At 35.7% G+C, this 72089-nt stretch overlaps 3 long non-coding RNA genes across 4 annotated transcripts; 2 read left to right on the top strand and 1 right to left on the bottom strand.

Annotated features, from left to right (window-relative positions):
- Positions 1–29794: 29794 nt before the first annotated feature.
- Positions 29795–30293, bottom strand: LOC133784352 (uncharacterized). Its single transcript, XR_009871296.1, has 3 exons — positions 30158–30293; positions 30026–30076; positions 29795–29929 (listed from the first exon to the last, which is right to left on the bottom strand). It is a non-coding gene; the product is annotated as an uncharacterized LOC133784352 (long non-coding RNA).
- A 5702-nt stretch (positions 30294–35995) lies between these two features.
- Positions 35996–37076, top strand: LOC133782827 (uncharacterized). 2 transcript variants are annotated; one of them, XR_009870724.1, is made up of 3 exons: positions 35996–36102; positions 36620–36695; positions 36863–37076. It is a non-coding gene; the product is annotated as an uncharacterized LOC133782827 (long non-coding RNA). The 2 variants fall into 2 exon arrangements; XR_009870725.1 differs by having other exon boundaries at positions 36016–36051.
- A 31-nt stretch (positions 37077–37107) lies between these two features.
- Positions 37108–40128, top strand: LOC133782826 (uncharacterized). Its single transcript, XR_009870723.1, has 2 exons — positions 37108–37661; positions 39898–40128. It is a non-coding gene; the product is annotated as an uncharacterized LOC133782826 (long non-coding RNA).
- The last annotated feature ends 31961 nt before the right edge of the window (positions 40129–72089 follow it).

Below are 72089 nucleotides of genomic sequence, written 5' to 3'. Positions count from 1 at the left end.
AAGAAATATTTGTGACTCTCGCCTACCAGGACACGTGGGTTTTCGTTACTTTGATCAGATGGATAGGTAGTTAATAAAAGTCTAGGATGTTTTATTAATTGAGATGTTTCTCTATTTAACTAAGTGAATATTTATGACTCTCATCTACCGGGACACATGGGTTCATGGCTAGTTAATGTACCTAAGAAATAGAAGATAAGTGTTTTAGTATTTTGCTTATCTCAAAACATTTTGTATGTTATGATATTTCTAAAAATTTGATGAATAAAGGTTTGTCAAGCAATGCGTTAATTTCTACTTAGTTGATAATCGTAGCTTTAGGCTTCACACCCCATAATCTCTCTAATCTCTAAAAGGATACTCTATGGTGAAAACCTCATGAAATCTTTGTCCAACATCAACATGGTGTTGATTAAGAGCAACATCGAGTTCGCGATAATAAAATATATTCCTATTTTTCCTATGCAACGATCACCAAATCTTTCAAAGAGGATTGTTGATTGTGGGTCAAGCAAAGGAAAGTAGGCTAATACTACCAAACATGCTCAAGTAGAAACTTCCTTAAGCTTCTTCTTCGAAGAGAAAATGGGGAAGAAATTCAAAAAAAAAAAGAAAAGAACAAGAAGTCCATTGGCAAGACACCAAATGTTGCAAAGCATCTTGGAGCAAGGTCTGAATATAAGTACACTAAAGGGGAGTGCTTCCAATTGCAAGGAGACTGTGAATTGGGAAACGATTGCTCGATACTCAAGGCTTATGGAACCCAAGATAATGAAATATTTTTCTTGGATGCATGTGATTTTTGAGGATGATTCTTTGGTTTTAGATCGTTGAATCAGGATCTACTAAACATGCGTGTACTTTTTTACAACTTTTTAACATTAAAGTTGTGAAGGATGAAAAGCTAAAGCTTAGAATCTGACAAGGGTTGTTCATATCAAACAAGGCAAAAAAATAGGCTTGAATGAATTTTGGAAATAAATATATTTTTCTAATTTTTTTTTTTTTTTCAATTTTTAGTGGAAATCTTAATTTCAATTTTCTTTATTACATCAACAATAATTTGTAGTTACTTTCACAAGTAATAAAATCTTATTTCTTTAAATGGATGTGCATTGTGGGGTGGATGTATGGAAAACGATCTATACCTATTGAAATCAAACAAACCCTATGTACTAAATAATGAGTTGTTTAAAATTGCTAAACCTATGACCGTTAAATGACTAAAGGTCAATAACGTTAGAAATGACGTACCTTTGGCATCTTTGTTTTGGTCATATTTTCTATGATAGGATTCAAAGACTAACAAATGTTTGACCTTTGAGGGAACTCACCTAGGGTGACCTACTAGTTTGTCAATCTAGTCTCGAGGGCAAAATGACAAAGCGTCTATTCTCTGTGATAGGAGAAATGGCCAAAGAACCACTAGGGATAATATATTCAAATGCTTGGGGACAAATGAGTGTTCAATCGATGGGTGGTTATGAGTATTTCGTCGCCTTCATTGATGATTTCTCTAGAGACTCATGTAAGTACCAAAAGCATAGTAATATTGAGAATTTGTTCAGAAGTTCAAAGAATTCATTGCTATGGATTTAAAACCAAATTAGGTAAAATGTTTACGATCTTGCGATCTCATAGGGGTGGAGGATATTTGGATAATCAGAACAAGATCATTTAATTGAACTTGAAGAATTATCTAAAGCAACTGCCCCAGGGACTCCGAAATAGAACGATGTTGATGAGCGGCGTGAATCGTGCGTTTATGAAAATGTGTGTTCTATGATAAGCTATTCAACTCAACCTTTACCCAGACCTTTTCTGGAGACATACTACCAAACCGCATGTGATATTTTTTAAATGTTGTGCCATCTCAAAGGTGTCTCCAAGACACAACTAGATTTATGGAATGGTCGTGAACCTAGTTTACGTCATTATGGAATTTAGCAGTGTCTTGCTCATGTCCCGAGGAAAAAGGTAGGAAAGCTAGAACAACGAACTGAGATTTTTTTTGTTTGTTGGCTATCCTAAAGGTACTCAGGGTTGTCTTTTATTAAAGTCCAGTAGATAAGAAAGTGTTTGACTCTACAAACGCTGCTTTTTCTAGATAATGATTACATAATGAATTTCAAGCCTCGTAGCAAAATAGTATTAGATGAAAAACGATAAACTATTTTTCCATCATCATTGACGCAAGTCGATAAAAACAAGGTAGATTTGGAAACCACTAATCCAAGTCAAAAAGTTATGATGTCTCGTCATAGTGGGAGGGTTTCTCAGAACCCAGTACCTATAGACCGATAGTGAAACCCAAAAGTTGGTTGGGAATACAAGCAACAATGATTTGTTGGCCTTTGTACAAACAATGAGCAGGTATGAAAGGGATCTTTCTCTCAAAGGCAAGTACCACGTAATTGAGTCTAGGTACTCTACATTTGTCTGATATCTTGTAGATGCGCCATTGGACTTTAGGCCCATCGGGTGCTAGTGGATCTATAAGAATAAGATAGGAGTTGATGGAAAGGTCGAGACATTTAAGGCTTGACTCGTGGCAGAGAGAGAAATTTTACTTAGAGAAAACTTATTCTCTGGTAGCCATGTTAAAATTAGTATACTCTTATCAATAGCCACAACTATTTAGTAAGAGATAAGGAAAAATGACATCAAAGAAACATTTTTAATGGCTACCTTGATGAGACAATTAACATGGGTCAATCAGAAGGATTTAAAGTAGCTAGACACAAAAGTCAGCAAGTTGAGTAGGTCAATCTATCGACTTCAACAAGCTTTGCGCTCTTGGAGCTTAAGGTTTAATGGAAACAATAAGATCTATGGTTTTGAATAAAATGCAGTTGAGCCTTGTGTTTAACCAACTTAAGGAAAAAGAAATTGTGGTGTTCTTAATCCCTTATGTATATGATATCTTACTCATTGGAAAAAATAACAAGAAATCATCAGATGGAAATGAAATTTCATATTTCGTTGTAGTAAGTCGTGTTCTTGGTATCCAATCATCAGGGATAGAAAAAACTGATTTCTGGCTCTAACTTAAGTGACCTACTTAGGTGAGGTGCTTGGGCGTTACTCTGTAACAAATTCAGAGAAATGATGTTTAGCGTCTTGACATTGAATTTATTTTTCTAAGCAACAGTCTCCATAGACTTCTCAAGAGAAAGAAAAGATGCAACAAATTCCTTATGCATTTGCAATTAGAAGTCTAATGCATGCTATGTTGTGTGTTATGACTGGAGATCTGCTATGCAGTGGGGGTGGTGACAAAGTTCTAGTGAAACCTTGGAAATGAACAATAGATATCAATCGATATCTTAGATGGACTAGAGAATAAATGTTAGTCTATTCGGGTGGATCTTTGAACCTGTTAGGCTACACAGATTTAGATTTAGACTGATGTTGACGACAGGATGCTACTTCTGAAGAAAAAAAAAGGTGTTTACTCTTGGTGGTGTAGCTATGATTTGGAGAAGCGATAGGTTGTTTGCCATCTCAGTAGCTGTGATTTGGAGAAGCATTAGGCTATCTGCCATTTCAGATTCCAACTTGCAGGCTAAGTACATAGCTATGTCTGTAGTAGCTAAGGAAATAGTCAGGCTGAGGAAGTTCTATACAGATCTCAGTGTTATTCCAAAAATGGAAAAACCACTCATTTTGTCTACTGACAATAATGAGTTAATAGAGAATTTGAAAGAAACTCAAAGCCATAAAAGAGACAAGCATATAGAGAGAAAGTACCAAATTATCATAGATGTGTGGCAAAGGCGTGCTGTGGAGGTGATGAAGATAGCATTGCAAGGCAATCTTTCATATCCCTTTACAAAGATATAAGATGAGATCATAATTTTGAAGCATGTAGAATGAATGGTTTTGATAAACATGTCTCATTTGTTTTAAGAGGGCAAGTGAGAGTTTGTTAGGTTTTATGCCTTTATAAAACCATGTCGGGCATGTAACGTGATTTTATATTGTCAATAAAAGAAGTAAAAATTATTTAGATTGATACCCTTTGCTTGCTTGTTTTATTACATGATTATCAGAATAATACAAACATATATAAAATCCCCAACATATAAACTGTTGATGGTGAGAACTCGTCAACGATGTTAGGTTGGAAAACACAAGGTTTAGTAAGATAATAACTAAATGAGAATTTAGAATAGACTTGAGGAAGGATAAATGCAGATCAACAATGGAGTAAAAACCCGTATACTATTTAATAACCTCTAGATACAATGAATTTTCCAACCCCCTTCAATGATGAATTGAGGCCCTATTTATAGGTGAGCTCTAATGACTCTTGGTACATTGTGGTCCCGAAGAGACAAGGAGCTGCATATTCAGGCTGAAGGTGGTAGTGGTGTTGGAGGAGTGGTGGTCGGCTCCAATATATGTTTGGGGTCTGCAAAAGTACACCTTCCTTGGTACCGTGTCGTGCCTCCACTACTTATTAGGTACGGATGTCAAAGTCGCACCTCTGTCCTCCTCAAGGTCGTACATCCCGTACTCATGAGCATGCCTTGTACCTGATGGTTATTTTTCCTTTTTTAAAGATACACCCTTTCACCAGGCTCTCTTACAATTGGGTAAGTGTTGTAGAACTTATAGGTTGTGATGGAAGATATGGCGAGGCTAGGCGCCTTTCTCAAGTCTTTATCCTGGCAAGATGTGGGGTCTCACATGGACCCTTGAGCACAAGGCATGGCATCTCGCGTGACAAGGCTTGTAGGCCTATGGCGAGGCATGTCTACAGGACCTGGAGTGAGGTGCTGTTGCACGGCCAAACTGGTGTCTGCGAGACCTGACACGGGGCGCTGCTGCGTGGCCGAGGTTGTGGGTCCGCAGGACCTTGCGCGGGGTGCTGCTGTGAGGCCGAGGTGGTAGGTCCGCGGGACCTAGCGCGAGGCGCTGCTGCGCGCCCGAGGCAGTGGGTCCGTGGGACCTGGCACGAGGCGCTGCTGCGCGGCCGAGGTGGTGGGTCAGCAGGACCTGGTCCGAGGTGATGGTGCCCAGCAAAGTGGTGGGTCCGCAGGAGCTGGCGCGAGGCGCTGCTGCACGGACGAGGTGGTGTCTCCAGGACCTGGTGGGGGCGTTGTTGTGCGGCCAAGGTGGTGGGTCTGCGGGACCTGGCGTGAGGCGCCGCTGTGCGGCTGAGGTGGTGGGTCCGCGGGACCTAGCGCAAGGCGCTGCTGTGCGACCGAGGTGGTGGGTCCGCGGGACCTAGCGCAAGGCGCTGCTGTGCGACCGAGGTGGTGGGTCCGCAGGACCTAGCGCGAGGCGTGTTGTGCAGCTGAGGTGGTGTCCGTGGGACTTGGCGCGGGGCGCTGCAGCGCGGCCAAGGTGGTGGGTCCACAGGACCTGGCGCGAGGTGCTGCTGCGCAGCCGAGGTGGTGGGTCCGCGGGACCTAGCGCGAGGCACTGCTGGGCGGCCGAGGTGCTATCCGCAGGACATGGTGCAGGTACTGTTGTGCGGCCAAGGTGGTGGGTCTATGGGACCTAGCACGAGGCGCTGCTGCATGGCCGAGTTGGTGGGTTTGCGGGACCTGGCGTGAAGCGCTACTGTGCGGTCGAGATTGGGTCCACGGGACCTGGCATGAAGCGCTAGGGTTCGTGGCACATGGGCGCGAGGGGTTCTAGTCTTCAGTGAGGCAGGGGCCTCGTGAGCCTCATGGGACCATGACACCTAAGAACTAGGTACTCGGGTCTCCAACCACGCAAGGGTCTCGCGAGGCACATAGACGCCTGACACATGGGCTCGAGGCGGGGATCTCGTAGGCCTAGGGGTGCGAGACACACGAGAGTGTCGTGAGCCTTCGAATCTTCAGTAAGGCAGAGACCTGCGGAGCACTTAAGAGTTTTGGTTAGAACGTGGTCTCGTGAGACCTATAGGCCCGAGCCCAATAGCATGACTAAGTGACCATTAGCCACGTATTTCAACCAGGGATCAGAGATTTTTTTCCCTGGTGGATTTTTGGCATTCACATAAACAATTACAATTATAGTGACTAGGTCACAGTGGATTATAATTGCAATTATATGTTCAAAAGAATGAGTCCTAAGAATAAGTCAATGCATTGGATTTTCATTGATCTTGTAATCTACGATATGATCTACTTACACATTCTGGGTGTGATGTCTTATCTAAGGCATTGACCAAGTAGATAAGATCGGATATATTTTGTTACATTAGACTGGACCGATATTGATTGTTGATAAGATAAGTAAGTATTGTTATCATCTAATCTAATCATATCACAACGTTGATCATAGGTCAATTCATTTTTAATTATGAGTGATTAATATTATGCTAATTATATTATTCAAGTCTTTTGATTTGTTCGTTACCAACTTACCCTACGGACAATCTCATACTTACATATTGATGATTTTGTAGTATAATTGAGTGGGAGTATTTATCATAGACATGAACTCTATAGCTTCTGTTTAAGAAGTAAAATGATGAATTCCTTATAGCTTGGTATAAGTGTTAAATGATAAAGTACTCATTTCTTCAATTAAGTTTACGAAAATATCATTTACAAGAAACTTAGTGGGAGTTAAGGATAAAATACCAATGATGGGTAAAACAATAATGTGCACCTGTCTCATTAGTAGATCATCTATAGAGGATTGAATGACGATTATGGTTACAACAATGGATAAGTATTTACATTTTGTGTAAAGCGTTCTATGAATTCAAGAGTGCAATTCTGAGTCTATAGTGGGTATTAATAGGGTAGTGAGATCATTTGTTATAAATAAACTCACGGTAACTTATTGGAGCTTGAGTTCATGGATCTATGGTCTCCATGTCATCTCTTATAAAAATGAACTTAGTAGTCTTGAATAATTAATTTAATTATTAATTATAAGAATATCATATTGACTAGGTCAATGAAAATAAATAATGTTAAATTATTTATTGATATTTTGTGAGAAAAGAAATAGAAGAAACTTTGAGGATTTTATTGCAATGTCTCAAAAAGAGAGTATTATAGCCAATTGGAAAATTTTTGTTAATATTGATAAATTGGTATTGATATTAATAAAATGAATTAAATAAATGTCAAAATTAGAATTGATTAATTTTGACAAGTATTTAATTTGTAATAAAATAATTAAAATAAAATGGGAAACTAAAACCTATTTTATGTCATAGCTAATTTCCTATATATGCTAGTGTTATAGAATGCATTAGACCAGATGAATTTTACAAGGTAAAAATTCACTCCTCATATTCTATACCTAACCGTTGACACTCTTTTAGTTTTCTCTCTAGGAATTCTCTTCTCATGTGTTGAGACTTGTCAGCACAAACACTAGGTTGTTTTAGATAAAGAATAATACGATTGTGGTATTGTTTCAAAACGGTTTGGATTCCTTACAATACCTAGCATTCAGCAAGGACAAAAGGTTAGGGAATCCAAAGGGTGTATTCATTGTTCCGTTACACATATTGTAAGTACTCTAATGGTTTTATTATTATATTTACGTGTCTCTGTAATATTCACATGCTTGTATGTTTTTATGCTTTCTACAATGTATATTGTTTTGAATATATATTTATAGGGAGCATGCATATAGACTTATATAAATAAGATCCTACATGTAACAAAGGCTTGACATAAATGAGATTTTTTGTCCAAAAATATATATTCCTAGTCTCTCATTTGAGATTGCTTGAAACTACTACAATGAAATGAGATTGTGATTTACAAGCCTTGAATCTTCATACAAGTCAAGCTTTCTTGATGAAGATCTTGGAGAATACTAGTAAAAATGAGAGCTATAGAGAGAGAGAGAGAGAGAGAGAGAAGTGAGTGATCAATTCACCAAAGACTCAAATGACCCCTTTAAATTATATATGAACTCTCATTAGACTCGACCAATGAGATTAGAGCTTTTTAATTTGAATTTTGGAGCCAAAAACACGTCACTATACAGTCCTGTACGGACCGCCCAGGCGATGAATTGTCTGGCAGGCGATGAATCATACCATGCAAGTGATGCATTGCCTGTATGGGGCTTTTAGGCCTTAGCGACGAAACGCCAGCCAACCTAAATTGGCTCCCCAAAACTTTTCCCAAAACATCTCCAAATGCCTCCAAAATTTTTGGGTACTCTTATTCATTCCAAAGAAACAATTTGGACCCAAAAGGATAATTTATAGATGCCTATACAAAAATTCAACTCACTCATGTTGACTTTGGTGAAATCGTTATAGTTTTTGCATCTCTTCATGCCTAACAAAAATCACTATGTATCTAACTAATCATAACAGTTGTTGTACAAGACATAACACAAAAAATAATGTTTCAAATATTCTATGTGTATATAATAAAATTATTAAATCAACTACAACATATTCACCAGATGACGAAGTAGTTGATGAATAAAATTATATGAACCATTTATCATATCTCTTAATTCAAGAATCTTAGTAATCAAAATATTTTGTAAACCAACAACCATTGTAAGAAAAATATTACTTTTCTCACTTCAAAGTTCAAACTATAACAAAATATAAAAAAAAAAACTCAGTAAAAAATACAAATTTAAATTACTATACAAAAAATATTTTACTTACACATTTAACATCGTTAGGAATTTGAAGGTTTCTTAATAGGAACATCTTTTTCTATCTCATCTACACATACATGGTTTTCATACTCCTATTTTTTAAATATAAAAAAAAAAATTAGATAAATAACAATCCAAGTGTTCAAATATGAATACATTACCTCATAAATGGAACAATAAGGCTCATTATGAAGACAACATCGAAATCTATTTGCGAACATATAAGAAGATGACTTGACACTTTTCATAGGAGAATGATACTAATGAGCGCGATCTAAAAGAAATTTTGACCTCATTAGATTAGAAGACAATGAGTTCTCATAAAAGATTTGTCTCCTCTTTTGAATCTTTCCACCTAAATCCTTGGAAATATTTTTTTTCTGCATGTCATTCCCTTCTTCTCCTATGCATTTTCCCTATTGCACTCTATTATGATTTTTTTTTTTCTTTTTTCTCTTATTTCTCTACTCTTTCTCCATGATTTGGATACAATTCTTTTTTTTCCTTCTTCTATTTCGTACTTTGAATAAAAAAGAATGATAATTGTAGAAGTTATATAAGACACTTTTAGACTAATAAAATGAAGTAATTGGAGTGGTATGTGTTCATTATGTCTATTTTGTGTTCAATTTATTTTTATTTGTGTGTGTGTTAGTTCATGTTAACTTTGGTGTTTTTTGTTGCTAAGAAAGGATTAAAAATGATTCGAAGATGTTGGAAAAAACTATCCTATTGATGTAGGGCGTTGTTGCTTCGAGGAATAATAACTTATTAAATTTAGTTCTTGTAAGCAGTAAAACCTAGGTATGTGGCCGCATTGGATTTTCATAACATTGGCTACGACTAGTGAGTTTGGGGCTGACGTGGAATATTCAATTAAGTCACTTATTGAGCTAGAAAGAGGGGATGACGTGGAGAGCGCTTTTGAAAGGAGGGTAAAACAATTGTTTGGGTGATCTCAAGGAGAGGAGAGGAGACCCTAGCACATGGGATCAAGAAATTAAATGAAAAAATATAATTTCACTTTTTGGATTGGTATCCTAGCTTGATAAGAAGAGAACTCAGTCACCAAGAGTAAAATGGAGCAACCATTAGAGAACAGGCCAGAAAATGAAGAAAACTAAAAATAAAAAATGAAGAAAAGATAGCATCAAGGAGAAGGACAAGAAGGAAGAACGCCCACATGGGAAACCATTTTTGGACTTAATTTCTTCTACCATTTTCTTGTTTGAATTTTGAATCTTTAATTTTGTATTGTGATTTAAACCATGACTGAGTCTATTGTTGTTATTTTCTTGGTTTCAATCATGACCTTAACCCTTTGAGTTAGAATTATTAATGAACCCTATTATGTAATTTGTGGGTAAATTGTTACAAGAACATTTTAGTATTTTAATGTTGGTTCAATCAACTACTTTCATACTTTAAATACTTGGTTGTGTGTGATCATCATTTGTGAGTTATTGAGTTGATTTTGATACTGGAATGGTTAGAATTAATGGGCACAAACTTGATTGATGCATGCTCATTTTCTATTAGAATTTGAATTGTGATAATATATAGGGATATATTGTTACATTGCATGGCAGAAAGGAATTGATCTTAATTTGACATTTTTGAAGTAAATTGGGCTTAGAAATATGTTAATTAATTAGATAATCAAACCATAAACACTTTGAAAAAAAAATTATGACATGTTAAATTCCTTGTTGACTAAACTCAAAATTGTTGTCGCATTACTTGCCTGCATTTTATTCTAGATTTACATATTAGGAGAATTTGATAATTCAAGCTTGTTTCTTCATATAGTTGGTTCTTGTTATTTAATTTTTTTTCATCATTTTATTCTATCTTCATTGAAATCAATTTGTGAGTAATTATCTTGGCAAAATTAGTTTCCAATTTTCAATCCTTGTGGATACGATATTCATATATATCATTTTATTACTTGCTAGCGATTATGTACACTTGCATATCATAAGAACAAAGAACAATATCAACAATGGAAGTGTTAAGTAAAATATGTGTATTAATTATAAACGATACCAACGAGCATGATTTAAAAGTATTTTCGACCTCATTTGATTAGGAAACAATGAGGTCTCATAAAAGATTTGTATACTCTTTTGGATCTTTCCACCTAAAAAATCCTTAGAAATATATATTTTTTTCTTCGCGTCCTTCCCTTATTCTCCTATGTGTTTTCCTCTTTCATTCTCTTATTATTTTATTTTCTTTTTTCTCTTCTTTCTCTACTCTTTCTCCATGGTTTAGGTGCAATTTTGATTTTCTTTTTCTATATTTAGTACTTTGAATAAAGAACTATATCAATAATGGAGAAGTAAAATATAATATGTTTAAATTTATTATGAAATCCTAATATAAATGAATGGTGATTCTAACCAATGGTGATCAAAATCATGTTTATCTCTTATTGATTAGAATCACCATTCCTTATGGCCACAACCCCAACACTAAAACAAGCTTCACACATCTTTACACTAGCATCTACATTCATATGAGTCCATTTAAAACCACTCATTCCTATCTTGTTCCATCTCTATCTAGGTCTACTCAAGCCAGGCGGAGCAACCGAACCATGCACCCAACAATTCCTACAATACCAAGTCATGCAACAACATAAAGAAAAAAAAAACTCATTTAGTTTTCAGAAAATAAGCATGCAATTGGTCATTCTTTTAAAAGTGGCCAAAAACCAGACTTTTTCAGTTACAATTTTAACATAAAAGTGCTTCAAATTATTAATCTATGTATATACTAGGATTAGTAGTCTTGAATGTGAGTTTGATGCATATTTTATTATGATTTTGCACTATTTTGTATATATTATTCCAATTTTGCGTTTAAATGTACATATTTCAACACTGACATTTTTTTGGGTACTGGTTTGAAATATTATATCATATTACATATACAGAAAATCTTAAAAATTATATGAGCAACAAAATTTTTTTACAACAGATTTACATATTCATCTCATCAAAAACAATATGCATTTGATTTTAAAGCATACCAAATATTAAGGATAGGTTACCAAATATTGAAAAAATGGAATTTTTGACAAGATCAAGCCCAAACCAAAGCCAAGACCAAGTCGTTTATGGAGTCCAACAAGCCACGATGCCAGATAGCACTCTCTGATTTATAGAGATGAGTCGAGTTGACCACCTAATGTCGTCTGACTGGGCCACCCAAGCACCAGTGAGACCGTGACACGCGTCCCACTCTGTCTCCTCCAACATCTACAAGCTGACACCACGGGACTCACTCCGCCTGTTGAAGCCTCCAGATGCCGACACGTGCCCACGCTGTCCCCTGCCATCTGACTTCGTCTGCCGAAGCCCTGCACACGCGACACGTGGCCCACGTTTTCCCCTCTTTTCCTTGCGCATCTTTTCAGCTCATGACAAGTGTCCACAAATGTCCTCCACTTGTCCCACTTTGCTCCAATTTTGTAACCGTTTCTCCACTCCCTAATGCACGAAAATACCAGTTTGGGATCAAAACTCTCTCTATAATTAGAGAACCAAAACAAGTGAAAAAGCATCAGATTTTTGGAGAGAAAAATACACTTTATTATTTTGTTGTTTTTCTTATTTCTAGTTTAATTTTACTTGTTTTATGTGACAAAAATGAGTGAACTATTTTTAAAATATTGGTGAGGTTAAAGTATAGTTTTTGTACTTCTCATTCCTAATATTGATATTGATTCTTCTTATGCTTCATCTCCATATCTCATTAATTTTTTGATTCTCATCTTCTAATTTCTTTTCTAAAAATATTTAACATCTTTTACATAAGTTCAGTTATGCTTTTCTTATGTAACTTAGATTGTTAATTTATTTTAGTATATTTATTATATTGTATGTCTTTTATTGCTTCTGTCGTTGTAGAAATTTAGTTGCTCTTTGATATATAATATGATATGCTATGAAATTAGAAGTAAGATTCAATTTAACCTAGATCAATTAATTTGTGCTTTTAACATACATATCTTCCTGTGGAAATTAATAATGTAGAATTGCAATTGTGTTTTGAATTAATATCAATGTAGAATAGGATTTATAGCATTGTGTTTCTACCTTGCCATGCTCTTTATCTAATCAATTTCTTCAATCTATCAATTTAATTTCACAAAAATTAATCTCCTTAATTCTACCATTTTTCTATTTTTGTCTTTCACTTTCCTAATCTAATCTTTAGTTGTGTTTTGCCTCTTTGTTGATACGACATATAGCCTATTTTGCCTCTTTGCGAATACAACATATAGCAACCGCAAGGTGAATTATTGGGCGATATCAATTTTTGACATTGTTGCCGAGGAGGTAATTTTACAATTAAAGGTTTGCATATTGAATTGTTTTTTTATTTTTATTTTAGAAAAAAGAATATTATTTTAAGTTCTCTTTTAATTTTTTTCACACTAATTTTTATTTTAGTTTCTTTTTATTTATTCATTTTTATAGTATTTTATTTATTTATTTTCTCTTACTTTTAGCATTAGAATTTTATTTTCTAGATTTGAAATTTAAGAAAAACATAATTTAAAAAAAAAAAGTATTGAGAACATTTGTGTATTTTTGGAAATCAAGAAAAACCAAACTTGTTCTGTCTTAAAAAAATTGGTTACTAAATAAGGTATGTGTTAGCGTTACCCTCCAACCTTTTCTAAGAACCTTAGGGAATTCTAGCAAAGCTCTTGGGCCTAAAGTGGTACCTTGGTAGCCTTCCCAGTTGGCCTGAGAACATTTTTGTTGTATGCTTGTTACACTATTACACACTTGCACTTATAATACTTACAAAAATAAATAAATAAATAAAATAACGAATGAATGAAGAAGATCATCGACATTTTGAGTACTACTATCCAATATATCTCTCTTTAATTCAAAACAATCCAAAATCTAGTGCTACTGGGGGTACTAGCAATTTTAGAGGTGCCCACCAACTTAGCAAAATAGAGTGCCTTAAATCTGAAGTAGAATTCTTGACTAGAGAATTAGAAAACTTAAAAGCTAAGTATGGTCAAGAAAGTAACGAGGTCATAAGGGTAGAGTATGATGAACCATATTTTGACTATGAAAGAGTCGACATTTTTGCTCAAGATTAATCAACTCTTAGAGATAGAGAGGAAGCATTTCAATACTATTCTTACTACAAGAATAGTGATCATAGTTGGAAAAACCCTATTGCTTCAAGTTGGAAGTCTAAGTACAACTACAGTGCATCGATTGGTTGGGAATTGACACCATCCAGTAGGAATGTTGAGCACGATTTTTCTAACTCTTACCATGAACCTCTACATAATGTCTGGACTAATACAAATCTCTTTGAGGAAACTTTATACACATTTATGGAGGAACAAATAAACTTTACTGAACACAATATGTAGGAACGTAGAGAAATTCAGACTCAATTTTCAAACTTGACCAACAAAGTTAATTTGCATTATTTCAGCCAATTCCAATTAGATGATAAAACAATCACACCAACCTCTAATCCTATTTCATACAAATTTGATGAGGATGATGCCATTACTATTCGGAGTGAAAATATTTCTCATACTGATGTGATAAACCTTCTTGTGGAGGATATTTGCAAACTTTTCTCAAAGAATCAATCAAACTATTTCGTCCATGATAATGAAAATGAACATTTTCTTTATCCTGAAAATGTTACTAATGCTTCCATTTTTGAGACACAGGGGAAAATAAAATTCATTTTTGATACTGGTTAGTCAAGAATATTGAGTTGGTGAACCAACTTCATGAGACTTTTCTCCGGTTTGTCAAGACTAATCTGATTCTATCTTTCATTGCTTTCTTTATTTCAAGTATGTTTTATTTTTGTTTTTCATTTTTTGTTATTTTATTATGATAATTTGTCTTGTCATTTAGTTTTCTTTTTCTAAGAATCAATATCATATCATTTTGCATTAGCTTACTCTCTAGGTTTTCTCATTTCATGAAACAACCCCCAAACATACAAGACCAAAACATGCGGAAATCCAAACTTTTACTTTAATTCATTGTACCAATAATCCATATAAAAAACTTTTAAAAAGATCGTGTGCACGCACTTTTAGTATTAGCAACCGAAATTACAACTACTCTTTTACAAAGTTAAAGAACAACAAATGTCATAAAATAAATAACAAGCTCCCAACGTTTCTATTCAAAATGGTGTTCCATCAAAACCTCCCTAGGTTGGGCCACATGTACATATCCACAAGCAAACTCCAGCGCTCACTGGTCCACTTTACTTTTGCACTTACCTACAACATGAAACAACTAGGTAAGTGAAAACACTTAGTAAGAATAGCCTTGCACACAAATATACTAAACCCGGTAACGGGTTGCCCTAAGGTAGTTACCACTATCGGTCATAGGTTATTGGATAATTTCCAACTCTATCATACAATTCTCAATAATAGTCCTAACAGAAAATCAAGCACATTGGTTGTACCCAACAACCAATATTCATACATATCAAAACCACCTGCATTCAGAAATTTCCTAGAGCATCTAACATAGATAACCATATCGAATAATAACTTTGGTTGCTTCTAACAATCAAGTTCACTCATATCGCAATAACCTGCACTCAGAAAATTCCCAGAACATAAAATATATCACTCATATCGTAATATCCTGCACATAGAAGATTTTCATAATATTCAATTATATTTAACACACATTATGACTAAACAATTAAATAATCAACAAGGGATCCAGGCCACAACCTGGTTCCTACATTTATGTCTAGGCTTCAACCCGGACTATATTACCATTGTCTTGGCTTCAACCCGGACTATATTACCATTGTCCTGACTTCAACCCGGACTATATAGTTACCATGTCTTGGCTCCAACCCAGACTATATCACCATTGTCCTGGCTCCAACTCGAACTGTAGAGTTCAAGAACTTTACTTAGCTAGTTAGATAGTAGTAGTAGTAGTAGTAATAGCTAGTAGTAGTTATAGTATGTTTAATACTGTGGATTTTGGTTCAAGCCGGGACTTAGTTGAACATTCGTAGCAACACTTATAGATTTTATAAGTTTAACCTATAGTTTAAGAATATTAATTATAACATAAGGTTTGATTAATAGAGCTGATTATGAAGATGATATTTATTATCCTATAAGGTTTAGATAGACCCAATAAGATAATGACACTTTTCATGTGCATGATTATTAAGAATTAAAGTATTTTTGAGGAATAGTTTATTAAGAATAATATTTGAAAACCCCAGAGTCTGCCAAGAGCTTTGAAATCGTTATAGGACTCAGTCAAAGCTGTTTACTCAATTCAAATCAGGTTGAAAAAGTGCAATTACGTGTATAAAATTTCAGCGTATGCCGATATATCGCAGCTCTAAGGGGTGATATATCGCCACTCGGGGAATACGAAAAACACGTAACTTGGCACAAACACTTCGACTAGCCTTGGGAATATAAGCCCAGGCGATATATCGCCTACCAGGGGCGATATATCGACTCTAGGGCAAGTTTTTCAAACAATTTTGAAACCGAGCTCATTTTATTCCATAACCTCTTGATAAGCCTCAGAATCTTTTGACCGAGTCTTAAGCCTCTGCTGAACGATTATTCAAATATTTTTCAATTAAAAAGTCATTATTTTTATTCAAGCTAAAAGAAGATCTTTTCATTCTTGAACTCTATAAATAGGACCTAGTACCCAGCCATTTCTTTCATTCTTCAAGCTGAGTTCAGAGCCTTCAAGCTGCTAGGTTTACTTTAGAGTGTTAAACACTTGGGTTAGGGTTATAAGCTTTATCATCTTAAGCTTATCAAACACTCAAGAAGTAAGGTTAATAGTGTGTTTTTCTATAGAGGTGTAGTTCGGGTATAGCAATTCTAAAGGTATTCCTATCCCTAGTTCATTTCTGTATATTTCATTAGATTTTATAGTTTTTTTTTCTACTCAAATACTAACTCAATATTTTCCATTCTTGGTTAGGCAATTAAGTTCTTTGAACTTGAGGTTCTTTTCGGTAAGCTCTTCTTCTCGGTGGTTTAGACTCATTTCTTTTCATCTCTTTCTTTTTGAAATACTCAGCTTCCTACCATTGGTTTTAGGAGTGTTCCAAAATCTTGTCCTTGTTCTCACATCCCGGTATTAGGTAAGGAAAATAGGATAGTTTCTATATGTTATGTGTTATATTTATGTGTAATATGTTATGTTATGTTTATATCTAGGGTTCATAGTTGCTTAGTGCCCTAGTGTTTTGTAGAGTCCAATAACTTTACTTAGCTAGTTATATAGTAGCAGTAATAGTAGTAGCTAGAAGTAGTTGTAGTATGTTTATGACTGTGGATTTTGGTTTAAGCTGGGACTTAGTTGGAAACTCCTAGCAATAGTTATGGATTTTATAAGTTTAACCTATAGTTTAAGAATATTAATTATAACATAAGGTTTGATTAATATTGCTGGTTATTAATATGATAATTATTATAACCTAAGGTTTAGATAGAGCCAATAAGAATATGACACTTGTCATGAGCATAGTTATTCCTAAGGTTTAGATAGAGCCAATAGGATTATGACACTTGTCATATGCATGGTTATTAAGGAATTATTATTTCAATGATAAAATAAGGGAAATATAAGACTTAGTCTTCACCAGAATATGTTAGGAGCATGACATTTGTCATAATTTTATTTATTTCTGGCTTAGGTTAGATAATTAAATAGATTTTTCGTAACTTTAGGATACTGTAACTTTCGACCTATTTTTGACCCAGTTATGTTATGAATTTTTAAAACTAGTATTTCTAGAAAGTTGTAGATAATTAAATTAGCTTTCTAACGATATAAAGAGAGTCTAAATCAGAGTCTTACACCTCCAGATATGTTGATTTTACTGCAGGTGAGTTTATAGAGTTACGATATTTAGGGAGTTAGAAGTTAGGATTCTATTTTCTTTTATTATTTTGTTTTAAAAATGAAGTTTTGACTCCTTAAATCTCTCTAAAAAATTTGACCAAGTCCTAAGCCTTTGGCTGAAGGATATTCAAACATTTTCAATTAAATTCATTATTTTTATTCAAAGCCAAAAAGAAGATTTGTATTCCTAGAACTCTATAAATAGGACCTAGCACCAAGCTTTTTCATTCATTCTTCAAGCATTAATCAGAGCCTTCCAGGTGCTAATGAGACTATAGAGTGATAAACACTTGGGTTGGGGTTATAAGGTTTATCATTCTAAGCTTATTAGACACTTGGGAAGTAAGGTTCGTAGTGTGTATTTTAATTTCGAGGTGTAGTTCGGTCATAGAAATTTCAAAGGTATTCCTATTCTTAGTTCCTTTCAGTATTGTTTCATTAGTTTTATAGTCCTAACTCAGTCTTCTCTATTCTTGGTTAGGCATCTAATTTCTTCGAACTTGAGGTTTCTTGTCGGTAAGAATATTCTTGGTGGTTTTTAGTTCATTCATCTCTTTCTTTTAGAATACTCACCTCTATATTAATGGTTTTTAGGAGTGTTCCAAAATTCTGACTTTGTTCTCATCATCCCGGTATATTGGTAAGGAAAATAGGATAGTTTTAAATGCTTATATGTTATGTTGATATGTTATGATAAGTTATGCTATAGTATGTTATGTTATGTTTTCTTATGTTTCATGGTTATGATTTACCCTACCTCATATATTAGACAAGGGACGTAGATGGGCTATTATAAACCTACCATGTGATCTAACCTACCTCAAATATTTGAAAGGGGACGTAGATGGTTTATCACATGTTTTAATGGCCATTAATAGTACAGTCTTATATGATGTACGTCTTTATAGATATATGTTATATGTTTATAGCTTATAGTAGATTTTCCTTGCTGGGCATTAGGCTCATTCCTTTATGTTTATATGTGCAGGAAAATAGTTATGGCGGTGGAAAGATTCTTGGCAGCTTGGGGATGTGTATTGAGGCAGGATGGAATCGGTGGATTGCGCGTTCGATTCGAGGATGAAGTTTTTAAGTCTTTTAGTTATGATTTCTATGTATTATTTTTCTCCGCACTCAATTTTGTAACCAATTTATTTAAGTTATGTTTTGTTTTCAAAACAATGGGATCCCATATCCTAAATGAATTTTTATGTATTTAACCTTTACTTTATAGTTTTTAAATAAAGTTATGGTTATTTCATATGTATGTTTTCTTAAGATTAGTATAGTAGTCATTAATGGTCCAAAGTCTAGAATAGTTGGGTCATTACAGTTGGTATCAGAGAAACAGCCCATTCGCATGAAGTTCTCCTCGATACACACACGCAAAGCTCCGAATCTAACCGCCAATGTAAGTGTTTATATTTTAGTTGTTTTGATTATGTGTTTAGTTAATGTTTTAGCCCTTATCTTTTCAGTTAAGAATATTTGTAAATTAGTTTATTTTTCGTTATTTATTTTATTTATTATCTTTGAATTTATGATTGTACATAGTGAAAACTTTTTTTTTCCAAATAAATATCATTGTTATTTTTGAATGACATGTATGAGTTTGATTTTTTTTTTTTTACAATCATAATAAATAATAAATTTAATAAATAATGACCAAGTTCGGTGAGGGTGGATACAAACCAATGGACCAGGTTCTATATTGAGAGTTTAGGGGGCCATAGTAGTGGGAACAATTTTACTGATCCCAGCCCTCCCTCAATATGGTTAACTTTGGAACAATGATGAGTTTCGAGCCTGAGAATTAAGTCATATAGGATGATTAGAAACAGACTTAGTAAATTATAAAGATGGCTTATTTTTCTAAGATTAGAAACACACCCTAATTATAAAGAAGGCTCACATATTTTTTTCATAAGAAGTCATAATTAATAGGTCCGAGTTATGTTTGCTTAGATTAAGTTTTGCCTTAGAGCTTATTAGGGTAAGTTCTAACTTGTTCTCAACTGTTAGAACTTTTGGTAAAGATGTCGCTCAGAAGATCTGCTCGCAACAACGCCAATGCCTTAAGCGTCGCTCCTGAAACTTATGAAGCCCCTCCAGTTTGCAGAAGGGGGATGCATGCAACCAATGCTGCTGCTAAAGAAAGAGCGTCGCCACCTCTGCTGGTTGACAACAATGCAGAAATTGCAAGACTATGACAGCAAGTGGATGAATTACTACAGCAACAGCAACAACAAACTTAGCCTCCACCTCAGCCGCAACCACATCCTCAGCAGATGGCTCAAGTACCCCATCAAGTAGGTCCTTATGGGGCATGGCCAATGGCGAACTATGCGCCATACCCAGCTCAGGACATGGAGCCAATCTACGAGCGGTTTCGTAAGCAACCCGCTCCAAACTTTGAAGGGACAACAGACCCCTTTGAAGCAGAAGAATGGCTCAGAAATGTAGAGCCAATCCGAGCGCATATGAATCTCGGCATCGCGGACCGCATATCCTACGTTTCGTCTATGCTTAAGAAGGATGCTAGAATATGGTGGGACTTAGTTCAGCAGACTAATGATGTCGCCACCATGATATGAACAAGATTTGTGGAGCTGTTCCACAAGAAGTATTACAACTCGGCAGTCATCGCTACAAGGGTCGTGGAGTTCTCTAGTTTGAAACAGGGCAACTTAACAGTAGTAGAATATGCTCAGCAGTTCAACAGATTAGCCAAGTTTGCACCAAAGTTGGTTCCAACTGACTTTATGAGGGTGACCAAGTTTGTTAGAGGACTTAGACCAAAGATTGAATTAGGGGTTAAGCTAGCAAACCCAGGACATACTACCTATGCCAATGTTCTAGAAACGACAATAGAAGTAGAAAGGCTTCAGGCGAATGTTAGTAAGGAGAAGGCTAGTAGGCCTGAGCCTAAACAGCAGGGTCAACCTCAAAATGGTCGAAACAACCACAACAACCGCTGTCAGCATAGCAATAGTAATAGTCATGGTCAGAAGAGAAGGCATCCAGATGATAAGTAGCCCAATGGTGATAAAAGAGCACAGACAAACAATGGAGGCAATAACTCAGGTTATGTGGAATACCCGCAATGCTCTAAGGGCCAAAAGGAACATCTTGAGGAATGTCATGCAAACATCAAGGGATGCTTCAACTGTGGTTAGGAAAGTCATCGAAAGAAGGAATGTCCACAGCTCAAGCAGAAGGAGAAAAGGGATTAAACGATGGTTCCAGACCAAAGTCTTTGCCTTGACCCAGGGAGGAGCCAATGCTAGTAACAAGAAGTTACAGGTCAGATTCCTATCCTCGATAGTATATGTTCTAGTATTGTTTGATTCAGGAACAACATACTGGTATATCTCGTTAGGAATGATAGAGAAATTAGACAAACCTTGTAGAACTAGGTTTGTGACATAGTTGCCTTTGGGTAAAATAGTCCTATCATCACGAATAGTATGAGGCGTACCAATCAAAATTGAGGACATAGAACTAGAAGGAGACCTGATAGAGCTAGAAATCAAAGACTTCGATATGATATTAGGCATGGACGGGCTAGCAAGGCATGGCATAACCATCGACAGCAGACGTAAGCAAGTGATGTTTGAGAGTCCTGACGGTCAGAAACGATGATATATGGGACAAGTTTCAGGACTACGTACACCGCTAATATCATCTCTCAAAGCCCAAAGAATGATAGAAAAAGGATGTCACACATTCTTAGCTAGCGTTACGCATGTAGTTTAGGGAACACCACTAAAGGTCAAAGATGTACATATTGTAAGGGAATTTCCAGAGGTATTTCCTGACGACTTGCCAGGATTGCCGCCGACGTGGGAAATTGACTTCACAATCGAATTAGTACTGGGCATCGAGACTACTTCCAAGGCACCATACCGGATGGCTGCTACCGAACTCAAGGAGTTAAAGATGTAGTTAGAAGAACTCTTAGACTTAGGTTTCATTAGAATGAGCCATTCGCTATGGGGAGCACCGGTACTATTTGTGAAGAAGAAGGATGGAAGCATGCAGATATATAAAGATTATCGCGAGCTGAATAAGGTGATAAATAAGAATAAGTACCCGCTAGCCCGAATTGATGACTTGTTTGATCAACTCCAAGGGGAAACCATTTTTTTAGATTGATCTACGGTCCGGGAATCACCAGCTCAAGGTAGGGGAAGAGGATATTCCCAAGACGTCTTTTAGAACTCGTTATGGACATTATGAGTTTCTAGTTATGTCTTTTGGTCTTACCAACACTCCAGCCGCGTTTATGGATTTAATGAATAGGATCTTTAAGGACTACTTGGATATATTCATCGTAGTTTTCATCGACGACATCTTGGTGTACTCAAAGGATAAAGTCGAGCACGAGAAACATTTAAGGTTAATCTTGCTACGAATGAAGGAGCATCAGCTTTACGCCAAGTTCATGATGTGTGAATTTTGGCTTTCAAAAGTAGCATTTCTCAGCCACATAGTATCCAAGGATGGGATTGCTGTAGACCCATCTAAAGTAGAGGCCGTGAAGGATTGGCCAAGACCAAAGAACGCATCCGAAGTAAGGAGCTTTCTGAGATTAGCAGTTTATTATAGGAGGTTCGTAGAGGGTTTTTCTAAGATAGACACTCCACTCACCAACCTGACCTGGAAACAACAAAGATTCAACTAGAATGATAGATGTGAAGAAAGCTTCCAGTTGCTTAAGGACAAGCTATGCTCAGCACCAGTACTCTGTGTACAGACACCCAACGATAAGTTCGTTGTCTACTGCGATGCATCGAAGCAAGGGTTGGGTTGCGTGATGATGCAGAATGATAAGGTGATAGCCTACGCCTCACGGTAGCTAAAGGAGTACGAGCAACGCTATCCAACGCATGATATGGAGTTGGCAGCGGTGGTCTTTGTGTTGAAAATCTGGCGCCATTATCTTCACGGAGAACGGTGCGAGATTTATACAGACCACAAAAGTTTAAAGTACTTCACACAGAAGGAGGTCAACGTGAGGCAGCGCAGGTGGTTCGAGCTAGTGAAGGATTACGACTGGGAAATCATATACCACCCGGGAAAGGCAAACGTAGTTGCCGATGCACTAAGTAGGAAGAGTTATGGAAGTTTAGCAGCGCTAGAAGGAATAGAAAAGTCGCTATAGCAGGAGCTGACCAGTGCCGGAATAGAAATAGTTGTCGGTAAGTTGGCTAATTTGTCTGTCCAGTCAAATTTGCTAGAAGATATACGGATTGGGCAAGGGCATGACGACACACTAGCGACACAAATGGATGCAGTCAGAGAAGCCAAGGCCACAGATTTATCAATATCAAGTCAAGGATTATTGAGATATAAGGATCGGGTATGCGTGCCAAATGATTAAAGGATTAAGATGATGATTCTAGAAGAAGCGCATAGTACCCCGTACTCAGTTCACCCAGGGTCAACCAAGATGGCACATGACATCAAGGCAATGTATTGGTGGCCAGAGATGAAGAAGGACATAGCAGAATTTGTGTCTAAGTGTCTAGTATGCCAGCAAGTGAAAGCAGAACATCAGAGGCCTGCAGGCTTATTGCAACCACTTAGGTTTCCAAAATGGAAATGGGATGATATAGCCATAGATTTCGTGACGGGTTTGCCACGAACAAGTAAGCAACATGATTCAACTTGGATAGTAATAGATAGATTAACCAAGTCAGTTCATTTCCTATCTGTTAAGACTTTGTACACAGTAGATGAATACGGAGATGTTTAAGTCCAAGAAATAGTATGACTGCATAGAATCTCTAAGACAATAGTATTCGATAGAGGATCGGTGTTTACATCGAGATCTTGGAGTGAGTATTTGTCGCTGATAGAATTCTCCTACAACAATAGCTACCAGTCAACGATCGGGATGGCACCTTATGAGTTACTTTATGGAAGAAGGTGTCGATCTCCGTTGCATTATGACGAGGCAGGAGAAAGGCAACTGCTTGGAACTGATGCTGTTAGAGGAGCTCATAATGTAGTAGCCCTAATTAGAAAGTGTATGCTCGCTGCTCAAAGCCGTTAGAAAAGTTATGCGGATGCCAAGCGGCGTGATGTGGAATTCAAAGTCGGAGATCAAGTTTTCTTAAGAATATCTCCTATGAAAGGTGTGAAGCGGTTTGGGAAGAGAGGCAAACTTAGTCCCTAATTTATAGGTCCTTTTGAGATATTGGACAAAGTGGGAGCAATTGCGTATAGACTAGCCCTACCGCCAGGCCTAGCAGAGAGTCACAACGTGTTCCATATCTCAATGCTACGCAAGTATGTGTCAGACCCATCTCCCGTCCTCAAGTACGATACGATAGCACTCCAGAAAGACTTGAGTTACGAGGAACGACCGGTTAGCATCCTAGATAGAGGGATGAAGTAGTTACGGTCCAAGAGTATTCCAATAGTCAAAGTCCTATGGAGTAATAGTTCGGAACAGGAGGCAACATGGGAGTTGGAGGAGGACATGCACGGCCGGTATCCGGAATTATTTGGTAAGTAAATTTCGAGGACGAAATTCTTTTTAGTAGGGGAGAATTGTAGAGTCCAAGAACTTTACTTAGCTAGTTAGATAGTAGTAGTAATAGTAATAGCTAGTAGTAGTTGTAGTATGTTTATGACTGTGGATTTTGGTTCAAGTCGGGACTTAGTTGGAAACTCCTATCAATAGTTATGGATTTTATAAGTTTAACCTATAGTTTAAGAATATTAATTATAACATAAGGTTTGATTAATATTGTTGGTTATTAATATGATAATTATTATAATCTAAGGTTTAGATAGAGCCAATAAGAATATGACACTTGTCATGAGCATAGTTATTCCTAAGGTTTAGATAGAGCCAATAGGATTATGACACTTGTCATATGCATGGTTATTAAAGAATTATTATTTCAATGATAAAATAAGGGAAATATAAGACTTAGTCTTCACCAGAATATGTTAGGAGCATGACATTTGTCATAATTTTATTTATTTGTGGATTAGCTTAGATAATTAAATAGATTTTTCGTAACTTTAGGATACTGTAACTTCCGACCTATTTTTGACCCAGTTATGTTATGAATTTTTAAAACTAGTATTTCTAAAAAGTTGTAGATAATTGAATTAGCTTTCTAACGATATAAAAAGAGTCTAAATCGGAGTCCTACACCTCCAGATATGTTGATTTTACTGCAGGTGAGTTTAGAGTTACGAGATTTAGGGAGTTAGAAGTTAGGATTCTATTTGTTTTTATTATTTTTGTTTTAAAAATGAAGCTTTGACTCCTTAAATCTCTCTGAACAATTTGACCAAGTCCTAAGCCTTTGGCTGAAGGATATTCAAATATTTTCAATTAAATTCATTATTTTTATTCAAAGCCAAAAAGAAGATTTTTATTCCTAGAACTCTATAAATAGGACCTAGCACCAAGTCTTTTCATTCATTCTTCAAGCATTAATCAAAGCCTTCCAAGTGCTAGTGATACTATAGAGTGATAAACACTTGGGTTGGGGTTATAAGGTTTATCATTCTAAGCTTATTAGACACTTGGGAAGTAAGGTTCATAGTGTGTATTTCGGTTTCGAGGTGTAGTTCGGTCATAGCAATTTCAAAGGTATTCCTATTCTTAGTTCCTTTCAGTATTGTTTCATTAGTTTTATAGTCCTAACTCAGTCTTCTCTATTCTTGGTTAGGCATCTAAGTTCTTCGAACTTGAGGTTTCTTGTCTGTAAGAATATTCTCGGTGGTTTTTAGTTCACTCATCTCTTTCTTTTAGAATACTCACCTCTATATTAGTGGTTTTTAGGAGTGTTCCAAAATCCCAACTTTGTTCTCGTCATCCTGGTATATTGGTAAGGAAAATAGGATAGTTTTATATGCTTATATGTTATGTTGATATGTTATGATAAGTTATGCTATAGTATGTTATGTTATGTTTTCTTATGTTTCATGGTTATGATTTACCCTACCTCAGATATTAGACAGGGGACGTAGATGGGCTATCATAAACCTACCATGTGATCTAACCTACCTAAGATATTTGAAAGGGGACGTAGATGGTTTATCACATGTTTTAATGGCCATTAATAGTACAGTCTAATATGATGTACGTCTTTATAGATATATGTTATATGTTTATAGCTTATAGTTATGTGTATGATTATGTTTCATGCTTGTAGTAGATTTTCCTTGCTGGGCATTAGGCTCATTCCTTTATGTTTATATGTGCAGGAAAATAGTTATGGCGGCAGAAAGATTCTTGGCAGCTTGGGGATGTGTATTAAGTCTTTTAGTTATGATTTCTATGTATTATTTTTCTCTGTACTCAATTTTGTAACCAATTTATTTAAGTTATGTTTTGTTTTCAAAACAATGGGATCCCATATCCTAAATGAATTTTTATGTATTTAACCTTTACTTTATAGTTTTTAAATAAAGTTATGGTTATTTCATATGTACGTTTTCTTAAGATTAGGATAGTAGTCATTAATGGTCCAAAGTCTAGAATAGTTGAGTCGTTACATGTTTATCATTTTTATGCTTATAGTTATGATATGCCCTACCTCAAATATTAGACAGAGGATCCAGATGGGTTATCATATACTACCATATGATTTACCCTACCTCAAATATTAGACAGGTGATTTAGATGATTTATCATATACTACCATGTGATCTAACCTACCTCAAATATTAGACAGGGGACATAGATGGTTTATCACATGTCATAATGGCCATTAATATATAGTGTAGTCTTATGTGGTATGCGTTATTATAGTCATATGTTTATGTTTATGTTTTATGTTTTTAGTAGATTTTCCTTGCTGGATATTAGGCTCATTCCTTTATTTTTATATGTGCAGGAAATAGTTATGGCGGTGGAAAGATTTTTGGCAGCTTGGGATTGTGTATTGAGGGAGAATAGATTCGGTGGACTGCATGAACGATTCAAGGACGATGTTGTTTTTAGTCATTTTAATTATGTTTTCTATGTATTTTCCGCACTTGATTATGTAACAAATTTATTTAACATTTTAAGTTAGGTTTTATTTTCAAATAATGGGATCCCATATCCGACCCTGATTTTTTTATGTATTTAACCTTTTCTTTACAGTTTTAATAAAGTTATGACTATTTCATATGTATGTTTTCTTAAGATTAGTGTCTATGTATATTAGTTCTTAATGGTCTAAAGTCTAGAATTAGTTGGGTCATTACACGCTATACTACCATTGTTCTGGCTCTAACCCGAACTATATTACCATTGTCCTGTCTTCAACCCAGACTATATACTTATCATGTCCTGGATCCAACCCGAACTATATACTTACCATGTCCTGGCTCCAACTCGGACTCTTTTACATTAGTGTAAAACACCCTTAAACTAGTACTTAATAAAACATTCACATTTTCAATGGTTTATAATAGAAAGCCACTTATTATAAATGTTTCAGTGGGGTCTCGCTTAAAACATGCAAGTTGGGCTCAAAAGTTTAAAAAGAAAATATTAGTTTTATACAAAGTTCTAAAACAAACAAAATTTTAAGTCCCACTGACAATTTTAAGAAAAATCCCATTAAACATAACATTATTAAAAATTGGTGTTTAAAGTTGATCGTTTCTCATCCATAGGATGCCCCACGGCATACACACCAGGACGACAGAACTCCCCACATCACCACGCGTGCCACAGAGAAACCTATTTGCTACCTGGAAGGGAAAGTAAGGGGGTGAGCTAAAAGCCCAGTAAGGAAGTACAAACAACAAGCAAGTAAGAATACAACAAATTACAAACACTATCATTCATCTTTATACATCATAGCATCATCATAAAATTGGCATCAATATCATAAACATAAACATATCCACGTCAACATAATGCCATCTATCATATCATGAACATCATAACAAAATCATAAACATCACCAAACATCATAACATAATCATAAATAATTCCTTGTGAACATGGCCCGCTAACTTGTCAATGCCACCCTTTGAGGTAAACAGGAGTCTCTGGTCCTTGAATAACCTCGGTGCGTCCGCCCTTGGAGTTACGTCTTTATATCCTTAGTAACTCGAGTTACGTCTTCACATCCTTAGTAACCCATTTTTTGAGTCGCGTTCAACACGCTAACAACTATTACATATAACTCGGTTACGTCTTCATATCCTTAGTAACCTCTTTATTTGATGTGTCACGTTCATCACGCTAACATCCATTCATATCATACAGCATTCATACAAGCCAACATATCATCACATTATAGCATTTCATAACTCATAACATTTTCATTCATACAAACAGTCTTACCATTCATAGCATAAACAATCATAAATTCTATCTAACTTCCTTACCTCAGGTCCAAGCTAAGTAAAACCACAACTTCTCAACGAGCCTATACCATAATCAAAACGACATTTCTTAGCTTCATATAATTACTATTTTGCCCTCTCATATAACTCATGTGTGCATGGGCCATGCACACATGGTAGGAGTTACACACAACATACACATATGCTTAATTACACATAAGGTCATAAAAAGAATAATGCTCATTCTACCTATATTGCATGCATCATCTTTCTATAAAAACTACATGGCTGCATTATATACATAATTTTGGTCGTAAAAGTGAATTTGCATGTAACATGCATACGTGGGAACGTTGCGTAAATGTGGCGTTTAAAACGATAATTCCATGCGTCTTACTTCTATCGTTTTAAAAATAATAGACTTGTAGCATGTTTTGTTTACCATTGTTTATCTTCTTAAAGTTACTAGGTTGATTAAATCTCCCAATACATTCTTTTTATTTCATAAAAACAATTTTATTTAGCCATTAAGAATATATAAAAGACTCATTTATTATTTTTAATTACAAAGAAAAGCAAAGGCATTGGAAATTATTTTAAAAAGAAAATACCTATGATTATCATGTCTCCTTAGAAAATAACAATTTAATTTAAGTTAATAGAATTTCATATTTTGATGTGAGAAAAATAATAATTTCAAGTGTGGGAAAAATATATTTTGTTTGAATTATTTTAAATACTTAATTTTATGTAACACAAATTCATATGTGAAAATTAAATAACTATATTTAAAACTTTTTAAACTAAACTTTCAGCCATTATTTAAAAATCACAAGTGGATTAAATCTAATATTTTTCTTAATCCAATTAAAGAAAATCATAACTTGTAAAATAACCACTCATATTATATTAAAAAATATCACTTTTAAGTTTTACCATTGTTTAGGTTATTTATTTATTTCAAAATACCAATCACATTTCTTTTATTGAAAAATATCACTTTTAAGTTTTACCATTGTTTAGGTTATTTATTTATTTCAAAATACCAATCACATTCCTTTTATTGAAACACATTTTACATTTTTAAACAAAAATTCCAGCAATCAAATTTTATCATTAAAATCACTATCCTTATTTTTAAAAACTCATATTTTCTCAAAAATATATAAAAAAAATCTGTAGATATTTATTTATACAAAATATCATTTCAAGACATAATTAAATTTCCCATCAAACTTCTTAAAACATCAAAACACTTGCAAATTTTATTTAAGCACTCAAAACATTATTCTCATCATAAACAACATCAGTTTTGCAAAAAACAGCAAGCACATTTAATCATAAAATTCATTCTTTTTATTATATTCACAAAATTCATGCTTATTTATGTACAATATTCCAACACAAACCCTAGCATGCTTCTAACATCTTTAACCATTTTAATCACACCATGAGCATACAATTTCATCAATCACCTTGAAACTTATTCACAAGTCATGAAAAAATAACCACCCTTGATCTTGTGTTAAATATACTCTCAATATATTATTACCATGCAATTATTCCAAAGAACAAAACCATCATAACTTCATACAAGATCTTGCCACAACCTATCATGATCTCTAAGATTAAATTGACATTAAATATATAAAAAAATATCCATCATGCTTTTGAATATCACCTTTAGGCCGAAATCCCCATAGGCAAAATAATCAAATCCTTTCATGTTATTTTTAAAAGAGATATTCATCATCATTTTTATAGTTCACAATTTAAAACCTTTGTCTATTTTCACATAGAGTCTTTAAGCCAAAACATACCCACCATCAAATCATAGAAGATCTTTAAACAACATATCATCAACACCGCATTTCAATAAGATTAATCATCTAATATATCAAAGGAGAACAAAACAATGACCACAAGACAAAAAGGTTCCCATCACCATTCTCAAACAATATTCTCCAAACCACAAGAAACCAAAGATAAAAACAATAACCACAAGACAAAAAGGTTCCCATTACCTCTCTTGCTAGAACTCAAGGACAATAGTGACAATAACCCAAACTATGGCCACCACTTGTTCAAGCCTAGGGTTTCGAAACCCACATGAAGAAAAGAAAAAAAAATGATCTTAGATTCAAGAAGGGGTAGAAATTAACATCACTATGAACCCAAATACTTACCCTAGGGATTTCGAACACTAGCCTCCAATCCTCTTGCAACAAAATCCAAACCTATCATCACCATCATTTTGCCTTGCTTAGAATCAAGATGTAGAGGAGACAAAATATAATGCTATGAACCTTAACCAATACCTTAGGATCCCTAGCCTTGGCCTCTTCTTTCTTCTCCTTCTCTTCTCCTTCATGTTCTTCTTCTCCACCTCTCTCTCTAGAACTCACAAGCTCTCCCTCTCCCTTCTCTCTAAGCACACGGCAGCCACCAAGCCAAATGAGCCTTCAATCTCTTTCTTATTTTCTATTTAAATGCCTCAATCTTCAAAACCTAGCTAAGGAAAATGTAATTATCATTTTCCTTTATTTTTCCATAAATTAAAATATAATTCAATTAAAAATTATACTCAGCCAATCAATCCATTTTATCATTGACAGCACACTAATTCCTCTCTTGTCTTCCTTGGCTGTCCATGGCTAATAAAGGAAATAATGTTATTCTCGTAACTCTAGGGTGCTGAGACTTGGGACTGGATTTTGACCCGTTTCTGTTACGTTTTAGGAAAAATGATATTCACAGAAAATGTAGATAATTTCATTATCTTTCTAACGGTACCAGTTTTGTCTAAATTAGATACCCACAGACCTTGTTATACCCGTTTTACTGAGGCTGGGTCTAAGGTTACAGGAATTCAAAAAATGACAACTCTATCATTTCTCACCATTTGTTTCCCAATATTTTTCTTGTGTGAACACAAACCTCTTTATTTCCCTTTCTTTTTATTTTCTTTTTAAATCCCTTAATTAAATAAAAATAAATAAACCAATAAAAGGAAATTAATGTGTAGAAAACTATTGCATGCACACCATGCAACCATGCACATGCACATACTCAATCACTAGGGTGCATCACTACCTACCATGCACCTTAGTACATTCAACCAAATCTCACATAATCACATTTTAAAAATAAAAATAATTACATATCATTTAACAATTAATTTCACAAAAATGCTACCAACAATTCTAACAATTAAATAAAATAACAAACCATTAAATACAACAAACAACAATTAAATAAAAAAATAAACAACATTTAAATAAAATAATTCACCACACTTAACACTTAAATAAAATAAAACACAAAAATTTTAATAACTAAAAGAAAAAATTTGGTGCACTACAATTAGGGTTCTGGCTCCAACCCGAACCTACTTACCATTTAGCCGCAGAATGCCAAAGCATTGCAAGAGTAGGCATTAAGCATACCCTGGTCCTAATGACCCAAACAAAACTAGTGTAATCTAATACTAGAAGCACACACTAGTATATTATCATTTCGTATCCAAGAAAGAGAAAGGCTAACTTACTAGGATTCCTTAGTTCCCAGCTGGATCTTTTAACTCTGCTATCCGCTTTTCCCTTCGCAGTTACTGTAATTAATGTAGTGTACTCAGATTAAACTAAGGCATACTCGTATAGCTAATATTCTATGATAGCTACATTCAATAAGGTTCTCTTAGAGACTCTATACTAAAAATTTCTCTTAAACACTTTACAGTGTATAAGACCATATTCCGCTTTAATCAATTTACGACCATCTGAGAAAATCATCCTTATCGCAACATTCTCTCTGCGCTGTGCATTTTAATATTCTATCTCTACATTACTCTCTCTAAATCGTATTACTCGTATTTTGGTTACTTATAAAAGGAGTTTTAGACAACTCTTAGTCTTAGAAAACTACCCACTTTTTACTCAAGTACTGAGTTTACCGTTTTCCATTCTTTACCCAAAAATACCATGTTTCAACCTTTTATAATTTATTATCCGATAACGATAATACTTTTTTATTTACAGTTTTATAAAACCAAACTCCCATTTTTACCATCTTTAATCCATAACCTAGGATCTTTATTACGTCATTTTTTAAAAGAAAGGGCAGTTGGACCCCGTGTTTAGAAAATGGTAAAAATAAATTCTCAATATCCTTAAGCTAATTTGGGATTGGTTAGATATCTAAAACTTCAGCTATTTTTTAAAACAACTTCATTTCCAATTTCGAACCTAACCTTTTCTCTATTCAATTTAGGGTGATAGAAATCCCGCTTTAAGCTCATATTCTATGTTAGGTTCTCTAGCCACAACCCTATAAAATCCTATTCATGTATTATACGTCCTAATGACGAGAACTAGGCAAAATCTCACGTCAAAAATTCAATTTAGGTTAGGAGAACTAACCTCCCAAAACTCATTTATTTACTAAGGTTCGAAATTACTAATTTTCCTCATTTTTAGGGAAACTTAGAAAAATTACTACTCTTAAACCGTGACATATTTTAATTTAAACTTTTACCAGGGCCTTGATACATATCTTGAAAATTTTCTCACCAAGTTTCAAAATTTTTGGGATGGCAAAAACCATTAAACAATTTAAAGAAATCTGGGCAGTGCCTGCTGCCCATGAGTTTTTCTCAAATTTTTAGCATATCCCAATATTTTCTAGAATTTTACTAGGATTTTTAATCATATCTAATTTAGTTTCCCTCAAAATTTTTAGGATAGGGGAACCCATTAAAAAATGTAAGGCACTCTGGGCAGTGTTTGCTGCCCAGAAATTTTGTTTTCAGATTATTAAGGCAAACTTTGAAAAAAATTATGTGATCCTTATACATATTTAAACTAACAGTTTACCAAATTTCATGGTTTTTGGCTCAGTAAAATGTGTTCAATATTCAAAACAATCTAGGCAGTGCATGCTGCCCATAAATTTTTCAGATTGCATCAAGATGCCAAAAAGTTCATAACTTAGGTTTGAAAACACCTTTTTTTTTATTTTCCAAAGCCTAAACTCAAGTACTCATCTAGAACTATGCAACCATACAAACTATTTCCACAAACAGAGGTAGTAGGGTACGATCTGACCCGTTGGAAGTCAGACCACAAAAACTTGGCAGCATACATTTTTACACATTCTAGCAAAATAAACACTACTATCAAAACCCTAGCCAATGCCTGCATGCAAATCAATAAATCAACCAAGCTAACTCTCAAGCATAAAATAAACTTCAAAAACCAACAAAACAACGTATACAAACAGATCTAACATCAATAACCAAGAATAACTCAAAAACCAACCAAAAATCTACCTTTGATGGTTCTAGCTTGGAGATGTGGTTCCTTTAGCTTTTCAAACTTCCTCCTTGTGTTCTATACACTCAAACCGAGCCCCAAGGTTCCACGTGCAAATTTTTAAAAGAGTGTTAGGGTAGAAGATGGAGATGATTGGAAAACATAAAAACTCTAGAACCCTTACCTTTGTTTTCACTAGATCACCAAAAAGCTTCAACTTTGAGATTCTCCTAGAATCACATCTCTTGAACCCTAGAATAAAATATCCATGAAATGCGTGGCCATTAGAATCACATGCATGCATATCCACCCCTTAGGGTTTCAGATTTGAAGAAAAAAAGAGGAGAAAAAAAATAGAGTAGGATTCGAACTTACTCTTCCTTAGTGTGCTCTTGGGCTTCTCCCCTTCTTCAATGGGGAAAGAGTGATCTTGCTCCTTAGAGAGAAAATGGAAGCAATGGAGAGGGAAGAGGGAGTGAGCTTCAGTTTTGGGGAGGAAAAAGGAGACCGTTCTTTTTTGTTTTCTTGAGGAAAAAAAGAAATTAAGAAAACTAATGATTGGATGTGTAAGAGGGAAATGATTGGGGGTTTAGCAAATGGGTGGGTAAGGCTCTTACTCTTCCTAGGGTAGGTGTCATAGACACTTGAGTACACTAGGGCATAGCCTAGCCACCCATCACACCCTCTCTCCACCTTTGGAAATGACTAAAATGCCCTTGTCCCTTTAAACTCACTTCTAGTGCACTCAAGGGCCCTTTGGTAATTTCACTCTCTAAATTTTTACCCTTTAGTTTTTAAATATCTCCAAGCAAAATAAAATAAATGTGAACAAAAATAAATTTTTTCACATAACACATAATTTTGGTAAATTATTCAAATTGACCAAAATGCCCTTAGAGGCTCGGGCAAGAATTTCCATTCTTAAGCCCGATAGATTGGAATTAAATCCCTAATCAATTTTCTTAAATTTACTGGCTTGACTATACAGTCCCATTTGCCAGATATTTTTATGCCATAGTATTCCTCATTTGACCTAATCCGAGATTTTTTCGTTATTAGGGTTTGCCCCTTGGTCCAATACTAATTCTCTTTGCATAGGCCTAAACCCTTATCAAATTATCACAACGGCAATAAAATTCACGAAATAACATAATTTCACATAATATTATATATCGAAATAATATTTTACAAAATTCTTCACTGGCTCCAACCGGCTAGTAACGATGTTCAAAATACGAGATGTTACAATACCTACAATTTATAGAAGTTTCATCCCTGAAACTCAAAATTGATGGGAGTACTGTTAGGTTCACTTTAGGTTTGTTTTAGAGATCGTTTTAGGTTGTGTTTTTAGTTATTTAGGATTGTTTAGTGCAGATTTATGCTTGTTTTCTTTTTGTTTCAGGTTTTAATGGTCAATTACATAATATGGAGTGAAATGAGAAGAAACATGTTAAATATGATAAATAAGATGGATTTCGTGTTGATTGTGGAGTTTCAAGACATTATGTGTGGAAAATACTACATTGAAGATGCTTAACACACGTCGTTTATGCTCTATAACGCAAGTCTGAACCTTCAAGCCGCATTTTTACCATGATGTATTCACTTTCTGGAAACACTTCTATAAATAGAAGTTGTATATATTTCTCTTATCTTTCCATAGCTTTTTGAATCATTCAATTCGGAGTTATATCGAAGGAGTTATGATCAAAATACGATGAGCTAACGCTGCAGGCTGTTCGAACCGAGTTTTGTCGGTTCTGACTTTAGCGCTACAGCGCCATAATAAGAGCGCTACAGCGCTAGTGCACCAGATTTTGAGGTATTTTGCCACTGTTAATAGCGCTACAGCGCTCCAGAAGTAGCGCTACAGCGCTAGAGACGCGATTTTCACAGATTTGATCATTTTTTGATGGGCAATTTGGTCCATTCACTTGGGAACTTTTGATAGGTTTTTTTGGAATCATATATGCGACTGAAAGAGGGCTAAAGACGACGACGGCTGGAGTAAGAACACCATATTGGAGGATTCGTCCCTGAGTTTTCTTCATCTTTTTCTGTCAATTTTCATGTTTGTAATTAAACAATTATATGGCTAGAATGAATATCATAGGCTAAATTTTCTTTTAGGGCTTTTATGTGAATCTTTTGGAAACCCTTGTTATGGTTTAATGCAAAGTTGATATTCTTCTTCATCTCTTTCAATTCCTTGCAATCTATGTTAATTGTGCGATTATTGATTGATCACCTCTAATTGCTATTTTATGAATCAAATTGAAATCTGAAAAGTGAAATTTGATATGCTTTGATTGTTTGGATGCAAATTTAATTTAGAACGAAGGTATCTAGGTTATTTGCTTATTTTCTGAGTTGTGTGGCTAATGCCCTCTACATGAATTAACTTACCATAGAAATATAGGAAGTTGTCATTTAGATTGAATTTCATAAGTCTTAACCAGATTATGAATTGTTGTTGCAACTTATTCTTGAATAGAGAGAAGGGGATATAGATGCTTGCATTAGGAAATAACAGGGTGGAAAAATAGAGAATCATAATTGTCCTAATTATATTTTCTTTGTTAATTTGTTTACTTTTTCATTGTGCTTTGTTAATATTTTTCTTAGTTTAAAAATCTCTTATAATTGTTTAACCGAATAGAATTAAAGGATTAATTGATTGGTAATTGATAAATCAGTCCTTGAGGACGATACTTGGTTTTACCATTTTATTACAAGTTTGCGACTGTGTGCACTTGCATAGCTATAAATTATATTTTCTGTTTTTGTCATATAGTTATTAGTTAACTCCTGATATATTCTTTCCACTGCCTATGCCTGTTTTCATTTGCTGTTACTGGTTTCGAATTCAGGTATGTTAGCAGCGAAGTTATAACGATCAGGTTGAGTTCTGGGCCTAATATCTGTGCTGTTGCTCTGCTATGAAATATTAGGTTCTCATATTGTTCAAGCCTCACAAAAGTTTTTTTTTAAGTAAGGATAATCAGTGAGAAGGTGGACTATATAGCATTATAGCATATAATCTATTGCTCTGCTCTGGATTGTGTATAATGCTAGATGTGACATTAGGCAATTTCTTGTGCATCATTCTTTTGAATCTTATAATTCATGCAGAAAAATAATATTATAGAGGCTAGTTGATGGGATTTTTGAAGTTTTGATGTAATTAATTGTTTTTTTTTTCTATTTTCATTCTAGTGTTTGTATCTAGAGAGATTTATTCTAATCATCAAGATATATAAAACAATATAAACATGGAAATTTTAACTTTTTTAAAGCTATTTTTTTAATTGCTTGTAAGAAAATTAACTTTGTTTTGAAATCTTTGATGTGCTGCATATTAAACTTAGAATATGTTTTGTGTTAGTCTTTGTAAAATGTGAAGTATTAAATTTATTTATTTTCATGTGAACAAATTAACCTAAATAGGTGAAATGTATTTAAATGCAGGGGTTGGAGATTGAAGGGGAGTTGCCTGAGAAAAAGACTTGTTATGAAGGAGTATTTTATAATTACTTTAGCATAGGTATGTTTGTGTGATTTTTGACTTGTCTAAGAGCTGATAATTATTCTGTATTAGTATATGTTTGTGTGTGTGTGGTTCGCTCCCTCTTAGTTTTATATGAAGCAGACCAGGGCTGTATTTTTTATCATTCTACACAAGCCTCCTTATTTTTTGGATCTATATTACAGGAATGGATGCTCAGGTGGCTTACGGCTTTCATCATTTACGTAATGAGAAACCTTACCTGGCACAAGGACCAATTTCTAATAAGGTCTGGTTTGTTATCTTATTATGTGAAAAGTCTTGTGATTACGGACTATTACCAATGATTTTTTAGAACTAAAATTGTTATTTGGATATTTGTATCTTGATGTAAATGTACCCTACTGGAAAAAAGGCACAATGCTTATTCTATAAATCTCATTTTGTAATTATGTGTTCCTCTAGTGTAAGAGCTATTGTTACTTTAAATCTTCTTAACTATGGAAGTGGACGACATCCCTGGGGTAATCTGAAGCCAGATTATTTGGAAAAGGTATATATCTCTCCTCGAGATAATGTTAATTTTCATTGGGTTTGTTAGCTCTATGTTCTTCTATGCTGTATGTTGGTTATGCAGATGCGAGCATGAAAATACTCGAGTACTTACGAAGTTATTGTTTTTCCCTGATTCATCAATAATACTCAAGTACTGTGGAGTTATTGTGTTTCACACTTTCACCTAACTCATCATAATTTGCCCCTTACCATATTTGATCTCATGTACCATATGGTCCCTTCAGACTTTACATGATTATAACATCCCCTGTTATTGAAGGGACTTAAGTTTCAGGTCAATAATGCTTATCTTGACATTTATTGTTCTCACAGAAAAAGTTTGTTGAGGCCCATGCTGATGATGGTCTTCTAGAAATTTTTGGCCTTAAGCACGGATGGCATGCATCATTTGTTATGGCCGAACTCATTTCTGCCAAGCACATTGCTCAGGTACTGCTCTTTATTTTTGATCTTATATTCATTCTATCATATGTGTTATAACTCTGCGTAGAAAGTGCACCTGCACCGTTTTATTTCATGCAATCAAAGTGAGTTCAGTGTTAGAATCCAAAGACTTGTTGAATTATCATATATGTATAAAATTTCTGCTGGGTATTTAGTAGGGGCATCTATTTTTCGGAGATCTTGATAAATGTACAAACTTTATTGATATTCTTCTGACCTTTCCAAGCTCTTTTCTTCAAGGATTTCGTATATTCCCCTGTAGTAAGGACATCGATTTTTTCACAATTGCAGCAATGCAATTTTTTCTCCTCATTTTTTTTTTAAATTCAAGGGAAAACAAATGACAAACTGATTAGTATCCAGAGACCAGGTTATAACTTATAAGAAATTGAATTTGCAGAAGCCATACAAGATTAGGCCCAAAACGCAACCTGATCTACAGTTTGTTATGAAATTTATTTATGATAGCCATTCTACTCTAAATAAGAGTTAGAGTTGAGGTAACATTGTAAAAGTTAGCTTAGCTTTGTTTGAGTTCTTTTCTAAGTTTCTTGTACTAAATTCTTGTGCATAAACTTCATGTTAGTGTTGTTTATACTTTCATCTTGATTCTTGTATTTTTGACATTTGTACTCATTGCTTGTTTCATTTAGTTTGCAACATGAATTGCCTAAAATTAAGTTTTCTTCATTGTTCCTGAGTGTTATCCTGGTTTCTTCTTTGAAAAACTGTTGTCTGGAAATGAATTTAGATGGTGTACCATAAATGATTGCATTGATCTGGTTTGTTAGTCTTGTACTCCTGTCATTTAAGGGCTAAGGTTATGGTTGGAATAGTAGCCTGTTGCTGACTCTTGAGCCCGTATTTATTAATGGAAATTAACAAACAAGTGTGAAAATGATTGCAAATTTTTTTAAATAATTTTTTTCTCTTTCTTGCTTGGTTTATTTTCAATATTATCGAAAAGGTCATGTAGTCTTTTGACTTTAAAAGTCTAATTGGTCTTGTAGTCGTAAATATGTTGCACACTGCTCTGTCATTGCATCTCGTTTTTCTCTTCCTTCCTTCAATTATCCAGCAGCCTTGCCCATAAAGAGCGAAGGTGACAGTAAAAGGCTAAGGGTCGGGTAAGTTTGAGATATATATTCTCTCTTCCTTTGTATGTACATATTGCCTATGCCTGTTTTCATTCGCTGTTAGGCAATTCATGTTGCAAACTAAATGAAACAAGCAATGAATATAACTACTCTCTGTTGTGTTGGCTTAAAAATACTTGTCTGAGTGTTCAAAAAAAATTAAATATTACCTTTATCTTTATTTTTTCCATAGTATAATTCATGTCTTACATGTGTATATATATAGATAAGTATTAAAACAGATTGTCATGAAATGATCAAATAAAACACAAAAGAAACAATTTAAATCATATTTTTTAATATGAAAACATAATTGATAGAGACTCTTGTAAGTAATCTTTGTAGAGTATCTTGTAACCACTTTAACATCATTTATGATTTTAGCAACTATAGAATGAAATCTTGTGATAGTGACTACTCTGAGGTTATTATTACTTTTATTACTACAAATTTTATCTATTAAGTGGTAGCTGCTAGATTTGTTATGGTTTTCTATGAATCTGTTAGTCTTACTCTAATTTTTAGCTCATTATAAGTGATGTATTCTCTTTTTCTATTTAACACTTCAATATATTTCATTAAAGTTCAGTTCATTCATTCTCTATCCTCTCTGATTTTCTCATTCACTTTCATTTCTGAATTTAACTGTTTGTTTTGTGGGAAATTCATATGCTTAGATTTTTCTTTCTTAATAGGCTGATATGACCATGTTAGAAGACGAACTACCAACAAAAAGATGACTTTCATCAGCCCTTGTCAAGGTATAAAGAAGAAAGTCTTCTGTTGTGCTTTAGAATTATGCTGCTGAATGTTTCTTTCATTTTCATTAAGTTTTAGGTATTAATAGAGTACTCTGTTTGGCAGTGGAATTTTCTCTTCGTTCATCTCTTAGCTTATTGTTTTAAGTTGCATGTTTTGTTGCTTCAGTCGTTTTTCATGGTAGTACATCTTGCTATACCCTGCTGTTTCGTCAAGTTTTGGAGTTATTACAAATTTAATTTAAACTTTATATGCTTACAGGTGGAAACTAGCTTAAGTATTATGTTCTTAATAATAAAAGGATTTTGTTTTTTTACAATGAGCAGGTATATTGAGATGATTTCTTTGGAGCAATTCTTGACAACATTTGTAGTTGAGGCCTTTAGAATGGAAGAATGTATTTCACTAATTTTTTTATACATTTCTTGTTTTGTATTTAGTGATAAAGGAATCAGAATTGGGCATAAATTATGTTGTGATATGATTTCTTAAGCCTAGACTAGTAGACTAAATATTGTAATTACATTTGAGTAATTAATAAAAATCTATTTATGTTACCTTATTTGGCTTCAACTTTCATATTTGTTTTCCTAGTTTTGTGTAAGTAAAAAAAGATTATGTTTCTCTAAGCTAATATAACACATGTGTTATACTAAAGTGTAGTATAACACAAATAATGTGTTATACTAAAGTATAGTATAACACAAAAAAAAGTGTTATACTAAAATGTAGTATAACACAAAAAAAAGTGTTATATAATCGACTATAAATAACATAATTAAACACTTATCTATATATTAAAATAACACAGAAATTGTGTTATCGTTGACAGTACAATAACACATCTGTATAACACTGATAAAGTGTTATGTAAAGTATCCTAACCTACGATAACATAGTTGGTCTTAACACATCAGAAAGTGTTATCGTATGTTTTGATAACACATTTTCGGTGTTATTAAAAGCATTTTTTCTTGTAGTGGCGGGTGGAAGGGCTAGTCGGTAAGCTGCCTTTCCAATGCGTTCTAGAACCTTAAATGGTCCTATGTACCTAGGACTTAACTTGCCCTTTTTCCCGAACCTCATAGCTCCTCTCAGTGGAGATATCTTTAACAGTACCTTGTCCCCAACTTCCAATTATAATGGTCTCCGACAACGATCAGCATATTTGTGTTGTCGATCTATAGAGGTCTATAACCTTTGACGGATTGATCTAATGTCTTCCATAGCTTGGTCTACCACTTCTGATTCCAAGAATTTCCTCTCGTCGGTCTCATGCCAGTGGATTGGAGTTCGGTACTTTCTTCCGTATAGTGCCTCATAAAGAGCCATTTTTATCGATTCATGATAGCTATTACATGATAGCTATTACACCATTTGTAGTCTTAATGGGTAAGAAATGAGTAGATTTTGTCAATCTATCCACGATAACCCAAATAGCATCGTGCCCATTCGTAGTGTGTGGAAACCCGGTAACAAAGTCCATGGTAACCATTTCCCATTTCCACCCAGGGATTTCTACCGGCTGCAGTAACTCTATTAGCCACTGATGCTCCACCTTGGTTTGTTGACATGTCCAACAATGTGCCACGTACTCCGCTACATCTCTCTTCATTCCTACCCACCAAAAGTATCTTTTGAGATCCTGATACATCTTAGTGGCTCCAGGATGCATAGCATAAGGAGTATTGTGAGACTCATAAAATATTTTCCTTTTGATCTCCTCATCACCGGGCACGCATATTCTACCCTTGAAACCCAACATTCCATCCTCTGAGAAGTGAAACCCTGGTCACATGTCTTTCATAGTCTCATGCACCAGTCGTTGGATCCAAAGATCTGCAAGCTGTCCCCCTTGGATCGCTTCCATGATCATGGGTTGCACGGATAACTTTGCCAATCTTCCCACTACTATCTCCAAATCCAATTCGGATATATTAGTTTTTAGTTCTTGGGGTATTTCTTTCACTGAAATTACATAAGCCATTGGTTGCCGACTCAACAAGTCAGCTACTTTATTAGCCTTGCAATATATCACAATCGTTGAACAATTCTAACCACCTCTGTTGTCTCGTGTTTAACACTTTCTGGGTGAAGAAATATTTCAAACTCTTGTGATCCATATATATATCGCAATGGATCCCATAGAGATGTGTTTCCAGATCTTCAATGCGAACACTACTGCTGCTAACTCCAAGTCGTGAGTTGGATAGTTTTTCTCGTAATTTTTTAGCTGTCGAGAGGCATATGTGATCACCTTCCCATGTTCCATCAATACTACACCGAGTCCTTGACCTGATACATCACTGTAAATGGCATAACCCTTTGTTCCTTTTAGGATAATGAGCACTGGAGCAGTTGTTAATCTGGTTTTTAACACTTGAAAACTTTGTTCGCACTTGTCTGTCCACTTAAACTTGATGTTCTTCCGAGTTAGTGCAGTCATAGGCGTAGCTATTTTGGAGAAGCCCTCCACAAAGCGCTTGTAATACCCTGCCAAACCCAAGAAACTGCGGACCTCTTATGCGTTCTTTGGGGATTTCCATTGTTTCACTGCCTCGATTTTGGCCGGATCATATGCAATCACGTCTCCTGACACCACGTGTCCTAGAAAACTCACTTGAGTCAACCAGAATTCACACTTGGAGAACTCGCTATACAACTTTTTCTCATGCAATCGTTGTAAGATTAGTTCCAGGCGTTGAGCGTGTTCTTCCTAGTTTCGCGAGTATATGAGTATATCGTCTATAAACACGATCACGAATTTGTCTAGACACTCACCCAGTACCCTATAGATAAGATCCATAAATGTTGCAGGCGCATTAGTGAGTACAAAAGACATCACCAGTAACTCGTAGTGGCCATACCGAGTTTGAAATGCAGTCTTGGGAATATCTGATTCCTTGACCTTCAACAGGTGGTACCCGGATCTCAAGTCGATCTTCGAGAATACTGATGCTCCTTATAGTTGATCAAATAGATCATCAATTCTGGGCAATGGGTATCGGTTCTTGATTGTCACTTTGTTGAGTTCACGGTAGTCTATACACATTCTCATGGAGCCATCTTTCTTTTTCACGAATAGTACCGGGGCTCCCCAAGGAGAATGACTTGGTCATATAAATCCTTTATCCAAGTATTCTTGTAATTGCGCTTGCAACTCTTTAAGCTTTGCTCGTTCCATCCGGTATGGTACCTTTGAAATAAGTGTGATGCCTGGAATCAACTCGATCTTGAACTCGACTTCTCGGTCCGAGGGTATCCCTGGAAGATCCTCAGGAAACACTTCTGGGAATTTGCACACCACTGCTACCTCTTTTGATTGTAGCTTGGACTCCCTATCCTTGTCTATTATGTTCGCCAGGTAGCTAATACATCCATCATCCAATAATTTCCTAGCCTTCATCGTGGAGATTATAGCAACACTCTTCTCACTGGCTGTGCCTTGGAACATGAACAGTTCTTCCCCAGGTGGGTTAAAAGTCACATTTCTTTGTTTGCAATTTTCCACCACCCCGTATTTGGTTAGCCAATCCATACCAAAACTAACATTGTACTCTTGTGAATCTAAAACTAGCAAGTCCACGGTCAATTACAAGCCTTCTACCTAGACTAGTACGGCTTTAACCCAAGACCGTACCATCATATCCTTCCTCGAAGGTAAGGATACACCACATACATTATCCATAGGCCCGGGATTTCTATCTATCTTATCAACATAAGATGCAATAATAAAAGAATGGGATGCACCTATGTCCATCAATGCATATGTTGATTTATTAGCCAACCTAACACCATGTCGGAAGTCCCAGCTCATTTATCACTTTGGGTGAGTGCATAGACTCGTGGTGCAGTTCCTACTGGCTTTGGTTGGTCGTCTCCTCCCTTCTAACTATGATTCGAGTAGTGCCTGGAGAAATGACATGGCTTTCCATAGGTGAAGCAGTTGTTGTTGTTGCACTCGCCTGGGTGGTGCCGATTACACTTGTTGCATTGCAGCCAATAATTGTTTTCTCTCCTTGGATGCTTGTTGAAGTTCAAACTTCATCTTGTTAGCTCCATCCTTTGTTTATTATTTCCACCATCAGGAAACTGAGAGTTTCCTGGAGTATCGGTCTTCCCCATACTTTGATTGCCTCTGATGCAAACTTCCCAGAAGATTTGCTCTGGTTGTTAGAGTATCTTCCTCAGTCATTTGGAACATATGCTCATTCTTCAGCTCTGTAGGGCTCCTTCTTTTCTTGTACTAACCAGGATTCTTGGAAAATTGCTCTCTATGGCTTCATCATAAGTACCCGGGTTGGTCTTCCTGGTATCCATGAACTGAGTTATCTCTCTTTTCAACCCCTTCATGAATTTGCGTACCCAGTTAGCTTCAGTGTGTACCAGATACGGAGCAAATCTTGAGAGTTGGTCAAACTTGTGCACGTACTTCTGTACGCTAGATGACCATTGGACTAGGTTGGCGAACTCAACCACCTTTCGATCTATCACTGTCTAGTTGTAGTACTTGACATTGAAAATGGTCAAGAATTCTGCCCACTCCATCTGTCCAACGTCATGCCCCTTCCTAGCAATATTCCACCAGATGAGGGTATCCTTCCTCAACATATACATCGCACATATTACCTTTTCTCTTTCGGTAGCCACCACAAAGTCAAAGATTCTCTCTAGCAAGCTGACCCATTCCTCTGCCATCAAGGGGTCTGAAGTCCCTTTGAACACAGGTGGGTTTTTCCTGCTAAACCGTCCCGAGATCGGTTTCGGCTGTTCTATTCTAGGTGCATCTGCTAGCAGATTTTCTCCCACCAGTAGGTCTTTTTGCGCTGAGAATTTTTGTTGTTCGAGAACATATTCCCGAGGTGCTGGGGGTGCGGGGTTGTGTGGCACTTCCGGAAATCTTTGCATCAATGCCTCAAACATCTAAGCGTTCGCCACATTCTGCTCATGCACAGTCCTTCTCAGACCCTCTATCTGAGTTGCCAGATTTGGTTTTGGTTGTGCTCTTTGTCCACAACTTCTCCCTCGGCCATGACATGCATCTTGGTCAACGACTGCTCTCTCAGCTTGGTCTGGTGGGTTAACAGCTCGACCTCCCCTGGCTCGAGTGTTAGGCACCATCGTGAGTCCCTATTCAACAATGTTTAAAACCTTTTAGTATACAAGTTTCCCATGCACAAGGAAAAGGAAAGAAAATCATAACGATTCAACTCAAAATGAGTAGTCATAACATTCGAGGTGATAACCTAGCAATACAAAATGATCGTGACAGATCATGCCATAAAATTTAGTCAGCAGTATGATAAATACAAAAGAGAACCCTAACTACACGTGGGGTTTCTACATACACCTGCTACCACTATTCAAAAGTTCTAGAAATTTGTAGGTTTGCAAAGTCTTTGCAAGAGTATCAACAAGACTTTCACAGCAAAACCTAATCTACCCTATCCATCAGCATATCCAGCTCTACATCAGAATCCTTGTCCAGTTGCTCGACACCCCCTTCAGGATTGCCCTCGTCGTCACCCACTAGGTCCACTATTGGCTCGGCCATTTCCTCCATAACCTTGCCATCTACTGCAGTTTCCACCGCAGGCTGGGGTGGCTCATGAAGTGCAACGTCCAGTGCGAGAGCCTCTCTACCATCTGTCCCTCTTGGTACCTCTCCTGCCACCGGGACATGAGAAAGTGTGGTAAGAACATGAGCTCGATAGATGCTCGAAACGCTAACTAGGAAATGGTGGTTGGGTCCTTGTAGCAATACTGGAACCAGTGAAATGCCTCGTCTCTCAGGTATAGGCTAGCTAGCCTCACCTGGTAGGTAAGTGAAATCTCCATATCCTGAAGGATTATGTCGATCATGTATGTCCATTCTCATACTTAGGACGAAGAGTCATGTTCCCCAGTGAACACACATGGGAATGCGCTATGGAAAGCATGGTGAAAGCGGAGTCTCTGGGCAAGAGGATACCCAAAGAGTGGGTCCTCTAGGACCGGATTAACTATCTCTGGCAAATATTCCATCGCATGTACAATTTATAGGATTGAAGTAAACAAAAGAAAGCAAAGGAAACAGACATGAAAAGACAGTACTTACAGTTAGTGCCAGTCTATCTTGCAGAATGTACATGTGGGTTTGTCTACAGAATCGACTCAACTTGAGCTCTGATACCAGTTGTAACAACCCTCAAACATACAAGACAAAAACATGCAGAAATCTAAACTTTTACTTTAATTCATTGTACCAAAAATCCTACAAAAAAAACTTTCAAAAATATCGTGTGCGCACACTTTTAGTTTTAGCAACCAAAATTAAAACTACTCTTTTACAGAGTTAAAGAAAAACAAATGTCATAAAATAAATAACAAGCTGCCAACGTTTCTTTTCAAAATGGTGTTCCATCAAATCCTCCCCATGTCGGGCCACACATACATATCCACAAGAAGACTCAGGCGCTCACTGCTCCACTTTGCTTTTGCACTTACCTACAACATGAAACAACTAGGTAAGCGAAAACTCTTAGTAAGAATAGCCTTGCACACGAATATACTGAACTCGGTAATGAGTTGCCCTAAGGTAGTTACCACTACAGGTCATAGGGTATTGGATAATTTCCAACCCTATCATAAAATTCTCAATAATAGTCCTAACATAAAATCAAGCACATTGGTTATGCCCAACAACCAATGTTCATACATATCAAAACCACCTCCATTCATAAATTTCCCAAAGCATCTAACATAGATAACCATATCGAACAATAACTTTGGTTGTTTCTAACAACCAAGTTCACTCATATCGCAATAACCTACACTAAGAAAATTCCCAGAACACACAATATATCACTCATATCGTAATATCCCGCACTTAGAAGATTCTCAGAGTATTCAATTATATTTAACACACATTATGACTAAACAATTAAATTATCAACAAGGGATCTAGGCCACAACCTGATTCCATCATTTATGTCCCGTCTCCAACCTGGACTATATTACCATTGCCCTGGCTTCAACCCAGACTATATTACCATTGTCTTGGCTTCAACCTGGACTATATAGTTACTATGTCCTGGCTGCAACCCGGACTATATCACCATTGTCCTGGCTCCAACCCGGACTATATTACCATTGTCCTGGCTCCAACCCGAACTATATTACCATTGTCCTGGCTTCAACCCAGAATATATACTTACCATGTCCTAGCTCCAACCCAGAATATATACTTACCATGTCCTGGCTCCAACCAGGACTATTTTATGTTAGGGTTCTAGCTCCAACCCGAACCTACTTACCATTTAGTCGCAGAATGCAAAAGCATTGCAAGAGTATGCATTAAGCATACCCTGGTCTTAATGACCCAAACAAAACTATTGTAATCTACTACTATAAGCACACACTAGTATATTCATGTTGTAGCTAAGAAAGAGAAAGGCTAACTTACTTGGAGTCCTTAGTTCCCAACTGGATCTTTTAACTCTGCTATTCGCTTTTCCCTTCACAGTTACAGTAATTAATATAGTGTACTCGGATTAAACTATGGCATACTCGTTGTTGCATAAATTTAAGCAAAGTGCAAGTGTACATTGTCAACAACAAGTAATACAGTAGCAAGTACCAGATATCGTCTCCACAAGGACTATTTTTTTAGTTTTTGATTGTGAAACTAAGTTCTAACAAAATGATTTAAAAGCACTCAAATTTATTAAAAAGATTGCGGTATAAGAACTAAGTAATTAAATACTATTAAATGCAGAAAATTAAAAGAAACAACTCAGGAAAATTGTATCAAGGAGTAACAAATATATGATGGAAACTAGAATAATTATCCCCCAAATATACAACTCTGACAGTGATGCTGGATTGATGCTGCAGCAACTGGTGGTCTATTAGTCCAAAATTCTAATTAATTTTTATAGGCTTTCGTCAAAGAACTATGATTCTAATCTCTTAATTAAATCACCTATGTCTATGCTAATTCAATTTCAAAGATTTAATTCAAGCATCAATTACATAAGACTATGCATGGTAATAATATATGTCCACATCACTACAATATTGAAATCAATGAATTCAAGCATGAACCATTCAAATAGTGTGTCAATTAATTCCAAACTTTTCAAATTTGAACATTAACCCAACTACTTACTAAATGTGATCAATCATTAGCAAGTATTAATCATGAGAAATATATGAATGAATAAACCTAAAGTGCATTACCATCAAACTCAAAATATCACAAGTCACATATTAGGGTTCAAATTATCCTAGCTAACTATAGTTTAGCTCATAGTTACAAACTCAAAAATAGCCCAATAAATGAAGTTCATATTCAGAATTTCAACAAGAAAAATTAAAAATACTAAGAGGAGAGAGAGAGAGAGAGGCAAGTCAATGGGAGGAAGTCTCCAAGTTGTCATTTTCTTCTAGGTCCTTCCCTTTTGTTCTTGTCTTCTTCTCCCCTTCAAGCTCTCCAAAATATATATGTATATATCTTCCTAATAAAACCAGGCGGCTGCTCCTTCTTTTTTGCTCTCTGCCTATCTTCTTTTCCTCTTTAAGAAAAAAGATGATGATAGGTTTTCTTTTCTTGGTCCTTTTTGCCCCACGTGGGCCTTTTGTTTTTTTTCCTTCTTTTCTTTTTTTAAAGCCCAATGGGTCCACAAACTTTTAATCGCCCAAAACCCTTTTAATTATTGCTCAGCCCAAATTACATAAATAAATAAAAAACTGAGTTGGCCAATTACACTCCCACGTGGGCCCTTGAAGTAGCTGGCTGGGCAGACGCGATGCTGCTGCAATGCTGCAACATTCCCTCTTGTTGAGACCATTTAAAGCTTCAATTTCTTTCCAAAAGTAAAAAATTCTACCAACCAGCTGCCAAGGACAATTTTTACAATTTAGGGTATATTTTTCCAGCATTATACTAATATCTAATATTATCTTATTATATTTAATATTTGACAAAACTAAAATAAAGACACTACAAAGCACCCTAAACTACTCTTTCTTGATAAAAATATAAGTTTAAAAGCATAAAAATAACTCTAATTCCTAGAGTTATCACTCGTATAGCTAATATTATATGATAGCTACATTGAATAAAGTTCTCTTAGAGACTCTATACTAAAAATCTCTCTTATACACTACCAGATTCCGCTTTAATCAATTTACGGCTTTCTGAGAAAATCGTCCTTACCGCAACATGCTCTCCGCGCTGTGGATTTTAATGTTCTATCTCTAGATGACTCTCTCAATCGTATTACTTGTATTTTGGTTACTTATAAAAAGAGTTTTAAACAACTCTTAGTCTTAGAAAACTACCCACTTTTTACTCAAGTACCGAGTTTACCTTTTTCCATTCCTTACCCAAAAATATTGTATTTCAACCTTTTACAATTTATTATCCGTTAATGATAATACTTTTTTCTTTATTGTTTTATAAAACCAAACTCCCATTTTTACCATCTTTAATCCATAAACTAGAATCTTTATTACGTCATTTTTTAAAAGAAAGGGCAATTAGACCCCATGTTTAGAAACTGGTAAAAATGAATTCTCAATAACCTTAAGCTAATTTGAGATTGGTTAGATATCCAAAACTTTAGCTATTTTTTAAAACAACTTCATTTCCAATTTTGAACCTAACTTTTTCTATATTCATTTTAGTGTGATAAAAATTCCGCTTTAAGCTCATATTCTATGTTAGGTTCTCTAACTACAACCCTTTAAAATCCCATTCACATATTATGCGTCCAAGTGATGGGAACTAGGCAAAATCTCACGTCAAAAATTTAATTTAGGTTAGGAAAACTAACCTCCCAAAACTCGTTTTTTGTTAAGGTTAGAAATTACTAATTCTCCCCGTTTTTAGGGCAACTTAGAAAAATTACTACTCTTAAAACGTGACATATTTTAATCTAAAATTTTACCAGGGCCTTGATACATAACTTAAAAAAAAATTCACCAAGTTTCATAAATTTTGGGATGGTAAAATTCATTAAACAATTTAAAGAAATCTGGGTAGTGTCTGCTGCCCAGGAGTTTTTCTCAGATTGTTAGGGTTCTTTAAAAAATTATTTCTCTTACAACTTAGCCTAGCTTTTTCTAAAATTTTAACATGATCTTTAATCATATATAATTTATGTTTTCTCAAAATTTCATAATTTTTAGGATAGGGGAACCCATTAAAAAATGTAAGATAATCTGGACAGTGTTTGCTGCCCAGAAATTTCATTTTCAGATTATTAGGGCAAACTTTGAAAAATCATCACTCTTTAACCATTTTTTATTTTCTTCTAAAAAATTTCTTTGAATCTTATACATAATTAAACTAACATTTTACCAAATTTCATGACTTTTGGCTCAGTAAAACGTGTTCAATATTCAAAACAATCTGGGCAGTGCATGCTGCCCAGAAATTTTCCAGATTGCATCAAGATGCCAAAAATTTCATAACTTAAGTGTGAAAATACCTTTTCTCGATTTTCCAAAGCCTAAACACAAGTAATCATCTATAACTATGCAACCATATAAATTATTTCCACAAACAGAGGTAAAAGGGTACGATCGGACCCATTGGAAGTCAGACCACGAAAACTTGGCAGCATGCATTTTTACACATTCTAGCAAAATAAACACAACTAGAAAAACCCTAGCCACAAGCATTAATGCAAAGTAACAAATCAATCAAGCTAACCCTCAAGCATAAAATAAACTTTAAAAACCAACAAAACAACCTATACAACCAGATCTAACATCAATAATAAAAAACAACTCAAAAACCAACCAAAAATCTACCTTTGATGGTTTCTTGCTTGGAGATGAGGTTCCCTTAGCTTTTTAAACTTCCTCCTTGTATTCTATACACTCAAACCTAGCCCCAAGGTTCCACGTGCATATTTTTAAAAGAGTGTTAGGGTAGAAGATGGAGATGAGTGGAAAACATAAAAACTCTAGAACCCTTACCTTTGTTTTCACTAGATCACCAAAAAGCTTCAAGTGTGAGATTCTCCTAGAACCACCTCTCTTGAACCCTAGAATACAAGATCCATACCATGCATGGCCATTAGAATCACATGCATGCATATCCACCTTTTAGGATTTTGGATTTGACGAAGAAGAGAGGAGAAAAAAATAGAGTAGGATTCGAACTTACTCTTCCTTAGTGTGCTCTTGCTCCTTATAGAGAAAATGGCAGCAATGGAGAGGGAAGAGGGAGAAAGCTTCTGTTTTGGGGAGGAAAATGGAGAGAGTTCTTTTTTGTTTTCTTGAGGAAAAAAAGAAATTAAGAAAAATAAGGATTGGATGTGTAAGTGTAGCGCACCAAAATTTTTTCTTAGTTATTAAATTTTGTGCTTTATTTTATTTAATTGTTAAGTGTTGGGATTATTTTATTTATTTGTTTAAATTAATTGTTAGAATTGTTTGGTATAATTTTTTGAATTTAATTGTTAATTATTTATTTTAATATGTGAATAATTGAGTTTTGGTTGAATGCACCAAGGTGCATGGTAGGTAGTGATGCACCCTAGTGATTGAGTGTGTGCATGTGCATGGTTGCATGGTGCACTTGTATAGAATTTTCTACACATTTTATTTTTTCCTTTTATTAGATTTTTTTAGTGTATTTAATTGAAAAATAAATAAAAGGAAGAGAAGTGGACGACATAGGTGGGAAAAGGGAAGATTTGTTTTCCATTTATTTTTGTCAATAAAATAAATTAAAATAAAAGAAAATAGCAAGAAGAGGAAACTTACCCATTATGTTCATTAGGTTATTTTTGGCTAAGTTAGAATAAAAAGGGAAGAGAGAAAATATGAGGCCATTTTGGTGGCTTGGAGCCGTCAGCCTAGTGAGAGAAGGAGAGAGAGAGTGCGCGAGCTAGAGAGAGAAACAGAAGAAAGAGGAGAAAAATAAGAAGAAAAGGGTTCAATCCTAGGGTATGTCTCTTTGTACTTGTGGTTTCTAGACTTCTTCTCTTGATTCTTGGGTTATATGGATTGATGGATTTTTTTTTATTTTGATGCATGTGGGATTTGACCTAGGCGTGGGCTTGGGTATTTATTGTGTTTTGGTTTGTGGCAATAAAATCTATGTAAAAGCATGAAGGGTTTTGGTTGTTTTGGCTAAGGGAGTGTCGGCCTAGGTGTGATGCCCAAGCATGTTTAGTTTCACCAATTATTTTTAATGTCAGTGTACTCTTAGAAACATGATAGGTTTGTAAGATTTGAAATGGGTTCCTTTAAAATGTTAATAGATGCATGCTAGGGTTTAAGTGCTGTCTTGATCTATTTTATGCTAATGTAATTCTCCCCAATATTTTTGTAAACATGAAAAAAAGGAAACGTGATATATGGAGGATGAGGTTTCATCCATAGGTGTGATGTATGATGAGATTGTTTTATTTTTGTGCCACCCATGCATATTAAGAACATGCTAGGTTAATTGGTTAAATGAAAGGTTTGTCTTAAATCCTTTATAAATTGATGTATTGGTGGTAAATGATTATTCATATTTGAGTTTTGGAAAAACATGAGTTTGAAATGAATTTTATGATGAATATTGTTTGCTGATTTTTGTGAATAAATGGTGTGAAATATGATGAGAATAATTTTTTGCATGCACAAACATTTTTGCAAGTGCTATGAGGATTTTATGAAATTAAAAGGGTATTTTAATTTACATTAAAATGATTATTTTTACTCAAATAAATACCTACAGATTTTTTTTATATTTTTAGAGAAAATATGAGATTTTAATTTCAAGATGGGGATTTTTAAGAGTTTATCTTGTTGCTGTAATTTTTGCTAAAAAATGTTGAAAAGTCTTTTAAATGAAAGAAAGTTTGTGTTTGTAAAATAATATAACACCTAAACTAGGTAAATATTAAAATGGTATTTTAAATGTAACCTTAAATAGTCACTTTTAATGGGTATGATTTTCTTTATTTTAATTAAGAAAAATGTTGAGATTTATTCACTTGTGATTTTTAATAAATTAAATGGTGGCTGACAGTTTAGTTTAATAAATTAAAAATAATTATTTGATTATCGCATATGAATTTATACTACTTACAATTTAGTCTTAAAATAATACAAGCAAAATATATTTTTCTCACACCCAAAATTTTTATTTTTCTCACATGAATTTTGTAATTTTATTAATTTAAATAAAAATTTTATTTTCTAAGGAAACATGGTAACTATAAGTACTTTAAATAGTTTCAAGCTTTTGTTATTTCTATGCAATTTTAAAAAATAATAAATGGATTTATTATATTTTTAAATGGCTAAATAAATTATTTTTATGAAATAAAAATAATGTAATAAGAGGTTTAATCAACTTAAGGATTTAAAAGAAATAAATAATGGTAAGAAAGTATGTTGCTAAATCCTTATTTTGGAAATTAAAAAATAAGCGCGTAGGAATTATGGTTTTTAACGTCACTTTTTAACAACGTTCCCACATATGCATGTCACATGCAAATGCACTTTTACGTTAAAAAATATGTCTAATATTCAACCATATGCTTTTTACTTGAAAACCATACATGTAAAATAGGTAGAAGTTGCATTATTCTTTTGGTGATCTTATGTATAAATATGTATGTTTGGAAAATATGTGTAGTTTTCACCATGTGTGCATGGATCATGCACACATGGGGTATATGAGTTTGGCATAAGAAAGTCTTATGTGATGCTAAAGAATGCTATTTGATTATGGTTATAGGCTCGTTGTGAAGTTTGTCAATTTTTTGCTTTGCTCGGACCTGAAGTAAGGAAGTTAGATAGAATTTTTGTTTAGTATGATATGAACGATAAGATTGGTTTGTATGAAGAGAAATGTTATGTATGATGCTATACTTTGTGATATAAAGTATGAAATATTGTTGTTAATTGATATGGTGAAATTTGATGAATCATGTATATCCTCTTGTGTTGATGCTACTGGATTGCATGTATGTCTTGATGTTGTATGATATGTGAATGGTTGTTAGCGTGTTGAACGTGACACAACAAAGGGGTTACTAAGGATATAAAGACATAACCCGAGTTACTAAGGATATAAAGACATAACTCATAGGGCGGACGCGCCGAGGTTATTCAAGGACCAGAGCCTCCTGTTTACCTCAGGATGTGACATAGACAAGATAGGGGGGCATGTTCACAAAGATATGATGATGATGCTTATGATGATAATGTTTATGATGATAATATTTATGTTGATAATGTTTATAATGATGATGATTATGATGATGACGTATGATGATGAAGTTAAGTATGATGTATAACGATGTATGAAAGTGAATATGTTTTGTTGTGTTTACTTGTATGTTGTTTGTACTTTCTTACTGGGATTTTAGCTCAACCCCCTTACTTTCCCTTCCAAGTAGCAAATAGGTTTTCTCTTTGGCATGCGTGGTGATTTGGGAAGTTCCGACGTCAAGGTGTGTATGGCGTGGGGGTATTCTATGGGCGAGGAAACGATCAGCTTAACGCCAATTTCTAAAGAACAATATTTTGCTTTATTTTACCTTTTCAAAACTTATCAGTGGGACTTGAATTTTTATTTAATTTTAAACGTTGCATGAGAACTATTATTTTATTTTAAACTATTGGGCCCAAATTGCATGTTTTAGCAAGGCCCCACTAGGATTTTTCATATAATAAGAGACATTCTTCTATAAGTTTATGAGCATGAAAAAGTTTTACAATATTAGAGTAGGGTGTTTTACAGTAAGAGGGAAATGATTGGGGGTTTAGCCAATGGGTGGGTAAGCCTCATACTCTTCTTAGGGTAGATGTCATAGACACTTGAGTATACTAGAGCATAGCCTAGCCGCCCATCACACCCTCTCTCCACCTTTGGAAATGTCTAAAATGCCCTTGCCCCTTTTAACTCACTTCTGATGCAGTCAAGGGCCCTTTGGTATTTTCACTCTCCAAATTTTTACCCTATAGTTTTTAAATATCTCCAAGCTAAAATAAAATAAATGTGACCAAAAATAATTTTTTTCACATAACACATAATTTTGGTAATTTACTCAAATTGACGGAAATGCCCTTAGAGGCTCGGGCAAGAATGTTCATTCTAAAGCCCGGTAGATTGGAATTAAATCCTCAATCAAATTTTCTTAAATTTACAAGCTCCACTATACATTCTCAGTTGCCAAATATTTTTATGCCTTAGTATTCCTCATTTTACCTAATCCAAGATTTTTTCATTATTAGGGTTTCCCCCTCAGTCCAAGACCAATTTTCTTTGCATAGGCCTAAACCCTTATCAAATTAGCACAACGTCTATAAAATTCACAAAATAACATAATTTCACATAATATTATTTATCGAAATAATATTTCACAAAAGTCTTCACCGACTACCAACGGTGTTCAAAATGCGGGATATCACATTTCATGCTTCTAATGTGTATGTTTTTAAACAATGAGGACATTGTCTGATTTTGGTTGGGGGTAGTGAGTATACTCATGCATGTTCATGTTGATTTTTGTCATATTAATATTTTCATGGTAATTTTTTTTTTAAATTACTTTTTTATTATTACAAAATGTTACTTTTAAGTCAATATTTGTTATTTTTATTACTAATAGTTTCTTTAAAGTTATATAATGCACATGTCAAACGTTGTGGCAAGATAATTGTTAGCACATATTTGCTTAGAAGTTTTCCATGTTTAAGCATTTCATTCTTTTCTGTGAGAGGTGAGACTTGAAAAAACAACTTTAAATTTTTTTTTTTTTATCAAAAGAAAGGATATTCATTGATCAACCAAACTGAGTCATACAAAAGGGAGATAAAGATGACCCTCAGAACTTACAAAGATTTTACAAACTCAATCATTTGCCTTTCTCTAGTAGATAGGTGCCTATAATTTACATTAAGAACTCTAGCTTTGACTGCTTGCCTAATCAAATAATCTATTTTAAAGACAGTGAAACAACTCTCATTAAAATAGCAAGCATTTCTATTATACCAGATAAAATAAGTACAAGCAGCAAGAGAAGCATCCATTAAAGAATGCAACAAATCCGACTTCTAGTTAGACAGCCATGCAATCCATTCCTCAAATTTTCCAGGCCAAGTGATTCCTCCAAGCCAACCAGATACCAGCAGTAAGACCTTTCTAGAGAATATGCACTCGAAGAAAAGGTGGCCATGACTTTCCTCAACAAGATCACAAACTGGGCATCTTAAATTTGCTATTGATATGTGATGAGCAGCAAGTAAATCCCGAGTGAGCAGATGGTGGTTAACTCCCTGCCACAGAATAAATCTGTGTTTAGGCACCGAGAGTTTATTCCAAATAGGTCTAGCATAAGTAACTCTTTTAGACATCAGACGCTGAATATAAAATGAGCCCAGCTGTAATTTTCCTTTGATCACTGCAGCCTCCAATTCAGGTCTCGAGATAGTTTGACAAAAGGATATCATTTTCCTCCAGTACTAGCTAGAATCAGCCTTAGGACTATAATCCCAGATACTTACTCTTTTCAGATATACACAGTTTACCCACTTAACCCAAAGTTGGTCTTGTTTAGATTCAATTTCCCAAATATACTTAGCAAGTTTCAGCTTATTCCAAATAGCCCCCTCACGAAAACATAAACCTCCAAAAGGTTTAGGCCGACAAACTTGCTCCCAAGAAGTGAAGTGAAACTTACTTCGGGCACCACTCTCACCCCAAAGAAATTGACGACAAATTTTATCAATATCCTTCATAACACTCTGAGGAAGCATGAATATACTCATCCAATAAGTATGAATACCCATTAGAACCGAATGGATAAGCTGGACTCTTCCAGCATAAGAGAGATGGCGGCTGGACCAAGCATTGAGCCTTAGCTGAATATTTTAAAAAAAAACATCACAATCTGCTAATTTCCATTTGGTTACTGATTCTTAGAAATGGCTATAATTAGTTTGACAAGGTATTGTGGCATGAATGAATGATTTTTTAGGAATGATATTTTTTATAGACAAATCTTATTAGAGAGCCTTTTTATTATGTTCTTCGTGAAAAAAAATAAAAACAAAAGAAGAAAAGAAAAAGGAAAAAAAAATGGAAGAGCACAAGAGCAATAGTTCTATCATTATGTCTCTTGTGTTCAAGAAAAAAATGTGTGTTTATTAATTACATGTTTTATTTGTTTATGGTTCTTAGAATAAATGTAAAGATTGTCTATTTAACTTAGAAATCCCAAAAAAATAACTTATTTTATGGTACTCTTTATGGTGGTTGTCCAAATAATTTATTTCCTATCTTTGTTTCAATGGTTATTTAAAAGTTTTTCTTAAAAACATATCCATTTGATGAATGAACATTTCTTTATTTCCAACTCCATGAGTGAAACCCTTAACTTTACATATTTTCAATTACATGAGCGGTTAATTTGAGTTTTACTTGGTATAATTTTCAAAGTCTTTATGTGCTATGGTTTGCGGTAAGAAGGTTCAAGTTTGGTGCACACACTCACAACTCTAGATTTATTCGAAGTAATTTTGATAACTCTTATTGACTTGTTATTAACATTTTGTGTTACTACTTAGGTTCTTTTATAATTTTTTACCTGAAATATAGCATGTTGACATTTATCATTTCGCTTGAATTGCTAGAGACTAGCAATAAGCTAGTTGAGGGTTGTGATTAGTGCTCAAAAATATCATTTTATTAGTTTTAAAGTTTAAAATAAATTAATTTTTAATTAATAATTTCATGGATTTATTGCAATATATTAATATTTAAAAATATTAATTTTAATTTAATTTGTGTTTAATTTTCAAGAAATAAAATGTATTTTGACACAAAGAAAACAAAAGAAGAACAAAAGAATATATAATTGAAGAACGATTGAAAAATGACATTTGTGACAAGTTCAAGCCCAAAAGTCAGGCCCAAACCGAAGCCAAGCCCAAATCGTATTTGAATTCCAACAAGCCATTATGCCATGTGGCAATCTCTGATTCATGGACCAAGTTGAGTTGACCACCTGATGTCATCTGACTGAGCCACCTGCGCACCAGTGAGACCATGACACACGTCCCACACTTTCTCCTCTAGCATTTGCAAGCTAACGCCACAAGACCCACTCCACCTATCGAAGCCTCCAGATGCCAACACATGCCCACGTTGTCCCCCGTCATCTAGCATCGCATGCTGAAGCCCTGCACACGCTACACGTGGCCCACCTTGTCCCCTCTTTTCCCTGCGCCTCCTTTCAGCTCGTGAAAAATGTCCTCCACTTGTCCCACTTTGCTCCAATTTTGCAATCGTTTCTCCACTCCCTAGTGCACAAAAATACCAATTTGGGATCAAAATTTTCTCTGTAATTAGAGAACCAAAACAAGTGAAAAAGCATCTGATTTTTGGAGAGAAAAATACACTTTATTATTTTATTGTTTTTCTTATTTCTAGTTTAGTTTTACTAGTTTTAGGTGACAAAAATGAGTGAACTATTTTAAAAATATTGCTGAGGTTAGAGTGTAGGCTTTGTACTTCTCATTCCTAATATTGATATTGATTCTTTTTATGCTTCATCTCCGTATCTCATTAAAAAAAATTCTCATCTTCTAATTTCTTTTCTAAAATTATTTAGCATCTTTTATATAATTTTAGTCATGCTTTTCATATGTAACATAAATTGTTAATTTATTTTAGTATATTTTTATATTGTATGTATTTTACTGCATTCTGCTGCTGTAGGTGTTTTGTCACTCTTTGATATATAATATGATATGATATGCTATGGAATTAGAAGTAATATTCAATTTAATCTAGATCTATTAATTGGTACTTTTAACATACATATCTTCCAATTGCAATTAATGGTGTAGAATTGCAACCGTGTTTTGAATTTATATCAATGTTAGAATACGATTTACACAATTGCATCTCTACCTTGCCATGTTCTTTATCTAATTAATTTCTTCAATCTATCAATTTAATTTCACAAAAATTCATCTCTTCAATTCTATCAATTTTCTATTTTTATCTTTCACTTTACTAATCTAATCTTTAGTTGTGTTTTGTCTCTCTGTGGATATGACATATAGCCCGTTTACTACTGCGACTGCAAGGTGAATTATTGAGCGATATCAGTGGCCTAATGGGCTGCTCACATAATTTAATAGAGTGTGTCCAAAGAGACCATTTATTTACTTAGAAAAATAGCACCATCCCATTATGGTCTCCAAAATACCATTAATGAAAAATGATTGTTCAACAATGTTATATGTGTTTATACTAGTCCACATATTTATTTCCAACAATTCTCCCACTTGGACAGTATAAACAAAACAAAACAGATATAGCATTGTACAATGAATCTCTATTAGTCAACATAAAGCTAAAACAATAACGTAAAATATCATATCGATATGATATAAATATTTCAACGATCAAGGCTTATAAGATTCACAAAAGAAAACAACCATAACTAAATAACGTATTTATAACAATAGAGATAGAAAATAAAATATCTCTCATTGATTTGTCACTTAACCAATCAAAATTCATCCGAGACATTATGGTAGATATAGTGACCAAAATACATATATTGTGCATGTAATGTATAAAGTAAATTACAAGCAATCCTTACAAGAAAAAATACCAACATGTTTATCATAAAACAATAAAACATAAAATTAGCTCCCACTAACACAAAAGGGTCTAAGATCTCAACAATCCCATATGAGATATGTGTTCTTGAAACATACAAATAGGCAAACCCTTAGTTAGTGGATCCATTAACATGTTGGCTGAAGGCGTGTGTTCTATGTCAATGAGAGATTCTGCAACTTGTTCTTTAACAAAATAAAACTTGATATCCATATGCTTGGAGCAAGTAGTGCTCCCAGTGTTAATGGAAGAAGACACAGCTGCAGCATTGTCACAATACATCTTCAACGGTCTAGAAATGGAGTCTACAACTTCCAAAGCTGAAATAAATGTTCACAGCCACGCTACATGACAAGTACCCTCATAACATGCCATGACCTCTGCATGCATTGAACAAGTAGCTATAAGTGTTTGCTTGACACTTTTCCACAAAATAGATAATCCTACAATCATGAAAATGTAACCAGAAGTGGATTTTTTATCATCCACACAGCCTGCATAATCACCATCACAAAATCCAATCACATCAAGAAGGTTAGAGCGCCGATATGTCAACATAAGATCCTTGGTACCCTGAAGATACCTCATGACTTTCTTAGCCACTTTCCAATGCCTCAGTCTAGGATCACTCAAGTATCTACCTAACACGCCAACCACAAAGGCTATGTCAGAGCATGTACAAACTTGAGCATACATCAGGCTACCTACAACAAATGCATATGGAATGACATTCATATGAGTTCTTTCTTCATTGTTTGGATGACACTGATCTCTAGAAAACTTATCAACCTCCACAACAGGGGCTTTCGTAGGAGAACACGATTTCATATTGAACCTTTTCAGTACTTTATCAATATATGTTCTCTGGGATGATCTAAGAACACCATTAGCCCTGTCACAAAGAATCTGTACACCTAAAACATACAAGGCTTCTCCAAGATCCTTCATATCAAAATGGCTAAACAATAAATTCTTTGTTTCAAACAAAAGATTGGTGTCATTAGATGTCAGTAGAATGTCATCGACATATAAGACTAGAAAAATGTACTGCTCCCACTCATCCTCATATATATGCATTGATCAACAACATTCTCCATGAAACCACTAGCAGTGACAACTCTGTGGAACTTCAAATACCACTGTCTTGAAGCTTGTTTTTACTCATAAATGGACTTTTGAAGCTTACACACCATATTTTCTTTCCCAATCACATTAAAGCCATCTCGTTCAGTCATATACACATCCTCATTCAATTCTCCATTCAAGAAAGCAGTTTTCACATCCATCTAATGAAGTTCTAAATCAAAATTAGCAACAATTGCCATGATAATCCTAATATAATCTTTAGTGGAAACTGGTGAAAAATTTTCTTTATAATCAACACCTTCTCTTTGGCTAAAACCTTTTGCCACAAGTCTAGCTTTATACCTTTCCACTTGACCATCTGAATCACACTTTGTCTTAAATACTCATTTGCAACCAATGGGTTTACATCCTTTAGGCAATTCCACTAAGTCTCGTACTTCATTCCTGGACATGGAATTCATTCTATCATTCATAACCTCCATCCATAGATCATTTTGAGGACTAGTAATTTCTTCTTGATAAGAAACAGGATCTAACATTCCTGAAGATGAACCACATAATCATAACCTCCAATGTCATACTCACATTCCTGGAAATAAACCACATAATCATTTATTCTTGCGGGTCAACGCATTCTCATAGATCTTCTTAAAACAACTTCTTCAGGACCAATAGGTGGAACATCTTCTACTCCCTCACCATGTGGTTCATTATGAGCGGTCGATTATAGGTGCAGTGGATGTTGAGATTGGTTAAATATAATAGTTAAGATTTTTACACGTTGAGGTGCAAAACACTTAAACAATTTTCACTTAAAGAGAAGTGAAAACATGAGATTGTGTGGAAGGCATCTAAAAGTGACTTTTATGGGTCCAAAGTGATACAATTAAGTATCCAAATATTCCCAAAAAGTTTGGTTGCATTTGAAGAAATTGTAGGACCATTGGAGGGTTCCAAAATCAGATAGGGTGGCGATGCATTGCCCCCTAAGTGGCGTAGCATTGCCAAAATGTGAAGGGCTTCAAAATCCCTAGCAGGTGATACATCGCTTGGGCGAACTTTTAGGACTGTACAGTTTACGTAAATGCTCCAAATGATGTGTTTTGAATGCTCTAATCCTATTGGTTAGACTAATGATGATACCTACACTTTATATGTGGGTTATTAGAGTTGAAAAGTCTAGATCACACTTTCTAACTCTTTCTCTAGCTTTCTAAGACCAAAGTTTTCTCCAAGAAACTCATCAAGCTTTGCTTGACTTGTACGATATTTAAGGCTTTTTCAATCCCAAATCTTATTCTACTTAGTTGAAGCTTCAAGCAATTGGGAAGGCTTGGAATAAAGATTTTGGACAACAATATTATTATTGTGTATAAGCCTTAGAAGTTCCCCAAGTTTGAAGATTCAAGTTGCTCAATACAAAGGTTGTATCTCTCTAACCCTAATCTTGTATTTTGTATTTCTATTATATTTTTCATTGTTAGTATTGATGATTAAATGTATCTAAATTCATCTTATCATTATTTAATCATTTAGTTCCTTATATGTAAGATTAACATTCATATGATGAACATGCTTCTTTGATTATCAAGAATTGCATTCATACTTTGAATTTGAATCTTGATCAACATCTAGGGTTTGGAATATTGCATTATTATCATTATTCATTGTTGTTTGCAAAGAGTAAAGCCATATATTCCCAACAATAAAAATCTCTAGTTCTAATTACTTTCAATTTTTTGTTTTGTATTATCAACAATGAGGGAAATTGGTTCATTTTCTACAACCTTCAAATCCTTGTTTCAAGTTTTGGTTTATGTTGGACACATAACCATGAAAGATCAAAGAAAGTTCTATTTTGAAATGCTCTACATGAATATGGATATGGATTCAAAGTCTTCATCAACAAAGGATGAAACAACTCAATGGGATTACATGCTTAAGGAGATCGATATCATCAAGCTCCTTATTTCTAAATGTGTAGATTTCTAGAATTTGAATGAAATGTGTTTGCTTCCATATTTTTGTGTGTTTGAGATTATTGTTTATATCAAAAGTACAATGGTGAATATTAATAAATAATTCAAGGTTTATTGTTGTACTTGTGTTTTTTTTTTTTTTTTTGTAAAGGTATTGATCATCATGTGATATATGGCAATTGTAAAGTTAACCATAATAAGATTGGGGTTAATACAATTGATGATGAGATCTTTGTGACCTTAATTGAATTTAATGCATTCAATGAGGAATGTATGATAACCCTAAAGAGAATTGACATGGTTCATGCATGTAGTGATGAGACTAATGGTACCTTAAGAGAAGGTGAACGTGTCAATTGAATTGATGTTGAGATCATTGCAACCTTGAGTGAAGTTAATGCAACCCAAGGAAAGGTGCAAGGATAATGGTATGATAATTGTGCCACCATTCATGCAACCTATGATAAAACTCTTTACAAAATCTTTTAAAAGTGCAAAGATGGGACTTGAAATCCAAATGGGAAATGAAAGGTCCAAGGTACTTGGAAGGTGCTGCATTGATGTGTTCTTCACTAATGAAAAGAAAGTGACCCTAATTAATGTTTTCTATGTTCCCGATATGACTAGAAACATTATGAGTGGATATCTATTTAGTAAATCTAGTATCAAAATTGAGTTTGAATTCGGTAAACCCACTTTGACTAAATTGGGCACTTTGGTGGGAAAGGGTTATACATGTGATGGAATGATCAAACTTTGTGCTCTTGATACTGACAATAATGATATGGCATCTAAATCTTGCAATGTGATTAATTCTAATTCTATTAATTTGTAGCATAATAGACTTGCTCATATATGTTATAGCACAATTAAAAGTGTTGTTAAATGTGGATTGATTAATTGTGATGTGAATGAGCATGATAAATGTGAATTATGTGTTAAATCTAAAATGGTAAAGAAACATTTTTCAAGTGTCGATAGATGTTCAAACTTGCTAGATTTAATACATAGTGATTTATGTGAATTGAATGGCATGTTGACTAGAGGAGTAAATAGATACTTCATGACTTTTATAGATGATTGTTCTAGGTGTACTTATGTGTATTTACTTAAGAGTAAGGATGAGACATTTTATGGTTTTAAAATCTATAAATCTGAAGTAGAAAATCAATTGGAAAGGAAAATAAAGACTCTTAGAAGTGATAGAGGTGGTGAATACTTTTCAAATGATTTCTATGTGTTTTGTGAACAACATGGCATTATACATGAATGCACTACACCATACACTCCACACAAAAAATAGAATAGCTGAAAGAAAGAATAGGACTTATCTTCAGATGATTAACTCTATGCTTTAACATGCTAAATTGTGTTTTAATTTGTGGGTTGAAGCCTTGCTTGCTACGTGTCATATATTGAATCGAATTCCTATAAAAAAAAATAACAATGTGTCTCCATATGAGTTATGGAGAGGAAAGAAGTCTAACTCACACTATCTGAAAGTGTGGGGGAGCCTTGCTTATTGCAAGAGCACGAGCCTAAAAGGACCAAGTTGGGTCCAAGGGTCGTAAAGTGTAAATTTGTTGGCTATGCCTCAAATAGCAAGGCCTATAGGCTATTAGACTTGCAATCTAATGTGATAATTGAATCAAGAGAAGTGGAGTTCATTGAGAATATATTATATTGTGATAGCAATTCTCAAGAACCCACAAGTGTTGAAGAATCTCTTAAAGAATAAGATCCAAAGGTTAATGAGCAACCTATATTTCCTCGAAGATGCCAAAGGCTTAAAGCATTGGGATTAAATGAGAAATGTTCTCAAGTGGAGACACTCTACCTAGAAGAGGGAAACCTTGAAGAAATCGCATGGAAATTTCCTATGGCTCTTCAAGTTGAGGATGATCCCAAAACACTCCAAGAAGCAATGTCTTCGAGAGACTCCGCTTTTTGGAAGGAGACAATAAATGATTAGATGGATTCAATTATTTCAAACCACACATGAGAATTGGTATACCTTCCACAAGTTTTGAAACCAATTGGGTACAAGTAGGTATTTTGGAGGAAATATCACACTGATAGCACATTACAAACCTTCAAGGAAAGACTAGTAGCGGTTTAAACAAAAGGAAGGAGTCAATTATTTTGACACGTATGCATCGGTTGCTAGAAAAACCACTATAAGAGTACTATTTTCCTTATCATCAATATATAAAATTTATGTTCATCAAATGGATGTCAAAACGGCATTCCTAAATGGAGATCTCGATGAGGAGATTTATATGGAACAACTAGAGGGTTTTTTTTTAAGGGGAAATGAACATAAAGTGTGTAGGCTTGTTAAATCATTATATGGTTTAAAGAAAACACTAAAAAAATGTCATGAGAAATTTGATAAAGCCATAATTTCTTATGGGTTTAGACACAATAATGCGGACAAGTGCTTCTACTCTAAGACTTTTGATGACTATTTCATCTTGGTGTGTCTATATGTTGATGTTATGTTGATTTTGAGTAATGATATGAAAGGCATAATGGAAACGAAGAGGTTTCTATCTTCCACTTTCAAGATGAAAGACCTTGGAAAGGTTGATACCATCTTGGGTATAAAAGTGAGAAGAAATAGTGGGGGTTATGCCTTAAGTCAAGAAAGATATGTTGAGAAAGTGCTTGACAAGTTTAGTCATCTCAAAATCAAAGAGGCAAATACACCATTTGATTCAAGCATATAAATCTTAAGAAGAATAATGGTAGAGCAGTGGCTCAACTTGAGTATGCAAGTGCATCGGGGAGTCTAACGTACGCCACTCATTCTACAACAGCGGATATTGCATATGCGGTTAGTAAACTAAGTAGGTTTACTAGCAATCCAAATATGGAACATTGGAAAGCAATTGAGAGAGTTCTAGGGTACCTTAAAAAGACCAAGCAACTAGGCCTCCAATATTCAAAGTTCCCAAAGATACTTGAAGGATATTCCGATGCAAGTTGAATATCAAGTGTAGAAGATAATCTCTCTAGAAGTGGTTGGTGTTTATGCTTAGAGGAGCGGTTTTTTGGGGTTCTAAGAAACAAACATATATTTCACACTCAACCATGGAGACCGAATTTATAGCTCTGGTAGCAACTAGCAAAGAGGATGAGTGGCTTAGGGATCTCATGTTAGAGATCCCAATTTCCATGGATGAGGTATTGACGATCTCAATACTTTGTGATAGTCAAGCCACATTGGATAAAGCATATAATGGCATATATAATGGGAAGTCTAGACATATACGTCTAAGAAATGAGTATGTGAGACAATTGATTCGTGGAGGAATCATATCGATCTCATATGTTAAGACAAGTGAGAACTTAGCAGATCCATTTACAAAACCTTTTGCGAAGAGGTTAGTAAGTTCTACTTCAAAAGGTATGGGACTAAAACTCCTAGAATAATATATTAAACAATGATGGCAACCCACTCCAAACTTGTGAACATCAAGGGCAAGAGTTCAATGGGTAAGAACAAGTTATTAGGTGAATTCTTTCAACACTAACAAAATCATGAGTTTCATCCAAGGATGGCTACTGCTGGTTGCTACTGAGCGAGGGTTAATACTAAGGCTTTTAATGAAGTTCAGTTGTGTGCAACAAGCATCTCTAAAGGTAGCAAAGATGTTGTAAGAACTTCGCCTATGTGAACTTAGAGGTGGTGCCGCCTCTCATGGGAGTTGGAGTTTCTACCCGGAAAGTTCATAAATTTGATGAGCACAGAGCCATATGAGTTCAAAGCGAGAAAATTGGGAAAATGAATTGTCAAATGGAGGTGTGTGTGGCATTACCAGTTTTATCATTAAGGTATTGGGTTCAATCTTTAAGACACCAATGACTTCGATAAGGTTTTGTAATACTTTCACTAAGATAAAGTTCAAATCGAAATATACTTTTATTTTATGCGCCAAAATTTTTAAGCTAAGAAGAGAGGATTATATTTAACCAAGTGGGGGAATTTTGAGATTTGTTAATGTTACACCCAGATTTGGAGCTATGTTAAATATGACCTCGAAATTTGGATTCGCAAACAAGTGGACTCATAAGGTTGGAAATATGCTCCAGGATTAAATATCGAGCCTGCAGGATATAGACGACCTCGAATATGGTGACCTCGGAGTGTTCATGATCTCGAAAAGGTAGCACCGGAGACGCATCCATCTTCAGGGATGACCCCGGATCAGAGGTCCTGAGCTCGACGCACATACGATCTCGAAAGATGAAGGGAAACCTGGGAAGTTAAAGCCTTGGAGATACCTGATAACCACCTTGAATATATATAAGTGATGTCTATACGAAATGTAATCCTCATTTATTATTGTAAATCCCCAAGAATCGTGGGATATTATTTGGTCAGTTATACGTCCCCTGGTCTTCAGGGGACGTTTCCTTTTATATCTGATTATAGGCATTTAAAGCCATTTATTTGAATTACACAAAAGAGTAACTACCCAAAATATGTGGGATAGTATTCTACAGCCTTCTCTATAAATAGAGGGGTCATGCGCCATTGTAATGGACCGAAATTCTGAACCTGGAGAGAAAACTCTGAAGAATTCATGCTTAAGAATTTTCAGAGATAATCTTGAGTTTAATAACAGAGACTCGTGGACTAGGCAGATTTAACTGCTGAACCACGTAAAAATCGTGTGTTTGTATTGTCTTATTTCAATTGGCCATTATCAGTTATTGTTTATGTGCTCTTCTTTCATTGTTTGACGAAAAACGGCGTCAATAGTTTGGTGCTTTCATTGAGAGCCTTAAGCATTCATCCCTGAGAAAATCATGGCCACAAACAATCAGAACACCCCTGAGGAAAATTACCCAAGACGTCCTGGAAAACAACCAATGGAGAACTCGGATGTTGAAGAGAGAAGTGGGTCCTCTGATTCCCGGGGACCACCTCCTCCACCAAGAGATGAGGATATGTACTACAATCCTGAGCGGTACGTTCCTATTGTGGAACTTGAAAATCGACAACTGAAGCAGCTGTTGGCAGAAGCCAACAAACGGAATGAGGAGTTGACAAAGATAGCCGCAGAGGCGCAGGTGGCTCAGCCCCCGCCTCCGCGCGAAAACCAAGTCCCTCCTCCAAGGGACGTACATGTTCCTCCCCGGAGGCCCCGCGGGTATCCGCGAAAGGATGCTTCCACAAGGAGGCCGACTCAACCTCCGGCACTAGCAGAGCCATCCGCTCCACCTAGGCCCCAGAGGAGTACTCGAACTCGGGCCCCGACTAACCCGCCTGTAGAAGTTCCTGCAGGAGCTGAAAATAACCGAACCCCTACAGAGGCTCGGACTCAGGTACCTGGGAGCGCACCGAATGCGACTGACCCATCTCGGGAAAATTCTGGACCCTCCAGGCCGCGACAAGGGTGGCAGCCACCGTCACCCATAAGATATCCTTCGCCCCCACACAGAAACGCTCAACCTGTTCGAGATCAGGCTCAAGGGCGTGCGGGGGAAAGACAAGGAAACAGAGAGACTTTCCAGGAGCGGAGAGGCGCTCCATCTGAGAGAAGTCAGACGTCTCGGTCTCGCACTGCGGAGACGAGGCGACGTGGAAAGAATCCATCGCGAAATAACCGAGCAATGAGTTTCACCAGTGATGAGTCCAGAGATACCAGGTCCGTCAGTAAACACGACCGAGGTCGTAAGAATACTGGAAGTCGCAAGAATCGTCCCAACCTGCGAAATCATCTGAATCAGAGTCGGGGGAATGGAGATCAAACAAATCTAGACCTAAGGGATCGCTTGAATAAACGTAGAGATCTCTTGCGGAGATGCGATCCTGGAACCACTATCAATGACAATCAATTCCAGACAGCACCTCCTACTGACCCAGTCCAAGAAAGAATCGATTAGCTCGAAAGAGCCTTTAGGCTTTTAAAGAATGAACGAGGAAATGGTCGATATGAGGACTCTGATGAGGAGCTCGAGTCGTTCGCTCCCCATATTTCTGACACTCAATTTCCTCAAGGTTTTCGGATTCCTCACGTCCCTACGTTTGAAGGAAAGATCGACCCGTGTAGTCACCTGAGCACGTTCAACACTATCATGAGAGCCAGTAACGTGGGTTACGAGCTCAGGTGCATGTTGTTTCCAACATCATTGGCAGGACCTGCCAAAAGTTGGTTCGAAAAGTATAAGAGACACTCAATAACCTCATGGGAGCAGTTGTCTAAAGACTTTAAGAAGCAGTTCAGAGCAATGGTAGGGGTCAGACCAGAAGCATCCACCTTAACTAACGTCCGGCAGCAACCGGGCGAAACATTGAAGAGTTACTTAACAAGATTTAATCTGGAAGTAGCCCGAGCTCGGGATGTGGATGACAGTGGACACGTCATGGCTATCCGAGCTGGCGTATTACCGGGAAGTGCCCTTTGGGACGACATGCAAGGGAAACCAGTAAGGTCAATAACCGAGTTTAACAGACGAGGGCAAAGGTTTGTCAATGTAGAGGAAGCGAGGTCGACGCTCAAAGCGACCTCCCAGTCCGAAACTACAACGATAAACGTCAACTCTGCCTCAACCTCGGCGGACCCAGCGGCACCAAAGCCTGCCTCGGAGAACCCATCCAAGAGGAAAAAGAATGAAGGAAGTAGCCCCGAAGCTGAGGGAGGAAAGAAAAAGAAAGGGGATAGGTATTTCTCCGTGTATAAGGTATACACCGAGCTCAATGAGTCTCGGGAAAACATATATCTGGCTAATGAAAACCAGGTCCCCTTTAGGCGTCCAGACCCGATGAGAAATCAAAAATCCAAGAGGGATTCCAGTAAATATTTTCGGTTCCACAGAGACACTGGACATACAACCGATGAATGTCGACAACTGAAGGACGAGATCGAAGGGTTGATCTCGAGAGGTTACTTCCAGCATTATGTCAAAAACCAGAATACTGGTCAGGCGGCCGCGAGCCAGAGAGTAGCCGCACCTCCGACCACACAAAATAATAACTCCCGATCTCGGGAAGAAGATAGGCCCCCGCCGATAGATGGAGAGGATGTAATAACCATCTCGGGAGGGCCTCATCTCGCAGGAGGGAGCAGGAATGCCCAAAAGAGGTATGTTAACGAGTTGAAGACAGGGGATGGGTCTCCTTATGAACCCGAACCCAGGGCACCAAAATGCCAGAGGATTGAAACGCAACCAATAACCTTCACCGAGGAAGACGCCTCCCATGTTCAATTACCTCATCATGATCCGCTGGTTATTACTCTTTAGTTGGCCAATAAAAGGGTCCACCGAGTTCTCATAGATAATGGGAGCTCAGTCAACATCCTCTATAAAGCAACCCTCGAGAAGATGAGACTCTCCCTTCGCGACCTGAAAGCATGTGTAACTACTTTGTACGGCTTTTCGGGAGAAGGAACCGCCTGTATGGGATCCATTGAGCTCCCCATAACCTTGGGAGACTATCCAGTCTCGGTGACCAAGATAATGGAGTTCGTAGTAGTAGATTTACCATCTGCCTACAATGTACTGCTTGGGAGACCCGCCCTGGTCGGGCTGGGGGCAGTTTCATCAGTAAGGCATCTGGCCCTTAAGTTCCCGACCCCTAGCGGAGTCGGGACGTTGAAAGGAGACCAATTGGCAGGGAGGGAATGCTATAGCATCTCCATGAGAGCAAAGAAACAAACGAACGCTCAAGCACTCGTCATCATACAAAAAAAAGACGGAACGCTCTTAGAGGTTGACGAAGAGATCGATCCGAGGATTGAGGAGAAGGTTGACCTTGAACCTTTAGAGGAGCTCGAAGAGGTTCAGCTCGAGGAAGATGATCCCTCGAAGAAGGTGAAGGTCGGAAAACACCTCCAAGATGAGGCCAAATAGCAATTAATCTGTTTTTTGAAGAAAAACCAGGATGTCTTCGCATGGTCGTACTCAGACATGGTGGGGATAAGCCTGAATGTAGCAAGCCACGCACTAAACATAGACAAAAGCTTTCCCCCGAAGCAACAAAAGCGAAGACAACTGGATGAAGACAGAAAGAAGGCGTTAAAAGAGGAGGTTTACAGGTTAAAGGCAAACTAATTCATTAGGGATGCCTTTTACCCTGACTGGGTAGCCAATCCGGTGTTGGTCCCAAAGCCCAATGGGATGTGGAGAACCTGTATTGACTACTCAGATCTCAACAAAACTTGCCCAAAAGACTATTTTCCGTTACCAAGGATTGACCAGCTCGTAGATGCCACGGCGGGGCATGGCCTGATGTCGTTCATTGATGCCTATTCTGGATATAACTAGATTCCCATGCATGCCCCTGACCAAGAACACACGAGCTTCATCATGGATAAAGGGCTATATTGCTATAATGTCATGCCATTCGGGCTCAAGAATGCTGGAGCCACATACCAGCGGCTTGTAAACATGATGTTTTCAGAGCAAATAGGGAACGACATGGAGGTTTATGTTGATGACATGCTTGTAAAGTCTCAACTCAACAAGAACCATGTTGATGACCTCGAAGAGTGCTTTGGCGTGCTCAGGAAGTATAACATGAAGCTAAATCCTCAGAAGTGCACTTTTGGGGTATCTTCAGGAAAATTCCTGGGCTTTATTGTGAACTCTCGAGGAATCGAGGCTAACCCCGACAAGATCAAGGCCCTAATTGACATGCCCTCACCTCGAAGGCACAAAGATGTCCAAAGTCTGACTGGCAGGATGGCAGCCCTAAGCAGATTCATCTCGAAATCTACAGATCGTGGTCTTCATTTTTCAACTTACTGAGAGAAGGTAAGAAATTTGAATGGACAGAGGAATGCGAGCTGTCCTTTCAGGAGCTCAAAAACCACCTTCCGGAACCACCCATCCTATCAAAACATGAACGGGAGAAATACTGTACCTATATATGATTATAACAAATAGAAAAAAAATCCGAAACTAAATAATATTCTATTTAGTTATAATAATAAAAAAAATAATAAAAAAGTGTTCTTATTCGAAACGCCTTGTAATCTTCAACCAATTCTTTTACATTTTTTTTTTGTTTTTCGGAGTTAATTAATAGGTTTTTTTCGTTTGAATCAAATTTCTTGAAATGTTTATTTTGAAACAAACTTGGGATTTGCGATCCCAGGTAAGATCGGTTCAGGATCATGGGATCCTTTTCTATCAGATAGGAAGGGCTGTTGCACAAAATGTACTTCTAAGTAATTGCTCCCTAGATCCTATATCTATCTATATGAACAAATGATGTCGAGTCAAGAGCACTTTCATTCCGATATAATAGGAAATGGTGGATGTAAGAATCCACAGCGGATCGTGTCCAAAAAACTCAGAAACAAATATGTATGGAATAGAGATATTCCAACCGCCCAAGTAAAGAACTGTTACAAATAATGAAGAAACTAATAAGTTTAGAGTGCGGTGCTCGTCCGAGAAGAAGAGAGGGTGCAAAGACCCGTTTATTACATCAGTAAAAGATTACTGGGGGCAGAGTCAAGGTACCCATTGATGGAGAAACTCACGCTCAGTCTAATTCATTCATCCCGTAAGCTCCGCCCCTACTTTCAGGCACATCCCATCCATGTACTGACTGATCAACCACTTAGGCAAGTCCTGTCTAAACCAGAAGCTTCAGGTCGGCTTCTTAAATGGGCTGTTGAGCTCGGACAGTTCGAGATCACCTACCACCTGAGAACGACCATTAAGGCACAGGCATTGGCGGACTTTATAGTGGAATGTACTGGTATAGCCGACGACGAGGTAATAACCACGGCCCACGAGCTGTGGAAACTTTACGTCGACGGCTCGTCAAATGAAAATGGAGCGGGGGCAGGGGTCA

The sequence above is a fragment of the Humulus lupulus genome, chromosome 6, assembly GCF_963169125.1.
Source record: "Humulus lupulus chromosome 6, drHumLupu1.1, whole genome shotgun sequence".
NCBI lineage: Eukaryota > Viridiplantae > Streptophyta > Magnoliopsida > Rosales > Cannabaceae > Humulus > Humulus lupulus.
Note: the sequence above shows the minus strand (reverse complement) of the source record. Positions and strands in the feature narration are given on the sequence as shown.